The 72,089-nt window shown below is 39.6% G+C and overlaps 1 pseudogene across 1 annotated transcript; it reads right to left on the bottom strand.

Moving 5' to 3' along the window:
- Window positions 1-39,225: 39,225 nt before the first annotated feature.
- Window positions 39,226-47,839, bottom strand: LOC145820632 (U-box domain-containing protein 33-like; annotated as a pseudogene). The gene is made up of 8 exons (XR_014362530.1): window positions 46,841-47,839; window positions 45,307-45,428; window positions 44,885-45,006; window positions 44,203-44,307; window positions 43,359-43,792; window positions 43,044-43,184; window positions 41,690-42,217; window positions 39,226-40,168 (listed from the first exon to the last, which is right to left on the bottom strand). The product of XR_014362530.1 is annotated as a U-box domain-containing protein 33-like (transcript).
- Window positions 47,840-72,089: the final 24,250 nt, after the last annotated feature.

The following is a 72,089-nucleotide window of genomic DNA, read 5'->3' as shown; positions in this document are numbered from 1 at the left end:
ATAAATAAAGCAATAATAAGGAAATAAACAACCAGACAAACAGACAGCATAACAGCGTAAATAAACACACAACACGCAGTTAGGCATCACAACACACAATTGATAAGCTGAATAGACTGTTCTCAAATACTGATCATTGTTCCCCAAATCACTGCCCCCAAAATTGAATCTGAAACCCGCTGATAACTGATTCCCAAAATATTGAACTGGTGCCCGCAGACCTGATACCCAAACTTGTAAACTGATATATGCATTCCTGTTGAGACGCACTCTAAAAGCACATAGCAAACAAGTGAGAGCCAAAACACCCCTATGTTGCGGTAGGGTTTCCCTGTCCTATTTTGTCAGGAGCTAGGGTTTCACTACGCACGCAGCGGTTTCAAACAACCTATTATCGGGTAAGCAACCTGTCCTAGCTTGGAATGGTCACTATGGATTCTGAATATGCACTAGGTCAAATGGTCAAAAAGGGTGCCTCGGTAAAACCGGGTATGTGTTCCCGTCGTGGCAAAGCCCGTAACCGGTCAGCCTTATGGCACGCTTCTCGAAGCGAGCCTCCGACAAACCGTTCAAGAATAGCAGACGGCAAACACTGTGACTTAGGCGCACCAATGCAAATGCAATGCAAAGAAACACATGAGTGTAGTCAAAACAAAATATCATGAGTTCGAGTCAAGTTCTCTAACTCCCCAGCAGAGTCGCCAGAAATTGTAGACGTCCCCGAACATCCCTGGAGGGAATCCCGTTTTGTTCATTGGGGCTTACTACAGTTCGGACTCAATGTCACAGTCCTATATCTAATCTCGCAGAGCAAAACAAGTATAGACTAGATTGCCTAAGTTGGAACAAAGCATCGCATATCCGTTTTGTTTTTGAAAATGGATTGAAGTTTGCTACTCGCAAGTAGGCTAAAACACGGGTTTCGACGAATTATTCCAACTCAAGCAACCCAACCTTCACCCACAGGCATTTAGGCAGTTATATCATGTAAGCAAATAGCCTCATGGCAAGCATGCTATCATGGCAGTCACTCACACGCATGCAAGGATGCTAAAGCATAAAAGCTTACCTAGTACTCCGAGCTAAAACAAGAAACTAGTTAGTAATCATGCATGATCCTAGTTCATGTTAGCAATGGCTAATGCAACGCATGCAAAATGCAACTAAGATAGGCTCGGCAACCCTAAGAATGACATGTGGAACGCGACAACTCGATACACGTATTCAAGTTGGAATTGAAACACAATGCAGTTAGCATGATGCGCCGAGTCCGGTGCATGCAAAACAGATGAATGATGCAAACATGCGAGCATGAGTATGCTAATTGAAACATGTCCAAAACTAACCATCAAAAGCTAGTAAATAAAAGGGAGAAAGACGTGGGGTTGGGAGACATTCACACACGCACGCACACTTATTACAAATTCACCCGCTCGACGGAGGGTCCGAATAAATAATATAGACCAAATAAATAATCAACTACTCTAGCTAATTAACAAAACTCTAACCAATTAAACAAATTAATTAGAAAAGGAGGTGGCCGCAGTCCTGCCTCAAAATGATGGAATGATGCGTGCTCGATCCCTCGTTCGGAAACCAGTTGCTATGATTTTGTTGCCTCTGTTTGCACTGTTCTATATTTCTGAGAATTGTGAGCATCTTAAAGTTGCTTCTGAACCACCCCATGCACACTTTGGGATGCCATCGGCCAAGGGAGAACAACACCGGCCATGGGGATGTGACCATCGGCCAAAAATTGGATCACCGGCTGGGAACTGATGGTCGGTCGGCACTAAAAGTGGTCGGCCAGCCATTTCTTCCTGCAGAACACTGGTTTTGCTGCAACAGAGGACAAACAGTGCATGGCATAGGATTTTCAAGGCAATGTGTGCATAGCCACTCTCCCTATCATGCAATGAACTCAAGGGAGCATGGCTCTCGGTCCTCGGGCCACCAATCACGCATTTCGATGCATGATGGCCAAAGGTGCCAAGTTTGCAAATCAATGTAAAATGAATGCAACGAAAACAAATGGATGCTACACACTCTATCATGTTGGGATCAAGAGTGTCGGCGACCAAGGATTGAGGCGTATTTCGTCCCTTTAAGTACGAACACACCTCATACCTCATGTTTGGTTTGACACCCCAAACCAAACACAATGCAATGGATGTATGCAATATGGCTCAAATATGCAAAATGGTTCGAGTATGCAATATAGGGCTAAGTCAGCAAAGCATGCCAAATGCGATGCAACTTAAACATGCAAATGTAAAATGTGCTAAGCATGCAAGATATAATGCAATGCAACCTAACATGCAAGCTAAGCTAATGTAACAGGAACATGCAAACACGATATAATGCAAGCATGCAAATGATGTAACAAGATGCAACATGCCAAACATGCAACCATGTACAAGGGTGGGCTTAAACCGAAATGGGAGGCCTCAGCTATGCCCCAAAACAGTGGCCAATAATGATGTAACAAGAGCACGAATCACACATGCAAGCATGCATGCACCAAGGTGTATCAGTTAAGGCATAAAAGAGGCAATTCCAAGCATACTTAAAAGAGACAAACATGGGCATTTTACAAACATGCTGAGCTCTGAAATCATGCTAAAAGGAATCCCAAATCCAAACACACAAGTGAAACATAGCATGCAAAGGGGCCCAAGGCTTGAGACCAACCAAAGGGTTCAAACCATAGCCATACCGACCAAGCCTTAAAGAGTCAAAATGACTTAAATCAGTCCCAGAGTAGACCAAAACAAGACTAGAACATGTATGGAATATGGCCAAAACATGCTAAGAAATAAGCACCAAAACAAAGGCATTCAATACTACAAAGAGAGCACTCCATTACAACTATCACAACCAAGCCTGGCATGGACTTTTCAACAAAAAACAGAGTTATAATATACCAAAAGGAGCCCCGAAACCCATTGATATGGCAGTTTGAAGACTTAAACAAAGAGGCACGCACAATGACTCATTTTTAAGGCATAAAAGAACAACTTCTTCAAAGCATTGAGAGGATGGTAAATGCAAGCATGCAAGCACGGAATATGGACTGAAAAAGCATGATAAGTGATTCCAAATCACTGAAATGGTCCAAGTAAAGCATGCCAAAGACTCACGCACCCAAGGCCAACAAGCTAGGTTACATGGTAGCTATGTAAAACAATGCAAGCATGACCACAAGGACCAAAATCAGAGCTTAATCATGTCATAACAAGGCTAAAAGCTTCAAGGAACCAAACCAAAATATGTAAGCATGGTAGTCTAAATGCTAGACACATGTTTAAGGCAAACAAAGGGATTACAAGGCATGTATATGATGCATGCAAGGGACCATTAAACCAACTCAAAACAGAGGTATAAGATGACAAAATAACATCAAATACCCACTGAAATGATGCTAGAAACAACTAAACATGCATGCTCCCCTATTAAGCCAATAGTACAAGCAAATGAGACAAAAGGGGAGAGGGGTGTCCCTTCCCTATACATGACCTCAAAACCACTTCTCCACCACTGAAAATCCTCTGGATTTCAGTGGTGAGAAGGTCGAAATAAAGGGGTCCCAAAGCTCAAAGAGAAAGGCACAAAAAGAGGCCAAACAAGGCCTAAAAGGGGGTGGACAACCCCAAACACAAAAGAGACCTGAATGAAACATCTTAAACATGAAAAATCAAAACTTTTATCAGTTATATACAAAGCTCAAAATAGCATGCAAGATAGGTTAAAAGCTTGTACAAAAATGAGAAATATAAAGCAATAGTGCTCACCCTTGAAACCAGTCCCTCAACACCTCAGTAACCGATGTACGATGTAACACTAGGTGCCTTAGTGCAAAAATAGGAACAGAAACACACTTTTGAACACTAATACACACACAATCTAGAGAGAGGGGGAGATATAGAGAGAGAGTGGCATGCGTGGTATATATCTCTGATATATATCTCTGATTTTTTGCTCAACCCCTCTAAAGGAGAAGGGAGGCCCTCTTTTATAGAACAAAAAGGGCCTAAGCTTCTTAGAGAAGCTAAGACAAAGGGGTCAAGCTTCCTCAAGAAGCTAGAACAAAGGTTCAAGCTTCTTGGGGAAGCTAAGGCAAAGGTCCAAGTTTCTTGGGGAAGCTAAGGCAAAGGGTTCAAGCTTCCTCAAGAAGCTAGAGCAAAAGGGTGCAAAGGGTGCAAATCGTCCATACACATGTATGGAGGACAGGTATGTGTGCTCCAGCCAGCACAGCTGGCATGCGAAATGCCTGAAAAAGGCAAAAAAGAAGTCCCGGCCAGAAAATATGGCCGATTAACCAAACAAACGGCCGGCCGACCAAAAACAATGCCGACCGGCCTCACCAATGGCCGGTAGCAACAAAACAGGGACGGTGGACTCAAGCCAAGGCCGGTGAGATGTGGGGATGACCAACAAGCCATTCTCTGCCCTCAGAAGCAAAAACAAACAAGTTCTTGGTCCATGACCAAGCACAAAACAGGCAAGTTAAGAGATCCTGAGGCAAGGCGCGCGGCCGAGACCTTCGGGAACTTAAAACGAACACGAACATGGATGATCATCGAGTGTTCAAACGATGACGTCCAAGTCTTGAGGACAGTCAAAAATGGGGTGTCTACAGCACCGCTTATCATCTTCAAATAGATAGACAGTCGGAACGTACCATTCAGATTTTGAAAGACATGCTTAAAGCTTGTGTTCTTGATTTTGAGGGACCTTGGGAAAGGCACTTACCCTTGATTGAGTTTACTTACAACAATAGTTACCAAGCTAGTATTGGGATGACACCATTTGAGGCCTTGTATGGCTGACCTTGTAGGTCACCGGTTTGTTGGGCCGAAGTGGGTGATGCACCGTTACTGGGTCCGAAAATTGTTAGAGAGACAACCGAGAAAATTGTTCTCATTCGGAAGAGGCTAGCTACGGCCCAAAGCCGACAAAAGAGTTATGCCGACAAGAGGAGACAACCTTTATCTTTTGAAGTTGGTGACCATGTATTTCTAAAAATCTCACCAAGGCAGGGTTTGATGAGATTTGATAAGAGTGGTAAATTATCTCCAAGGTTCATTGGGCCTTTTGTGATCTTAGAGCGAATTGGGGAAGTGGCGTACCGGTTAGCTTTGCCGCCACAACTTTCGGGAGTTCACAACATATTTCATGTAGCTATGCTTAGGAAGTATGAACCTGACCCTTCTCATGTGCTTGATTAGGTTGACTTGAAAGTAGATGAGGATGCCTCTTATGAAGAACGACCGGTTCAAATATTAGATACCTGGGAGCAAGTGCTACGAGGCAAAACTATACCATTGGTAAAGGTGTTGTGGAGACACCATGGGGTTGAAGAAGTGACGTGGGAACGGGAGGCAGAAGTCCGCTCTAAGTATCTAGATTTGTTTGAAAATGCTTAAGTTGTTTTTCCTTGTAATATTCCCTAATGTTTGAGAGAAATGCATTAAAATTGTTGACCACGTGTTGTTATGTATGTTGTTATGTTAAGCATGAAGTAGTTACGGATTGCCATTTCTTTGCTTCATGTTTAGGTTAATGTGGACGGTTGTTGTTAATGAGATAACCATGGTGGGAAAGAAAAAAAAAATTGGTTGAGAGTTAATATTGTGATTTTAAAATGAAATAGTGTGGTTTTGATCGCTAGGAACCCCCTTTGTTTGGGTAGTTTGATTTGAAATTTCGGGGACGAAATCTTTAAGGGGGGAGGTTGTAACAATCCTGATTTTGACCCGTCTCTTGTGATGTTCCGGGCTCGGGTTGGTATGGTTTTGAACGGTGTTACGTATCTTAGTTTCCCTTGTATTTCCCTTATTTTTGGTTATCGGGTTATAGTGGTGTGTTTGGAACAGGTAATGTCTCCAAACCTTTAGATGCGAATCCAACCAAAATTGTGCCTTGCAAAGTTGTATCGGAAGTTAATTCTTTCATGTTTTGCCACTTTGCTGAGTATGTCGAGGGTCGTGTCACCCTCAGCTCGCCAAAACAAAAATGCAAAATGCATTCGAAGTTGCTTGTCCGCTCGAGCAGCTGTTTATGCGCTCGAGCGGTGTTTATGCGCTCGAGCGGAGAATGTTTGGTTCCAGAAGTTTGACCTGTATGCAAAAGTACTGGGAAAGTGTATTCGACACTCAAGCGGGGCTTTTCACGCTCGAACGGACCATGTTATATCAGTTCGTGAATTTGATATTTCAGATTACTTTTGTATATCTCTCTCTCTCTAAAAACATTTCTTCTCCTTTCTCTCTACATTTCTCTACACAAACTAGATCAAAAACCTTGATTTCTCAAGAACCATTTGAGTTTTGCCATTGGTTCTTCATCAAAATGGGTTATCATCTCGAGGGTTTCGTTGTGTGCGATGAAAATCGAGTTTCGACACCGTTGATTTTGGGGGTTTCATCTCATTTCTTCTTCAAAACTTGAGGTAGGGATTTGCTTAGAGTTATATATATATTTGCAAGATCTATATGATTTTCGAAATCATCTTTCGATAGCTTTGAAAATTGATTGTTGATTGAAGAAGTTGAGCGATTTTGAAAGTGGGTTTGTCTCTTGTTCTTTTAAAATGATCTTATGGATTTTGATCTTTGTTGATTGAAGAAAAGATGATTTTGGAAAGTTTTCTTTCAAAAGATTTGAGTTATATAGTTTTGGTGAGAAAACCTAGAATTTGGAGATTTTTTTAAAAAAGACTGAAAATCCATGAATGACATTGTTATATTTATTTTGTGTATCAAAATAAATGGATGTTTGGAAAATTTCTTATTTATATTTATATAAATGATGAATTTCAGGGAATATGAGAATTGTTGTTTATTTTGGAAATTATTGTTCAAAACGTTGAAATAGTCTTGAAATGACTAATTGTTGAGGATACCTGAGAAGAGAAAATTGTGTTATTCCTTGGATGATGAATTGGAATAAAAGTATTTATATTCATCTTGTGTTATTGGCATAACAATTCATTTGATTACATTAAACTTTGAAAGTTGATTTGAAAACTTGTATTGAGAAAAGAATGTTGAGAAACAAGTTTTTATGAAATGGTTTTGGGGTAAATACGTTGGTAAGTCTTGATAGGTGGTGTAGATGATATTGAATAAGTTAGCCTGAGAGTCTGGAGTGAAAGACCGAAAATCCGCGCAGATAGGTGTCAAGCCTTCTGGTTAATACCGGTAAAAATGACAATTTGGTAGTACTTGTATAGTCTACTTGCAGACACCGACCTAAGGATTACCAGAGTCGTATTTACCGCCCTTGAAATAAATTGTTAAGTTTTGAACAATTGAAATTGCATGACATCATTGAGCATGATGGTTTTCAAAAGATGAAAATGTGATTTATCTTCAAAAAGGGCATAGCATGGCATGTGCATTTCATCTCTTGAAACTTGTATAAAATGTATATACTTTGTTAAGGATTTCCTACCGGCTGGACTCTTATAGTCGGCCAGCACTGAAAGTTGCCGACCGGCCATTTCTTCCTGCAGAACATTGGTTTTGCTGCAGCAGAGGACAGACAGTGCATGGCAAGGTATTTTCAAGGCAATGTGTGCATAGCCACTCTCCCTATCATGCAATGAACTCAAGGGAGCATGGCTCTCGGTCCTCGGGCCACCAATCACGCATTTCGATGCATGATGGCCAAAGGTGCCAAGTTTGCAAATCAATGTAAAATGAATGCAACGAAAACAAATGAATGCTACACACTCTATCATGTTGGAATCAAGAGTGTTGGCGACTGAGGATTGAGGCGTGTTTCATCACTTTAAGTACGAACACACCTCATACTTCATGTTTGGTTTGACACCCCAAACCAAACACAATGCAATGCATGTATGCAATATGGCTCAAATATGCAAAATGGCTTATATATGCAATATGAGGCTAAGTTAGCAAAGCATGCCAAATACAATGCAACCTAAAAATGCAAATGTACAATGTGCAAAGCATGCAAGATGCAATGCAATGCGACCTAACATGCAAGCTAAGCTAATGTAACACAAACACACCAAGTATGCAATAAGGTTATGTGATGCAAGTAGCTGAACGACATGCAATATAATAAACACGCAAACATGGTATAATGCAAGCATGCAACAATCACACAAATGCAACATGTCAAACATGCAACTATATGCAAAGATGGGCTTAAACCGAAATGGTAAAACCTCAGCCAATCCCAAAACAGTGGCCAAAATACCAAAATTAAGGCACCAAAATGCAAGATAAACATGCACACATGTTGGTCCCTCAATTTAGGCCACGATGCACAACCTTCAAGCATGAGCAAAATGTGATAAATATGAGGATATGGCATTGCAAATAAACTCTGAAATCACATGAAGAATGATGCCAAATCGACTACACAACGCAAACATGGCATGTTAATGGAGTTAAAGCTCAAACCTAGCTATACAACGCAATCACGGGACTTAAACCATGACTATGTCAACCAAGCCCCAAATGGTCGAGGCGACCCAAAACAGTCCCAAGGCAGACCAAAATGAAGCTAAAACTCATATGGAACAAAGCCAAAACATGCTATGAAGAAAGGCACAAAACAAAACGCATACAAGGCCTAAAAGGGCAAATGCACTACACCTCTGATAACCAAACATGGCATGACTTAGACTAATGAAGTTAGAGTTAAAACAAGTCAAAATAAGCCCCTAAAACCCACTGATATGGCAGCCCGAAGACTTAAACAAAGAGGCATGCATAATGGCCTAAACATGGAGTATAAGGCAACAACTCTTCAAAGCATTGAAAGGGTGTTAAATGCAAGCATACGAGCATGGAACATGGACTGAAATGGCATGAGAAGTGATTCCAAATCACTGAAATAACCCAAATGAAGCATGCTCAAGACTCACACACCCAAGGCTAACAAGCCAAAACGCAAGGTGGCTATACAAAGCATGGCAAGCATGACCAAAATCAACACCAATCATAGCTTAAACATGGTAAAACATGACTAAAAACTTCACAGAGCTAAGTCCAAACATGCAAGCATGGTGGTCTAAATGCATGATGCATTTCTAGGCAAAATAGAGGAATGCAAGGCAAGTGTATTATGCATGCAATGGACTAACAATCCGACCAAAAATAGAGGTATAATATGATCAAATATCACCAAAAGCCCTCTGAAATAAATCCAAACAAAGCTATGCCAACATGCTACTATGGTGAGCCCTAAATGTAAGCAAATGAGACTCAAAGGGAGAGAAGTGTCCCTCCCCTACACAAGACCTCAAAACTACTTCTCCACCTCTGAAAATCCTCTGGATTTCAGTGGTGAGAAGGTCGAAATAAAGGGGGTCCCAAAGCTCAAAGAGAAAAGCACAAAAAGAAGGCCAAACAAGGCCTAAGAGGGGGTGGACAACCCCAAACACAAAAGAGACCTTAATGAAACATCTTAAACAAGAAAAATCAGAACTTTTATCAGTTATACATAAGGCTCAAAGCAGCATGCAAGATAGGTTAAAAGCTTGTACAAAAAATGAGGAATATAAAGCAATAGTGCTCACCCTTGAAGAACACTTCAAGAACACCAACCCCAGCCCCTTCCTCTGATCAAAACCAACTTAAAAACTCTGAAACCAGTCCCTCAACACCTTAGTAACCGAAGTATAGTGTAACACTAGGTGTTTTAGTGCAAAACTAAGAACAAAAGCACCTTTTGAACACTATTCCACACACAAATGGAGAGAGAGAGAGAGAGGAAGATATAGAGAGGGAGTGATATATATGTGATATATATCTTTGATATATATCTTTGATTTGTTCAACCCCTCTAAAGGAGAAGGGAGACCCTCTTTTATAGAACAAAACAAGGGCCTAAGCTTCTTGGAGAAGCTAAGACAAAGGGGTCAAGCTTCCTCAAGAAGCTAGAACAAAGGTTCAAACTTTTTGGGGAAGCTAAGACAAAGGGGTCAAGCTTCTTGTGGAAGCTAGAGCAAAGGGTTCAAGCTTCTTCAAGAAGCTAGAGCAAAAGGGTGCAAAGGGTGCAAATCCTCCATACACGTGTATGGAGGACAGGTATGCGTGCTCCAGCTGGCATAGCTGGCATGCACAATGCCTAAAAATAGGCAAAAAAGAAGTCCCGGTCAGAAAATATGGCCGATTGACCAAACAAACGGCCGACCGACCAAAAATAATGCCGACCGGCCATCATCATTGACCGGTAGCAACAAAACAGGGCCGGTGGCTTCAAGCCAAGGCCGGTGAGGTGTGGAGATGACCAACAAGCCATTCTCTACCCTCAGAGGCAAAAATGAACAAGTTCTTGGTCCACAACCAAGCACGGAACAGGCAAGTTAAGAGATCCTTAGGCAAGGCGCGCGGCCGAGACCTTCGGGAACTCAAAACGAACATGAACATGGATGATCATCGAGTGTTCAGATGATGACATCCAAGTCTTGAGGACGGTCAAAAATGGGGTGTCTACAGTTGCCCCTTTTTGACAAAACTCGAAAGTCATAACAATGACGGGAGTGAGTGTCAAAGCCCGGAGACGACCCATTTTTGACAAGGCCGAAGACTTTAGACAAAGCATACAAAATACAGATGAAGATATGCGCCCGAAGGCAGGGGCCAAGTACAAGAACAATGCACAAGGCTAAGCATAACTTATGATCATGCAAAGAAGGCTGTAACGAAGCATAACATGCAACAGCTTTAAGCAAGCCGAAAACCAAACTACATTACAATGCAGAAAGGATGTAAGAGAATTATGTAATTCTCGCTACGTTTGACGCGGAGAATACAATACCTGTGCGGTTCGTCTGGTTGTGCCAACTTCAAATGAACCGTACATACAATATCGTGCTTGCAAGAGAAAGAAAACTTACAGGTACAACATTGTTAGAAACATGCATAACAATGCGATTGAAAGGTGAGTGACAACGCAAGCGAAGGGGTGCATGACAATGCGGGCGAGAGGGGTGCATAACAACGCAACCCAAGTGTGTGCATAACAATGCAATTTGAAATAAGCATAACGATGCATGGAGGGCGTGCGTGACAACGCAATGCACTAACAAGTGCGGGTAAGGTGTGCGCAAAATAGCGCGATGCACAAGATAGCACGATAAAATGCATGCAAAATGTAAGTAATGTGCACAAAACAGTGCGATGCACAAAACAGCGCGATTGAATGCACAGGACAGTGCGATGCGCAAGATAGCGTGATTGAAATGCATGCAAAATGCAATGGGATGCACAAAACAATGCGATGAGGTGATAGTGTAGTAGGTACAAAAAGGGTGCATAAACACATGTAAGTAAAGCACACGCAAAAACGTATGCAATGTGTGTAGGAACTTAAACACATATAAGTAAAGCACGACGTGACGACGCATGCAATATGTATAGGAACTTGAACACATATAAGTAAAGCATAACGCGACAACGCATGCAATGTGTATAGGAACTTGAACACATATAAGTAAAGCACGACACGACAACGCATGCAATGTGCATAGGAACTTGAACACATATAAGTAAAGAATAACGCGACAACGCATGCAATGTGTATAGGAACTTGAACACATATAAGTAAAGCACGACGCGACAACGCATGCAATGTGTATAGGAACTTGAACACTTATAAGTAAAGCATAACGCGACAACGCATGCAATGTGTATAGAAACTTGAACACATATAAGTAAAGCATGACACGACAACGCATGCAATGTGTATAGGAACTTGAACACATATAAGTAAAGCATGACGCAATAACGCATGCAATGTGTATAGGAACTTGACGCAACAACGCATGCAATGCGTATAGGAACTTGAACAAATATAAGTAAAGCACGACGCGACAACGCATACAATGTGTATAAAAACTTGAAGACATATAAGTAAAGCATAACGCGACAATGCATGCAATGTGTGTAACAATGCGAGAAGGAGAGAAAGGTGCAATTCAGCTGAAGCATGGTAAAGGCATGTTATTCATGATGTTGAAATGCAACTTCAAAATGAGGCATCATTCAACGCATGACGCGTAACGAGCGTGTTTTGTCGAAGTCAAAACGAAGCAACGTAATAACACATAATTGAAGCGATTTGTGGAGTTCGCAAGATACTAAAAGGATACGAGAAAGGATACTCTCCGCACGCACTGAGCATCGCTCATAGAAGACACGGCTCAAGGTCAACACGAAGGCCTACTAGGGTTCAAAAGTGCACTTTCTTGCACTGTCCTGAGTAATGAAGGTGCCAAACCACATGATTGACCCGAACAAGGGCGTAGGAGGTGTATCGACCACAAGGGGTGGCCACCGGTATTAATCCAGACACTCTGCTGCTCCTGTCCCTTTTCGCTTTACTTTTCTTTTTACTGGTAGTTTAAGCACATTGCACTGCCTCAGGCAGGTTTCACTTTCTCAAAACTATGTACTTTTTGCAAAAGACATAATGGAAATGAAACAACTATTTCGTTCAAAAAGTGCTATATTTTATGCATCGCATCGCATCGCATCACATTACACAACAATGTAAAAGAGATTTGAACCTTTGTTTGAAAATTAAGCACTTGCAACGTAATAATCAGGTAGTGAACCGAGTAAGGACAAAAATAACTCGATAATCAAAACAAAGAGCTCGATAAGCTAACCAACTGTAAATACAACTCGATAAGTAAAGCAAAGACTTAAAGGATATAAAATATAACTCGATAAGCAGATGTACAACAACTCGATAAACAAGACGAAGTAACAGGTATTAGTTCGCAAAAACATCATCAGAAGGCATTGAAAGTGGTGTCAATCACCAGTTTTTCATCGTGCTTAACACTTATTCGGCTTAGAGCACAATTAGAGGCCATCGGCCAAAGGGAGACATCACCGGTAGAAATTAATTGGAATCGGCCAATATTTTAGCCGATCGGCCAAAATAGATGTTCAGTCGGCACTACTTTTGGTCGACCGGCCAAAAATGGTAAGGACCTCCAGAATGTTGACACCTGTCTTCCACTCAACACCTTATCCTCTACAAAAGCCTCAGCCTTGTAGTTTTCCTCATTTCAACACTGGTTTACACCAAATGGAGGAGTTTCTTACCCAAAATCTCACAACTTGGATTGTCAACTTGGATAGCTCGGAAAAGCTGAATTTCCGGGGCTTTGGCGTAAATGCACTATTCACGCTGAGTCGCACTCCACTGCACTTTCCGTTTCTCCATGTCGCGGCAAGGTTTTGGAATCCGGTAACACATGTCTTTAGCTTTGGCGGGCAAGAGAGGTGTCCTACCTTCGAAGATTTCCAAGCTTTGATGGAATCTGAGCGCAACGAAGAAATCTTGCCCCAACTTTGCTTCGGCCACGCCCAAGCCTTAGGGTGAATGTGTGGACTTACTATGCACGACGCTCGATCTTTGATTTGTGACAGAATGCTGGACATTCCAAGTTTAATTTGTCAATTTTCCAATGCCGGTGACCGCGGTGACCATCATTGGCAAGGTTTTCGGCGACACGCCCTTTGTTTGTGCATGCTATCTCATTTCTTGCTTGCCTCAGGCTCCGAAGGATCTAGTGTCCGGTTGATCGAGGTTGTTCAAAGCTTAAAGGAGGGCAAAAGCTGCATTGCCATGTCTTTGGCCGAGACATTGATGGGCTTGGATGCTTTTCATCGCCGAGAGATGACCAGATTTGCGGGGAGTCCACTACTGCTGCAGGTAATGTTTCCCGCCCTATCTCACATATATATTGCTCACATCACTCGGCCCTCAAGCTCGATTTTTCTCACAAAGCCCTTTTCTCACTTTTCTCTCATCGTACATCTCTCTATTCTTTAATCTCTCATTTTTTATCCCTCCCTAGGTGTGGTTGATGGATAAGTTGCAGGTTGTGGACTCTTGCCCAGCATACTCAGCTCGCGGATACTTCTTCCGACGTCGTCTAGTTGACGCCCTAGATGAGGGATGGTGGTTCGACTGGATGTGCAATTTGTCCGCAGTCCGTATTGCTTGGCGGTGTCCCTGGCTCAACCTACTAGCAATGAGCTACAGCATGTCCCGGCAGACCGGGGTTCAGTTGATTGGCTTGACTCACTGTGTATTCTACTTCCCATTCCGGTTCGAGCGCCAGTTTGGCCATGATCAGACTTGCCTGGCAGAGGGGATGGAGTATCCAGCTGCATTCCCGGTCCGAGGTGCACAGCTTGCTCGGCATGCCGCAGCATGGAGGACTAGAGAACTCCTGGCCCCCGCTCCCATTTTCAATTGCACCTTGTCTGATGAGTGCATAGATTGGCTTAATGAAGAGGCATAGATTGGGCCCAGTTTGGCATCAGAAGCTTCGACCAGCTCTAGGGGGGACGCAGGAACACTTGACTATGCCCCTGATTTATTTGCTTTAATCAGAACTTTCAAGTTTTCTTTATGAATGTAACGAAAAGCAACTTCAATTTGTATGCAAGAGCAGGAGAACTCTGTATTGAAATCAATAAAATTGAAGGTTGTGGGTACTGAAAATTTTCTGTTTGGTCCAAAAATGGTCTAAGTTGTAAAAGATTAATTTGAGCAAAATCAACTTTTATTAAAACTTTTCAAAACCATTTTCGATATGGATCAGAACTGGACACGCCTGAGATCTGTCACTGAGATACACAACCCCGGATCCCAGCAACTGGAAAGTTGCCCCTAGTCTGAATAGCACTGCACTGGAGATCACGACCGAGCTTTTGAATGCTGAATAGACAAAGATGACCGAGATGATCAAATGGACAAAGTTGATCGGGGGAAAGGTTATGGTTGCACTTCAGGATGAAGTTGCCTACGTGTCCCAAAAATGGGAATCAAGCCTTACGTAGTTCAAGCTCGGGTTCACTCGAGTATTTTCAATCTCCTTTTGCGCTCTAACGTTTGCCAAGGCTGCCCTTTGCGGGTTTTCAGCCTTACGAGCTCAGTTTTTATAATTTTAAATTTTTCATGCTCTAACTTTTGCCTAGGTCGCCCTTTCGGGTTTTCGGCCTAGCGAGCCTCTCAGGGGTAATATTTCTTCAACTTGTCCATGTTGATCGGTTGGGAGAACTCTAGGCCATCTAGGTCCATCAGAACGACAGCTCCACCTGACCAAATAGACTTAATGATGTAGGGGCCAATCCAATTGGGTCTGAACTTGCCCCTAGGGTCATGGATGGGAGCTCGATTGTCTTTGAGTACCAAATCTCCTTCCTTCAAATTTCGGGACTTAACCTTCTTGTTAAAAGCCCTGGCGATTCTTCGTTGATAACCTTGAATGTGGTACAGTGCTTTCAGTCTTCTTTCATCAAAGAGCATGAGTTCCTCAAATCTGTTCTGCTGCCAATCTGCTTCGGCTATCTGATACTCAGCCAGTACTTGCAATGACGGAACCTCAATTTCGATAGGCAGAACGGCCTCCATCCCATAAACCAACGAATACAGAGTCACTCCAGTAGATGTTCTAATTGAAGTCTGGTAGCCCCATAGAGCAAATGGCAGCTTATCTGGCCAGTCCCTGTAGGTTTCCACCATCTTCTGTAAAATACGCTTGATGTTCTTGTTGGCGGCCTCGACTGCTCCATTAGTTTGCGGCCGATATGTAGATGACTTATGAAAAGCCACGTTGTATTTTTCCAACAAGTCAATCATTTCCTTTTTGAAGCGGGAACCATTATCTGAAATGATCTCGTTCGGGACCCCATAGCGACAGATGATGTTTCTGATGAACTTTGCAACGTGCGACGCTTTCAATATCGCATAAGATTGGGCCTCGACCCACTTTGTGAAATAATCTATCGTGCCCAGAATGAACTCATGCCCATTGGACCCTTTTGGAGTGACAGCCCCGATCACATCGATTCCCCAAACTGAAAATGGCCATGACGAAGTCATATTGTACAGCTTCGACGACGGGATGTTCATGCAGTTTGTATGGATCTGACATTTGTGGCATCGCCGAACAAAGCCGATACAATCCTCCTCGATAGTAGACCAGTAGTAACCCTGTCTGAGGATTTTTTGGGCCAGCATTACCCCGTTCACGTGCGCTCCGCATTCTCCTCCATGGATGGCCTCCATTAGGTGCTTTGACTCATCAGCCTCAACGCACAGCTTATGCATTCCCAGATGACCTCTCTTATACAGTTTTCCTCCGCAGATGATGAATTGGGCAGCCATCCTTCGGATTGCCCTCTTGTCTTTGGCATTTGCCCCTGGCGGATACGCTTCTTTCTCCAAGAAGTTCCAGACATCGTAATACCAGGGGTTCTTGTCTTGAACTTCTTCTATGGCGGCAATTGACTTGTAGGCCGGTGCAAACTTCTAGACGATAATGATCGGACGCATCCGGACTCCAAAAGAGATGTCTATCATGGAAGATAGAGTTGCTAGTGAATCTGTGAACCTGTTGTTTTCTCTTAGTAGATGAGCGAAGTTTAGCTTCTCAAACTGAGGAATCAGCAGGTCCAAGGTCTGGTGGTACATGTAGACACCCCATTTTTGACCGTCCTCAAGACTTCGACGTCACCATTTGAACACCCGGTGATTATCCATGTTTGTGTTCATTTGGAGTTCCCGGAAGCCTCGGCTCGCGTGCCTTGCCTCACGATCTCCGAACTCGACCGTTTAGTGTCTGGTTTTGCACCAAACACTTGTGTTTTGCCTTGGAAGGGCAGGGTAGGGCTTGTGGACCATCCCCACCCACCACCGGCAGTGGCTAGAGGCCACCGGCTGGTGTTTGCTGCCACCGGCAATATAGTTTGCCGGCCGGCACTTTTTGTTGCCGGCTGGCACTTTTTGTTGCCGGTCAGCACTATTTAGTGCCGGCCGGCACTCCTTTTGGCCAAAATGGCATTTTTGGCCGGCCGATTGCTGTTCATCTACTTTTGCAGATATTTTTAGACAGCTGTCTTGCTTTTGCTCCCCTCCATACACGTGTATGGAGGGATCTCCCTCTTATGAAGCTTGTCTTGTAAGCTTTACAAGACAAGAAGCTTCTATATAGAGAGAGGCTCTCTTTTGTTGCAAGAGTTAGAGATTTTAGACATTGGAGGGAGAGAAAAATACAGACCAAGCTCTGGTTTTAGGGTTAGGATTAGATACACATCCTATCTCTCTCTTTTTTTTCCTCTTGTGTGTGTAAAATAGTGTTTAGTTCATACTATTGCACACAAACACCTAGTGTTTCACCTTCCTTTGGCTCTTGAGGTTCTAAGGGACTGGTTTTGAAGTTTTGGCATTGGATTCAAGCTAAAGGAGGCCATTGGAGCACCATTTGTGAAGGGATCATCAAGGGTAAGAAACTTACACCTTTATTCCCCATTTTTGCATTGATTTTTTACCTATCTTAGAGCTGTTTTTGTGCTTATTGTATAACATAAAAAAGTTCTGTTTTTAAGCCCTCTTTATTGTTTATTAAGAGTGTTTTGTTGTTTGAGGGTAGTTGACCACCCTTAGGCCTTGAAAGGTCTCATTTTGAGCCATTTTGTGCTAGCTCCGGGATTTTGGTGTTGGGGTCTCTTCACCACTGAAATCTTGAGGGATTTCAGTGGTGAAGATGATGCCTTGAAGTCCCAAGAAGGAGAGGGCCACCCCCTCTCCTTGTTGTCCTTGAAAAGGGCATATTTTGGTCTCTAAAGAGAGCCTATGCTTGAGTGTGTGTTGAGCATGTTTAGGCTGTTTTTCATGCTTATATATCCATAATATAACATGATTTTAAGTTGGTTTTGGTACTCCATGCATGCTTAGCATAGTTGCCTTGTAATGCCATGTTTATGCCTTAACATGCCTTAGGTTGTTAGCCCTTGTTGGAGTATGTTTTAGGCTTACATTTGTGAAGATTTTGTGCTTATATTGACATGTTTTAGGTCTGTCCATAAGTGTTTGGGTTGATTTTAGCATGCTTAGTATAGCTCCTTTGTATTCGGGCTTGTTGGCCTCAAGTATGTGGATGTGTAGTATGCGTTGCTTGCATCATTTAGGTGGTTTGGAACCACCCTACATGTTATTTCAGTCCCATTTCCATGCTTGTTTGATTGCCTTGCATGTCCCTTTAACGCTTTGGAAGCATGTGTTGCATGCTCCATGTTTTCGGCTATTGTGTATGCCTTTGTATTTGAGCCACTTAGATGCCATCTAAGGAGTCCTTTAGCCTTGTTTTAACATGCTAAAAATCTGTTTTTAGTTGTTTAATGCATGCCATGGTTGTTGTGCTAAGTGTGCTTCAAAGCTTCATGACTTGTCTCAAGTACTTGGACCATTTTGCATGTTAATGTTAGCTTATCTTGTTGCTTGGTTTGGCACCATCCTAACATGACTTTCAATGCTTATGTTGCATGTTTTTAGTCCATGATTGTCCCTTTCAAGTGTGTGCTTGAGGGTTGTCTAATTTGTGCCTAAGTGTAGGCCTTCCAACATATGTATGTGTGCATGTGTTTTAGCATCCATTTTGGGCATTATGGCCACTGTTTTAGGCCTTATTAGAGCTGCCTAATTCATGTATAAGACCACCTTAGCATTAGTTTGCATTGCCATATGTATGCTTGTATGCTTGCATAAGCTTGTTGCCATGCCATGCCATGTTGCATCCTTAGCTTGCATGCTTAGGTTGCATTGCATCTTGCATGCATGCCTTGTTCCTTGACTTGATGATAGGAATTGGGCCTTGTTTGGTTTGATTGGTTTGCATTGCATTTGAAATCAAAGTTGCATACTTGGTTCTTTGGGCCATCATGCATGGAAATGCGTGATTGGTGGTCCGAAAATCGAGGCACATGCCCCTTTGAGTCATTACCATGATAAGGGACATGATTGTTGCATACATGCCTTGAATTGTGCTGTCATGCTTTGCCTTGCCCTCTGTTGCTGTCATTTGCAGATTCTGCAGGAACATTCTGCCGATCGGCAGTGTAAGGTGCCGGCCGGCAATCAATCCTCTGTCGATGGCTTCATTTTGTGCTGATGGCCACATACCACTGCCGGTGGTAATTCCACTCAGCCGGTGGCACTCCCCAGTGTCCAGGGATGCAGTCCTGAGGTTTTGACAGCCTCCAGAGGAGTAAAGGAGGGAAAACAGAGGCAGCTTATGCATGGCGGCGCGTTTCCTGAGACGATTTTCCTGTTTTAATTAATTTATTTAATTTGTTAATTAAATTAATTAATTTGTAATATTAATTAGCTTGCGTAGTTAATTAATTTGTAATATTTATTTGGTCCCTCCGAGCGAGGGCAAATCTGTAATAAGTGTGCGTGGGTGGTGTGTATGTCTTCCAATCCCCACTTCTTTCTTCCCTTTTACTTACCTGCTTTGATGGTTAGTATTAGGGCACGTTTAATTTAGCATACCTTATGCTATGCATACGTGCATCCATACATTTGTATTACATACATTAGGCTCGGTACATCATGTTAACTGCATTTGTACTTCAAATTCTAAACTGAATATGTGATAGTTGTGCATTTCTCACATGTCATGTTTAGGATAGCCGAGCCTATTCTAGCAACACTTTGTATGCGATGCACTAGGCACTTAACATGGACTTGGATCATGCATGTTTGCTAACGAGTTCTTTGTTTTGGCACGGAGTACGATGTAAGTATTTCCGCTTTAGCATATCGCATGAGTGTGAATGTTGCCATGTCAGCATGCTTAACATGTGGCTAGATACTTTTGTGTTATAAACTGCTTGGATGCCTGTGGGTGAAGGTTGGATTGTTTGAGTTGGAAGAACTCATTGAAATCCGTGTTTTAGCCTACTTGCGAGTAGCAAATCCAAAACATTTTCCAAAACAAACGGATATGCAATGCTTATTTCCAAATTAGACAATCTAGTCTATACTTGTTTGCTGCGTGCATAACATAGTAATTCTAGGCTAATAATTGGTTTAAGAACACATAAAGTTTTCAAAAACGGATATCACGGTTAGTAGAGGCCGGTCTTCGGACCGGGCGAAAGGAGGTGCTCATAGCTGACCTTCCCCGATCGTACCCAAGCTCCCGAGCCGAGACAACTCTGGTGATAACGGACATGTGGCCTTCGGCACCGAGTCAGGGTTTCCTAAATTTCCCCATTTTAAAAGTATTTAGGTGGCGACTCTGTATCTGGCAAAGCAGTCCATGTTTGGCACTACTTTTTCAAAAATCTGTTTCTCAAAACGATTTGCCAGATTTGGACTCTTTGGTTCAGATTAAGAACCGTGACAACAAAAATCGCGAGTCCGAGCTGTAGCATGAGGTCCCCCTCCGCGGGCGCGTCTACAGTACATTATCATTTTTTCCTCTTTGACTTTCCAATCCCCCTTAGCTTGGGATACAACAAGGTTCGAGTCCCCAATGACGTCCAACCGTCTTGCCCCTAGTTCCAGGGCTGCTTCTAAACCAGTAATGCATGCTTCGTACTCTGCTTCATTGTTCGAGACTTTGAATCGGAGTTTGAAGGCTAGAGGAATACGGGAATTGTCGGGTGCTATCAGCAACACCCCTATCCCATACCCGTATTGGTTTGACGCTCCGTCAAAGTACATCGTCCAAAACTCATCTTCGATATGCAAAATGGCCTCATCTGGGAATAAGTACTCAACTGCTTCACCTCCTTCAACTGGATGATCGACTAAGAACTCCGCTACCGCTCTTCCCTTGACTGACTTGCGCGTCACATATTTCAGATCGAATTCGGAAAGCAACAGCAATCAACGAGCTAGCCTACCCGTAAGTGCCGGTTTCTCGAAGAGATATTTGATGGGATCTAATCTTGAAACCAACATTACAGAGTTAGCTAACAGGTAGTGCCGCAGCTTCCTGGTAGCCCATACCAAAGCTAAGCAAGCCTTTTCCAACGGTGTGTAGTGGGTTTCATACTCCAACATCTTCTTGCTCAGATAGTAGATAGCTCTCTCCACCTTGTCCTCAGATTCTTGTGCAAGCATGCAGCCCATTATAGTCTCAGTCACTGAAAGATACAAAATTAACAGTTTCCCCGGCTCGGGCGGTGACAACACGGGTGGGTTCTGTAAGTATTCCTTGATCTGTTCAAAAGCAGCTTGGCATCGGCCGTCCCATTGGAACTTCTTTCCTTTCTTTAGGAGCCCAAAAAGTGGTTCACAAGTCAAGGTTAATTTTGAGATAAATCGTCTTATGAATTGCACTTTACCTAGAAAGCCTCGCACCTCCTTTTCAGTCCTTGGTGGTGGCATTTCTAAGATGGCCTTGATTTTGGAAGGGTCGACTTTGATACCTCTCTATGTAATTAGAAACCCCAACATTTTCCCTACTGTGACACCGAACGTACACTTCTGAGGATTCAGCCGCAACCGAAATTCCCTGATCCTTTAGAAGAACTTTTGCAAGGCGGTGTAATGGCCCTCTTTTTCTTTGGACTTGACAATCATGTCGTCCACATACACCTCAACCTTTTTGTGGATCATGTCGTGCAATATTGTGGTCGCAGCCCGTTGATATGTAGCTCCAGCGTTCTTTAACCCAAATGGCATCACCCTGTAATAGTAAGTCCCCCACGGGGTGGTAAAAGCAGTCTTCTCCCGGTCTTCAGGTGCCATCATTATTTGATTATAGCCCGAGAATCCATCCATGAATGAAAGCAAAGCATGCCCCGCTGTGAAGTCCACTAACTCATCAATATGTGGCAAGGGAAAGTCGTCCTTCGAACTGGCTCTATTCAAATCCCTGAAATCCACGCATACCCGGATCTTGCCATCCTTCTTCGGCACCGGAAGAATGTTGGCAAACCAAGTTGGGTATTCGGATACCAGCAGGAACCCTGCGTCAATTTGCTTGGTGACCTCTTCTTTAATCTTGAGAGCCCAATCGGGGCGGATCCTTCTAAGTTTCTGTTTAATGGGTCGGGCCTCTGGGTCAAGAGGGATCCAGTGCTGTACAATCTCAGGATCGATTCCAGGCATGTCTTAGTAGGACCACGCAAAAACATCTTTGAAATCTTTTAATAAAGTGACTAAGCGCTCGCATTCCTCCGAAGACAACGTGGACCCAATCTGGACCAGCCGCGGGTCGTCCTCAGTACCCACATTAACTGTAGTGATTTCATCAACCAAGGGTTTAACAAATCTCTCCTGCTCTTGATCAATTAGACGTTGTAAAACCGGAGGAATTTCTTCCTCGTCGTTTTCATCAAAATTTTGAAAGTCCTGATTAATACAATAAATCAAAGGCACAGAAAAGTACTCAGAAACCAAAGCTATTTCATTCTCATTAAGCACATCCAATTCGTCTGATTCTTCTGTTACAACAGACTCAAAAGAGAAAGAAAAAGACGACCTGGACAGGACTGTGGTATCTGAGTTATCACCCCCAGGATTACCGGACTCAGACTCAGACGAGCTGGAACCTAATTTCGACTCAACAGATTTGGTGGAATCAGATTCCGGCTCACTACCTGACCCGGTGCTGCTTGACAAAAATCCCTCCTCGTACTGCCAGATGAGAGAGGGTGCGGTGGATGCATCCAAAATGTTTGTAGGTGGGCTCGCAGCCATTCCATTTCCGATCATGGACACTGAGAATTTATCCCCCAAGCACTTCTGTTCGATCGAAGGATCTGAAAGTAGACAAGCCAGCGCTACCCCCATTTCAATTTTAGCGCTCTCAGAATCCACATTTTTACACTACTCAACCTCAGCTGATGGGTCTGTCTGCTCCTTGGCAACATCATCCCCGGATAACTGCAGGTCGAAGAAGATCTCAAAACCTGGCACGCGCTTCCTCTCCGCATTCAACCATGGCTCTGGGAAGCCACAGAATGGAAAATCCTCCCCCTCCCGGACGAAGCGTCCGTTTAGGGTACCCTGAATGGGTCGGTGCATTAACTCATATGGCTTCCCTGCCTTCTTCGCTCTGGCTCTTCCAGCCATCTCCTTACCTTTCCTTACCCAATCCTCTTTGGTGGGCAGATAACCCAAGCCAAAGGTATATGGGTTGTGCAGCACTTCGGCCGATACTACACTGCCCTTCCGGCCACTCTTTCCCAATCCCATCCCGGGGATGCGTTGAAGCTTGTTCATGAGGTATATTGATTGTGCACTGACATAAACCCCTTTATCAACAGCCAAGATGTTTTGCACAACTCGAGCCTCAGCCAGAGTAAACCCCGATAAGAACACATCCTCCGTGCCGTGCTCGATTTCCAAGACTGGTGTAAACACCTCCGGAGGCGGATGGATTGATGAATTTCCAAAAACTATAGCTACCCCCTTCCCGTGAGGGTATTTCAATATCTAGTGCAAGGTGGAAGAAATTGCCTTTACCTGGCGCAACCACGGTCGTCCTAAAAGTAGGTTAAAGGTTGCGGGAACGTCCAAGACATGTAAATCGATCTCGTGTTGTCCTGGACCAACCTGGGTTTGAATTTTGACAGTTCCCATCACCTCCCTGCTTGTGTTATCATACGCATGGATCACCTGGGCAGTTGGCACGAAGTTCACAGGCTTTAACCCAATTGCATATGCTGTCCTCGATGGGCACACATTAATGGCGGATCTCGTGTCAACAAGAACCACCGGTACCCACTTGCCTCTACATTCCATAGAGATGTAGAGAGGTTTGTTGTGATTTGCGCCCTCAGGCGGTAGTTCTTTGTCAGAAAGGTCAACATCGAGGAACCTCCTCCCGGAAAAACCAATCCAACTAGCTGCTCTGACGTGGTGTCTATCGAGAGTTTGGCCTTGTCCATGGCTGAAAAGACGGCCTGTCTATGTACTCGAGAAGCCATAAGTAGTCCCTAGATGGAGATGTCTACTTGTATCTTTTTCAATTGTTTCAGTATAGCCTCTTCTTCGAGTTGCTTCTCTTTCTGTTTCTCTGCCTCCTTGTCCTTCCCAGATGCTTCTGGTTGATCTAGATGCGGGGGCTTGAAATACTGCCCGCTCCTGGTCATATGGTCAACTTCACCAATGTACCAGGTATCATCCGGTTGATTGTTTTCCCAGTCCTCATCCGTGTGGGCAAGACATAGATCATCGTCTTCCCACCACATTCCATCGGTAGCCAACAGACACCTGTCCGGCTCCATCACCACTGTCCTTGTACTCACGGTACCTTCTGTCCATGTGTTTGCAGCACCCTCTGTTCTTGTGCACACAGCACTCTCAGTCCCCACAGGGGCCTTGACTTTTCTGGCTCTCTTAGAGTCCTCGATTCCTTCCGGTTCTAACTGCGTCAATGCAGCTTGTTATTCCAAACTTCTTGTATTCAAAATGCCCAAATCCTGAGCGAAATTCTTGGCACCGGTGCTCTCCGGCGATGTATTCTAGTCCCCGGCCTTTTCGGCCACAATTGATGTCCTTGCCCCCGACGGGCCCTTTTCCAGCTGAGTTTCTTCAACAATATCTGGTTGGTCATCAAGCCACCCTGTGACCTCTGCTGACTCCTCAAAATCGAACCAATTGACCGTCATGTCCCCCGAATCTTGTTTGTTGAAAATCTGGAGGTCAGCAATGTCCCCTTCCAAAACTGCTAAGTCCTCTATCCTCTAATCAAGTCCGTCCCCCTGTAGTACACAAATTTCTGCCCCTACTGGCAATTCCACATTTGGCCTAATCTGCCCCGCTGACGTAATGTAGCCACTCGGGTTGTACACCTCCTCAGCAAAGCTCCCCAATTTCTCAGTCCCTGAATCCACTGTACCACTTTCCTCCGAAATCATCCCTATTCTGTCTTCGACAGCCACTACCATTGCTTCGGGTTGGGTTTGGGAGATGTCCAACATGCACAAGCCAGTGCTGTCAGGAAGGAACACCTCCGGCTTGGGTAGGTGAGATGGGGTGATATATATGCTGGGGTCGTATGACATGACCCTGGTCTAGATAAAGTTGATGCATTTGGGAGGTGGAGCTTGGTTGTGTGGTGGGAGAGGGTTGGTTGTGACGTTCGGTTTCTCTGGAGGCACGATCACCCTGTTGTTGATGAGATCCTGAATCTCATGACGTAATCTATAGCATTGGTCGGTGTCATGACCATGCTGTTGGTGAAACGCGCAGTACTTCGCCGGGTTATGGAAGGGGGAAGTTTTTCTGGTAATGGCCGCGGCTCCAGGGGCTTCAAGTGCCCTTTTCTGATTAAAACCCCCAAAGCTTTGAACAGGGGCATATATAGTGGGGTGAAAGCTTTTTGACTCTTGGGTGCGTATCTGGCTGCTTGCGAGCTACTACCAGACGCGCCGGAGAATGGTGCAGCTGCAAGGGTTCTTGGGGGAGTGGTGGTGACCATGCTTACTTTTGAAGCTCTGGCAGTTGTGGTGTTGCTTGTGCCTGTATTGTTGTTGTGGTTGAAGGTTCTTCTGGGTTGTTCTCTGTCTTGGTCAATCAAGCCCTGCTTCAAGGCATTCTCGATCTGTACTCCCATCTCATGCAGATCTGAAAAGGTAGGGAAGGGGAGCACGATCATTTTCTGCATTAATTTGGGTTGGAGGTTGCGCACAACCATCCGTATTTGATCCTTATCCGTCGGCCTTATGGTCATCATTGAGGCCTTGGCCCTCCAACGGGTTACGAATTCAGAGAAACTCTCCTTAGGCTCCTGCCTTGTTGTCTCGAGATCATGGGTTGTAATCTCAATTTGCGTGTTATAGGAGTACTGTGCAATGAAAGCCTCAGCCATCTCATTCCAGTTCCGCTTGACATCATCTTCCAATTTTGCGTACCAGATAGATGCCACACCCGACAGGGTCCGGCCAAACAATGAAAGCTTCTGTAGTCTGGTGAGGCCCATCAGCCTTAATATATCCGAAAACAAACGTAGATGCACCATGGGATCCCCGGACCTGTCAAAGCGGTCGATTTGTGGCATCTTGAACCGATCTGGCAGCGTCACAACCGCGTCGGTATACCCGTCCTCAATATCTGGGATGGACTTTACCCCTTGGGACTTCTTGAACAACTTTTCAAGCTTGCTCAACTTCAACGCTGTAGGGTCCACCTCGAACTCAAAGGGAGAGTCCGGTTGATTGATAGGCGTGGGTGCCTTAGATAGTTGAGGTAGAATCGGGGGCGGAGCCGGCCCCGTTGGGATGTCTGTATCCTCTTGGGCATTCTGGACATTCGTCGTCTCCTCAGGTATTGGGACTCTTGTTGGGGGAGGAGCCTGGTGTGAAGCGGATGCTCCGGTTTGCTGCTGTAGCCGGATAATTAGCTCTGCCTGTTGGGCCATAACAACGGCCTGCTGTTTGGCAAATTCTACTTGACGAACAGCGTCCTCCTGCATGGCTTTCATGCTCTCCAGGAGCTGGCGCACCATATCTTCCATCCCTGACATATTGCCTTGATTTATCTAAACTGCCGGTGTATCTGCCTCTGTAGTAGACTCGGAAATCTCAACCCGACTGTTCAAATACCACTGATCTGGCAATCTCGGTACCGATACACTGCGTTTTCTCGATCTCCGCCTAGCAACCGGGGGTAAAGAGTATAACACTGGTTGTCCGCCTACCAGATCCTCAGATCAATGGAGTCGACGACCTCCAGTCCAGAGTGCTTGGGGAATATCTGCTTGGTCGGAAGCAATTGTGCTAAACTATCTAGCAAAAAGATAAATAAAGCAATAATAAGGAAATAAATAACCAGAAAACGGACAGCATAACGACTTAAATAGACACAACACACAGTTGGGTATAACAACACGCAGTTGATAAGCTGAATACACTATTCTCAAACACTGATCGGTGTTCCCAAATTACTGCCCCCAAATCTGAATCTGATACTCGCAGATAACCGATTCCCAAAATATCGATACTGGTGCCCTCAGGCCAGATACCCAAACTTGTAAAGTGATACGTGCGTTCCTGTAGAGACACACTCTAAAAGCACATAGCAAACAAGTGAGAGCCAAAACACCCCTATGTTGGGATAGGGTTTTCCCTGTCCTATATTGTCAGGAGCTAGGATTTCACTACGCACGCAGCGGTTTCAAACAACCTATAATCGGGTGAGCAACCTGTCCCAGTTTGGGATAGTCACTATGGATTCCAAATATGCACTAGGTCGAATGGTCAAAAAGGGTGCCCCGGTAAAAACTGGGGTTTGTGTTCCCATCGTGGCAGAGCCCGTAACCGGTCAGCCTTATGGCACGCTTCTCAAAGCGAACCTCCGATAAACCGTTCAGGAATAGCAGATGGCAAACACGGTGTCCTAGGCGCACCAATGCACATGCAATGCAAAAAAACACATGAGTGTAGTCAAAACAAGATATCATGAGTTCGAGTCAACTTCTCTAATGTCCCAACAGAGTCCCTAGAAACTGTAGACGTCCCCGAATGTCCCGGGTGGAAATCCCGTTTTGTTCATTGGGGCTCACTACAGTTCGGACTCAAATGTCACGGTTCTTAATCTGATCTTGCAAAGTGCAATGCAAGATTGATAAATCACCAAAGAGTCCAAGTCCGGCAAATCGTTTTGGAAAACAGATTTTTAGAAAAAAGTGCCAAACATGGACTGCTTTGCTAGATACAGAGTCGCCACCTAAATATTTTATTTTGGCAGAATTTAAGAAACCCTGACTCGTGCCTAAGGCCACGTGTCCGTCATCACCAAAGTTGCTTCAGCTCGGGAACTTGGGTACGATTGGGGAAGGTCACTTCGTGAGCACCCCCGCTCGCCCGATCAAAGATCGGCCTCTAATAACCATGATATCGAGTTTTGAAAATATTATGTGCTCTTATTTCGGTTATTAGCCTAGAATTACTATGTGATGCGCACAGCATACAAGTATAGACTAGATCACCTAAGTTGGAACAAAACATCGCATATTCGTTTGTTTTGAAAATGGATTTGAAGTTTGCTACTCGCAAGTACGCTAAAAACACGGGTTTCGACGAATTATGCCAATTCAAGCAACCCAACCTTCACCCACAGGCATTCAGGCAGTTATATCATGTAAGCAGATAGCCTCATGGTAAGCATGTTATCATTGCAACACTCACACACATGCAAGGATGCTAAAGCGTAAATGCTTACCTAGTACTCCCAGCCAAAACAGAAACTAGTTAGTAATCAAATGCATGATCCTAGTTCATGTTAAGATGGCTAATGCAAAATGCAACTAGAAATAGGTTCAGCTATTCTAAGATGTCATGTGAAATGCAACTTGATACATGTATTCAAATTGAAATTGAAATACAATGCAGTTAGCATCATGCGCCGAGCCCAGTGCATGCAATACGAATGAATGTGTGCAAACATGCTATCATAAGTATGCTAATTGAAACGTGCCCTAAAACTAACCATTGTAAGCGGTTAAATAAAAAGGGAGAAAGACATGGGGTTGGAAGACATGCATCACACACACGCACGCTTATTACACAATTTGCTCTCTCGACGGAGGGTCCGAAAGAATAATACAAACCCAATAAATAATTAACTACTCTAGCTAATTAATTATTACAGACCCTTAATTAATTAACAAATTAATTACAAAATAAACTAAGTATGAATTTCAAAAGGTCGCCGCAGCTCCGCCTCTAAATGATTGAATGATGCATGCTCGATTTGCCTTGCTCGGAAACCCGTTGCCATGCCTCTGTTGCCTCTGTTTGCACTGTTCTGCACCTCTGATAATTGTGAAAATTCTTGGGATGCTTCTGAATTACTCCCTGATCATTATGGGATATCACCGGCCAAGATACCGGACCACCGGCTATGGAAATATGGTAACCGACCAAAAGTTGGTCCACCGGCTGGACTCTTATAGTCGGCCGGCACTGAAAGTTGCCGACCGGCCATTTCTTCCTACAGAACATTGGTTTTGCTGCAGCAGAGGACAGACAGTGCATGGCAAGGTATTTTCAAGGCAATGTGTGCATAGCCACTCTCCCTATCATGCAATGAACTCAAGGGAGCATGGCTCTCGGTCCTCGAGCCACCAATCACGCATTTCGATGCATGATGGCCAAAGGTGCCAAGTTTGCAAATCAATGTAAAATGAATGCAACGAAAACAAATGAATGTTACACACTCTATTATGTTGGGATCAAGAGTGTCGGCGACCGAGGATTGAGGCGTGTTTCGTCACTTTAAGTACGAACACACCTCATACCTCATGTTTGGTTTGACACCCCAAACCAAACACAATGCAATGCATGTATGCAATATGGCTCAAATATGCAAAATGGCTCATATATGCAATATGAGGCTAAGTTAGCAAAGCATGCCAAATGCAATGCAACCTAAACATGCAAATGTACAATGTGGTAAGCATGCAAGATGCAATGCAATGCGACATAACATGCAAGCTAAGCTAATATAACACAAACACACCAAGTATGCAACAAGGTTATGTGATGCAAGTAGCTAAATGGCATGCAATAGAATAAACACGCAAACATGGTATAATGCAAGCATGCAACAATCACACAAATGCAACATGTCAAACATGCAACTATATGCAAAGATGGGCTTAAACCGAAATGGGAAGACCTCAGCCAATCCCAAAACAGTGGCCAAAATACCAAAATTAAGAAACCAAAATGCAAGATAAACATGCACACATGTTGGTCCATCAATTTAGGCCACGATGCACAACCTTCAAACATGAGCAAAATGTGATAAATATGAGGATATGGCATTGTAAATAAACTCTGAAATCACATGAAGAATGACGCCAAATCGACTACACAACGCAAACAAAGCATGTTAATGGAGTTAAAGCTCAAACCTAGCTACAGGACTTAAACCATGACTATGTCAACCAAGCCCCAAATGGTCGAGGCGACCCAAAACAGTCCCGAGGCAGACCAAAATGAAGCTAAAACTCATATGGAACAAAGCCAAAACATGCTATGAAGAAAGGCACAAAACAAAACGCATACAAGGCCTAAAAGTGCAAATGCACTACACCTCTTATAACTGAACATGGCATGACTTAGACTAATGAAGTCAGAGTTAAAACAAGTCAAAATAAGCCCCCAAAACCCACTGATATGGCAGCCCGAAGACTTAAACAAAAAGGCATGCATAATGGCCTAAACATGGAGTATAAGACAACAACTCTTCAAAGCATTGAAAGGGTGTTAAATGCAAGCATACAAGCATGGAACATGGACTGAAATGGCATGAGAAGTGATTCCAAATCACTGAAATAACCCAAATGAAGCATGCTCAAGACTCACACACCCAAGGCTAACAAGCCAAAATGCAAGGTGGCTATACAAAGCATGGCAAGCATGACCAAATCGACACCAATCAGAGCTTAAACATGGTAAAACATGACTAAAAACTTCACAAAGCTAAGTCAAAACATGCAAGCATGGTGGTCTAAATGCATGATGCATTTCTAGACAAAATAGAGGAATGCAAGGCAAGTGTATTACGCATGCAATGGTCTAACAATCCGACCAAAAACAGAGGTATAATATGATCAAATATCACCCAAAGCCCTCTGAAATAAAGCCAAACAAAGCTATGCCAACATGCTACTATGGTGAGCCCTAAATGTAAGCAAAGGAGACTCAAAGGGAGAGGGGTGTCCCTCCCCTATACAAGACCTCAAAACCACTTCTCCACCACTGAAAATCCACTGGATTTCAGTGGTGAGAAGGTCGAAATAAAGGGGGTCCCAAAGCTCAAAGAGAAAGGCACAAAAAGAAGGCCAAACAAGGCCTAAGAATGGGTGGACAACCCCAAACACAAAAGATCCCTTAATGAAACATCTTAAACAAGAAAAATCAGAAATTTTATCAGTTATACATAAGGCTCAAAACATCATGCAAGATAGGTTAAAAGCTTGTACAAAAAATGGGGAATATAAAGCAATAGTGCTCACCCTTGAAGAACACTTCAAGAACATCAACCCCAGCCCCTTCCTCTGATCAAAACCAACTTAAAAACTCTGAAACCAGTCCCTCAACATCTTAGTAACCGAAGTATAGTGTAACACTAGGTGTTTTAGTGCAAAACTAAGAACAAAAGCACCTTTTGAACACTATTCCACACACAAATGGAGAGAGAGAGAGAGGAAGATATAGAGAGGGAGTGATATATATGTGATATATATCTCTGATATATATCTTTGATTTGTTCAACCCCTCTAAAGGAGAAGGGATGCCCTCTTTTATAGAACAAAACAAGGGCCTAAGCTTCTTGGAGAAGCTAAGACAAAGGGGTCAAGCTTCCTCAAGAAGCTAGAACAAAGGTTCAAGCTTCTTGGGGAAGCTAAGACAAAGGGGTCAAGCTTCTTGAGGAAGCTAGAGCAAAGGGTTCAAGCTTCCTCAAGAAGTTGGAGCAAAAGGGTGCAAATCCTCCATACACGTATATGGAGGACAGGTATGCGTGCTCCAGCTGGCATAGCTGGCATGCACAATGCCTAAAAAAAGGCAAAAAAGTAGTCTCAGCCAGAAAATATGGCCGATTGACCAAACAAACGGCCGACCGACCAAAAACAATGCTGACCGGCCATCATCAATGGCCGGTAGCAACAAAACAGGGCCGGTGGCCTCAAGCCAAGACCGATGAGGTGTGGAAGTGACCAACGAGCCATTCTCTGCCCTCAGAAGCAAAAATAAACAAGTTCTTGGTCCACAACCAAGCACGGAACAGGCAAGTTAAGAGATCCTTAGGCAAGGCGCGCAGCCGAGACCTTCGGGAACTCAAAACGAACACGAACATGGATCATCATCGAGTGTTCAGATGATGACGTCCAAGTCTTGAGGACGGTAAAAAATGGGGTGTCTACAGTTCCTGATTTGGGAGTTAAAGCCGGATTTCACTCTAGGCAAACTAGTTCCATAAGAAACTTGAATTCGAGGAGTTGACGCCCCAAAATCACCAAATGGCGTCGGATTAACACGAAACTTGGCACACACGACCGCCTAATCACGAGAGACTTGTGGGAGAAGACGGGACTCGAATCGGGATCCCGGTTTGGAAGTTAGAGCCGGATTTCAGTCAAGGCAAACTAGTTCTTTAAGAAACTTAGAATTCGATATGTTGACGCCCAAAAATCACCAAATGGTGTTGAATTAGCACGAAACTTGGCACACACGACCGCCTAGGCACGAGATACTTGTGGGAGACGATGGAACTTGAATCGGGTTCCCAGTTTGGGAGTTAGAGCAGGATTTCACTCTAGGCAAACTAGTTCCTTAAGAAACTTGAATTCGAGGTGTTGATGCCCCAAAATCACCAAACGACGTCGAATTAACACGAAACTTGGCACACACGACCGCCTAGTCACGAGAGACTTGTGGGAGAAGACGAGACTCGAATCGGGTTCCCGGTTTGGGAGTTAGAGCCGGATTTCAATCAAGGCAAACTAGTTCTTTAAGAAACTTAGAATTCGAGGTGTTGACGCCCAAAAATCACCAAAGGGTGTCAGATTAGCACGAAACTTGGCACACACGACCGCCTAGGCACGAGAGACTTATGGGAGAAGACGTGACTCGAATCGGGTTCCCGGTTTGGAAGTTAGAGCTGGATTTCACTCTAGGCAAACTAGTTCCTTAAGAAACTTGAATTCGAGGTGTTGACGCCCCAAAATCACAAACGGCGTCGGATTAGCACATAATTTGGCACACACGATCGCCTAGGCACGAGAGACTTGTGGGAGAAGACGGGACTCGAATCCGGTTCCCCGTTTTTGGGGTGCTCGCTGATCGGTTTTGTGCGGTTTGCGATTCGGTTTTGACCCGCCTGCATCTATGCAGTTTGGAAAAAAGTCAACCCGCAACCGCCCGCAGTGCGGTTTGCGGTTTGTGAGGATAGGGTTTGCAGATGTGCGGGCGGTTGCGGGCGGTTTGCGATTTACACTTTTTTCTTTAAAAATTAATTTTTGAGTTTTTTTTTCCCTATCGAATTTAGGCATCAGATTCATTTTATATATTTGTGATCATTTGACAACAATTTCTGATGAGTTTACAAATAAAAATTGAATATCAATGCATTAAATGAAAGTACCCAAAACAAAGAGACCCTACACTAGCATTTTTGCCATGAAAAAAAAGTATATCAATGCATTAAAAAATGTATATCAATGCATTAGAGGTTGTACTCAATTAGAATTGTCAGTTTAGTAATCAATAATCAAACTAGAAGTTCTATCGACCACCAGAAGGAAAATTTTATTAGGAAAAAGTGGATCAGTCACCAATGAAAATCATATAAGAAACCAAGTTTAGGACTTGATAATTCTACGACAATAAGAAAATTGAAAAATACTTAAAAATAAGGATCTTAGTGTCATAGAGAACATAATGGTGCTCCAGTTAGAGTTACAAAGTTGGTATATAAAAAATAATAATAATTAAAGTACGGGCGGTTTTTGCAGGTTGCAGGTTTAACCCGCGACCCGCCCGCAACCCGCAAATTTGTCATATTTCAAACCACATCCGCCTGCATTATGTTTGTGAAACCGCCCATTTATATGCGGGTTGGGTGGATTGGGCAGTTTGAGCGGTTCGGATAAACCGTTGCCCACCTCTACCCGGTTTTGGAGTTAGAGCCGGATTTCACTCTAGGCAAACTAGTTTCTTAAGAAACTTGAATTCGAGGTGTTGATGCCCCAAAATCACAAAATGGCATCGGATTAGGGCAAAACTTGGCACACACGACCGCCTAGGCACAAGAGACTTGTGGGAGAAGACAAGACTCGAATTGGGTTCCTGGTTTGGGAGTTAGAGCCGGATTTCACTTTAGGCAAATTAGCTCTTTAAGAAACTTGAATTCGAGGTGTTGACACCCCAAAATCACCAAACGGCGTCGGATTAGCACAAAACTTGGCACACATGGCCGCCTAGGCATGAGAGACTTGTGAGAGAAAACGGGACTCGAATTGGGTTCCCAATTTGAGAGTTAGAGCCGGATTTCAGTCTAGCCAAAATTATTTACTTAATTATCTTTGTTATTATACAGTAGTTAAATTTTTATGCTTTTTTGTAATTAACATATTAACACATAATTTTATTTTCATTAATTATTTTTATCTTTTGTTTTCAGATATTTCCCGATGAGGAGTTTGCTTCTTGTGGAATGCATACCTGTGAAGAATTTGGCTAGCTTTTGTTTTTGTTACTCACGAAGAATGATGAGGAAAACTTTTGTTTTTGATTTATTTTATTTTTGAATTGTGAACAACATTATGTATTTAAATATTATATATGTATTATGAAACATTATGTAGTGGGGTAATTTTGCTGATGTGTAGTTATGAATGCGAGAATATTTTTATTATAGAGAAATTGTTATTTTTATACATGAATTTTTATATTATTATGCAATTATTGGTTTGTTTTTCAATTGTTTTTCATTTAATACAAGTAATTTTAATATATTTAATATTTTTTATTTTTTTTTTTGCGACGGCACCACACTGTCTCAAAAAACATTAGAACCAAAAATGTATTTTTTTTTGCGACGTAGGCATTGTCGTCGCAAAAGAAATTGGCAACAGCACATATTTTGTCGCAATAAAAAAAACTTTTTGCGACGGTATTTTTTGCCGTCTCAAATAATGCTTTTAGTGACAGCATGTATACCGTCACAATAACAAACTTTCGCGACAGCATTTTTTGCTATCTCAAATAACACTTTTAGCAACGGTAAAGCAATGCCGTCACAAAAGGCCTCAATTTTTTACATATTATAGGTGATGGTAAAATGCCGTCACAAAGGGCAACATTTGCCGTCGCAAAAAAAATGTCGTCGCAAAAACCTTTTATCAACGTCCTCTATTGTGACTCCCCGTTTGCCATCACCGAAAGTCATTTACCGTCGCTAAAACTTTTTTGAGACGACATTATAAGTATTTGCGACGGCAAAATGCCGTCACAAAAAACTGGAATTTTTGTAATAAATGTAGCTTTTACAGGAGAATAGGCATACACCCCTAGCTCAGGGGTTATGCCTCACACTGATGAGACTCCGGAGGAATTTCATACCCCACATGTTGCCGAATATCATGATGATGCTGATTTGGAGGTGGTTCATCCTTCTGATTTAAACAAAAAACGTCCATCAAACACTGATGGTTCATCAAACAAGGGCAAGGCAAAGAAGAAAGTTTCTACTGCAGTTCTACTTAACAAGACACTTGATCGTATAGGCAATGTGGTTGAGTCATCTTCAGCAACTTCAACACAAACCTCATCAAGATATCTATCAATTGCAGAATGTTTGGCGAAGTTGGAAAGCATCCTTGCTGTGTCCCCGAATGATGAGCTGTATGTATGGACTGCCAGATTGTTCTTAAGAGACAAGCGTCATGCGTGCTTTATGACACTTCCTACGGATGAAGTTCGGCTGAGGTTTCTGAAGTTGGAGATTGAGATGGAGAAAACTAGCACAGATTATCGCGGCTAATTATTTCTGGATGTATGGCAGTCTTATTATTCATACTGCATTTTATTATTATTTCATGTTTAAGATTTTTATTAGGACTTTTATTATTAATGGTGGACTGTTATGTTGGACCCATTATTTGGACACTTATTAATATTATGTATGAGTATGTTGGACTTTTATTATGTTAGACTAATTATTTGGACTTTTATTAATATTATGTATGAGTATGTTGGACTTTTATTATGTTAGACTTTGTTAGTTGAATGGTTGAGTAGTAGGTGGCATTTATTTGAATGGTTGTGCTGGATGTTGCAATTTTTATTAGGTGGGTGTCATTGTTAGTTGAATGGTAAGTGAATGGTTGAGTAGTTAGTAGGTGGCATTCATTTTTATTAGTAAGATTTCATTGTTACTATTCTCATATGCAATTGTTATTAGGTGGCTCTCATTTGAATGGTAGGTGGCATTTATTTGAATCTTGAAAATGAATGGTAGGTGGCTTTAAGTATATATATATATATATATATATATATGTAGATGTGTTGGCCTCAAGTATCCTTCAATTTCGCTGTTTTATCTCTCTTCAAGCAGGTCTTTTGTTGAGACAATAGTTGTGTTTCAATAGTTTTGGCCCCCAGGTATTTTGGTAAACAAATTTTATTGTGTTTTCAATAATTAGTTGTGTTTTTAATAAATATTATTGTGTGTTCATTTCATTATTATACTAGTAAATAAGAACCCTTTAAATGAGTAGGTATTTTGAAGATAAATAACAGTGATAACGATGGATGGAATGATGATCATGATGATGAAGATGTTGAAGATGAAGGCAGCACATCACAAACCCAACAAAATAATAATATGCTTTTAACTACGGCGACAATAGTTGCAGTGACATATGCGACAAATTATTTGATAAAAGAACCATGTAGGACATCTTCTCTAATAGGGTGGAAGTGGATGGTAGAATTACAAGAAGAGAATCAGACAAGAATATTTGAAAATTTTCGAACGAAAAGAGAGGTATTTTATCAATTATGTGATTTGTTACAGAAAAACTATGGCCTTGAAACTAGATGAAAAGTTTCGGTTCAGAAGCAGGTTGCAATATTTTTGTATATTGTTGGCGGTGACATTTGAAACAAAAATGTCCAAAAAAGATTTCAACATTTCGAAGAGACAACTTCAAAACACTTCAAGAAGGTGTTAAAAGCTGTTACAATGATGTCTATTGATTGGGTAAGGCTTCAACCGAGAAATGATGTGCATCCATATATTAGAAACAACCACAGATACTATCCTCATTTCAAGTTAAATAATTAATTACAAGTGGAACTTGGGTGTTACATATAATTAATGTTGATAGGATATTTCAAATAATGAATAAATATATTTTTATTCTAAATTTTGTAATAGGATTGTATAGGAGCAATTGACGGAACACACATCAAAGCATATATATCTCCAGATAAGCAACCTCGTTTAATAGGTAGAAAGCGATATGCGACTCAAAACATATGGACCGCATGTGACTTTGATATATGTTTCACATTTTGCTTGCTAGGATGGAAAGGAAGTGCACACGATAGTCGGATCTTCTTAGATACAATTAGGAATCCTAGTTATAATTTTTTAAAATCACAAGGAGGTAACTGTTTTATATTTGATTGCTACAGTAGATGCACTGCACTCATATCTTCATATTTATTTTTACATTTATAATTGCTTACTTTAATTTCATTTTGGAATTTTGTAATAGATGAGTTTTACTTGGTGGATGCTAGGTATCCAAACATGAAAGGATATCTTGCACCTTACAAAGGAGAGAGATATACCTAGCTGAATTTGAACATGGTCAACCCCCCCAAAATGCATAAGAAAAATTCAACCAAGCACATTCATCACGTAGAAGTGTAATAGAAAGAACGTTTGGGGTTTGGAAAGCGAGATGGCTAATGATAAAGGATATCCCACCAAACTATAATTAGCCGACCCAAGTCAAACTTGTTTGTGCAACAATGGTAATTCATAATTTCATTCGACGAAGTTAGTTATGTGATATTGCATTTGACTCATATGATAAATTCACGGATTATGTGCCTAATGAAGATGAAGGATCAAGGTCTCAACAAGCACGCCATGACAATCAAGTTGAAGGTGATGACAACGAAATAGAAGTGAGGAGACATAATATTTTAATGTCAATTTGCAGACGAAATTAGAAGTTATCTAATATATAGGAAGTTTTATTTTTAGAAAAAATTTCTCATAAATCCCATTTAGAGAAAAGTTATTCCATTTAGTCTTTAGAAGTTTTCTTTCAAACCAATTAGTCCTTTTTATTTTGGGTATGTTATTTCCTTGATTTGAGTGTGATTTTGTTTAGATTTTTTCCGAATGTTGGGTGTGCGTGGGTAAAGGTAGGTTTTTACGTTTCTTTTTTTTTTTTTTTTTTTTGGAGGATTTAGTGGAGTGATTTGTAGGTGGATGATGTTACTCCATTTGTGGTGTTATTGGTGTGGTGTTTTATCCTTTTTGTGGTGTTCATCCCTATTATAACATTGATATTAATTAACATTCAAACGTAACACTAATGTAACACCAAAAAAAAAAATTCCTTACTGTACTTTTTCCAAACGTAACATTCTAATATAACACTTTAAAAAAACTCCTTAGTGTAACACTCTAATGTAACACACACAAAAAATTCTTATTGTAACACTCAACGTAATATACAAAAAAATTCCTTAATGTAACACTCTAATTTAACACACACAAAAGCTCATTAGTGTAACACTTTAATGTAACATACAAATGTAAGACTTTAACATTTTAATGTGACACACAAAAGCTCCTTAGTATAATATTCTAATGTAACACACAAAAAAACTCCTAAGTGTACTTTTTCTAAACGTAACACTTCAATATAACATTCCAAAAAAATTCCTTAGTATAACACTTTAATGTAACACACACAAAAAACTCTTTGGTTTACTTTTCCCAAACGGAACGCTCCAAAGTAACACAAAAAAAAAAAAAAAAAAAAAAAAAAGACAAAAAACTTCGTTATGTACTTTTCCTAAACATAACACTCCAATGTAATAATAAAAAAATAAAAATAAAAAGAAATAAAAAAAGAATGTGAGATTCTTCAAACCATTCCAAAAGGAGTACAAATATTCCTTAGTAAGTTTTGAATAAATGTATAATTTCAAATTGTGAGTGTTATGTTTGAAAAAAGTACATTAAGGAGTTTTTTTAGTATTTTTGTGCGTTACATTGGAATATGTTACGTTAGAGTGTTACGTTTGAGATTTCATTAATTGAAGTGTTACGTTTGGAGAAAGTACACTAAGGAATTTTTTTTTTTTTTTATTTTACATTGGAGCGATACGTTTGGGAAAAGTACATCAAAGAATTTTTTTTTAGTGTTGCATTGTTACGTTTGAAAAAAAGTACACCAATGAGTTTTTTAGTGTGCTACATTGAAGTGTTACGTTATTGGAATGTTACATTAGAATGTTAAGTTTTTGTTCGTAATGTAGGATTTGTTCTAGAATGAGTGTTACATTGGAGTGCTGCATTTTGAGAAAATCACTTTCATTCCTAAAAATTAAACCCAAGCATGTAAGTAACGACCCTTTTATGTAAAATTCCACTTTAATGAGACCTTTGGATTTATAAGAAAAAAAGATGGGACTAAACCGTTTACAATATCACATTTTGAGATTTATCAGTGCTTCACCCTTATTTTTATTACCTTAATAGTAATTTATTGTATTTTTATTACAATGACATTTTCTTGTTCCCTTGTGAAGTCAATATAAAAATAAAAATAAGAAAAATAAAAAAATTAAGGTAATGTACCGATATAGGTATTAATTATATTAACTTTCATTAATGATGTAACTTTTTCAAAATTTAAAGTGAAGAAAATGACAAAATTACAATTTTTATGTTCATAAAGGCAAAAATGACAGTTACACAGTAAAAAATTATTTTACAGCTTATTTACAAAACACTACTCTGTTGCTTAAATAAATAATCTCATGACTGCACCAAACAGGTTACCAGCTTATGCTCACAGCTATAAATTAAAATTTGTTAAGTTATAATCTATAATTACTTTTCCACAACCCTACCAAACGGGGTCGATGCCCCAAAAAGCTCATCCGGAACGATGAGGGGACCCGCATGAAGCTTTCATTGGTTCAAGCACCCTCCACACCTCTGAGGCAAGGTCTGGCCGGTTCCTACGGTCTATCTCACAGCATCTCATTGCCAAGTGAGCCAACTGTATGGCTTGCACAAAAGGCCAGTCCCCAGCTGTCGAATCTAGCAAGTTTTTCAAATTTCCATTATGTAATGCACATCGCACTTCCCTAGCTATCCACACGGCAGATTTTCCAGTCAATAACTGCAATAATATAATTCCAAACGAGTACACATCAGACTTTGGGGTAAGCTCTCCACTTGAGAGAATTTCGGGATCCATGTATCCTAAAGTGCCCTTTGGGTTGGTTCTGTGACACAGTGTCGTGTTGCTGCTTGAGGATTCATCTCGAGTAAGAACACGACATATTCCGAAATCACCGAGTTTGCTGACATGGTTGGCATCTATGAGAATATTAGCAGGTTTTAGATCGCCATGCACTATGCTGTGGTGTTTGCAAGAATGAAGGAAGACGAGAACAGAACAAAGCTCCGCTGCAATACGAATTCGAGTTTGCCAGGTTAGGGGAGGGGTGTTGTTTTTGCAGAGAAGTCGATCTTCAAGGCTTCCATTAGGATAGTACTCGTAGACAAGAATACAAGATTCTGGGCAGGCTCCAATGAGAGAGACGAGGTTTGGATGCCTCAACTTGCTCAAAATATTGACCTAAATAAAACCAGCAGATGCCAAAAACTCAGATGGTTTTCTCTTTATCCAAAACCATATACAAGAATTGATACAACTACAATGTGCAAACAAGAAATAGAATTTATTGAGTAAAACGTTAGTGTGGAAGATGGGGAAATCTGTTTTCAAATTTGTGTATCCAAAACAATTTACTAGAATCCCAATATATGCTAGAGCTTTAGTATACACAACAAAATCCATCAGAATAAACATAAACAACGTAATTCAATTTTGCACAAAATAAAATCCATCACAACATCATTAACAACATAATTTAGCTTTTTCTTCTGAAAAGTGCAATTGCCAGGGAATTTACAGAAATGCAAGCTGAAACTAGTAACTTTCCATAACAAGAAATGCCCTTCTGTATGTTTTTCGGAAGCACCATGTCAAATGGTGAAACAGTGAATGAGCAAAGGCACAATCACCCATTTGAAGAGAGAAAGTAAAACCATAATTATAGGCAACAAATCTAAAATTTGGATCCAATGGCTCATGCCAATTGAAAGCGAGAAAACATGGGGTGACAGACACCCCCAAAACTAAAGTTCCTGTTAAGTTTTTATATTTGGCAATCTCGTTTGACAAAATTTCTTTCAATTGTAATTTTATTCGATCTTTTATTTCAATGATGTTATGAGTATTTAGATGTGAATTCAACCCGAATTGTGCTTTGCAGAGGAGTTTGTGATCTTAATCCTTTAATGTTTACTCGAGTGAAGAAACAGATCATCCTGTTGGATATCACCCCATGTGAGGGGTGATTCTCTTCTCCATGTGCTGCAGTATGTGCCAACCGACAAGCCGTAATGGACGGCCACCGAAAAGAGAAGAAGAGGGCTGGCAGCCAGCTCACATGGAAGACTCTCTCTCCTACCATTATGCGTATAAATGGAGAGGGTGAAAGAGGGAGAGCGAGTGAGCAACCAAGGCAAAATAGAGAGATGTGAGGCAGAGAGATCGTCTCTCTCGGTGTGAGAGAGGGAGACGGGTGAGTGAGTGAGTGAGTGAGTGAGGTTGGTGTAAGCTTCTCCTCTATTATAATCTCTTTGTAATATCTCCATTGTTATAGTGATAATCGGTTACTCTCCCATGAACGTAGGCATTAAGGCCGAATCACGTTAAATATGGTGTCTCTTTGAGTGTGGGTGTGTTTTTGTTGCTTGATATAATTTCTGGAAGGTCTTGGGCGGAATTCCCGACCCCCAACACATCCAATAAGGGCCATTTACTAATTAAAGTCCCCTTCACTCAATTAAGATGTTGATCCAACTCATATGAAATAGAGCCATTTACTAATTAAACAAAACCAGAAATCATAACGATCCAATTCTGGTAGAGCAGAACCAAATGGTATAATATTCTGTGGGCAACAAATATTGACGACTCCGTACAATATCAAGCCCTCCTTACACAATAACTATAACCCTCCGGCTCTGTAAATGAATGGTTAAAGAAATGATATAACTAATATAAAGTTGACAATAAAAACCATCTTACCTCTTGTTGAAATTCCGAGGGGCCTTGCAAGCTATTAGATTTCAGCATCTTTATAGCAACTTGAGTGTGACGAAGGAGACCTTTATAAATACTTCCATAACCCCCTTCTCCAATCTTCAATGACAGATCAAAATTACAAGTTGCTTCTTCAATTTCAGAGAAGGAGAACGCAGAGAAAAACTGAGGCGTAAGTGCGTTTGAGGCCTCCTCTGCTTGTTTTTTCCTCAGCTCAGATACTTCAAGCGCTTCGTCACGCTCTACCTGCAAGTCATCTCGTTCCTTCTTATACTTTTGCAACAGTTCTACTGCAGAGAACATCTTCTGTTCTAGTTCTAGTATCATCTGGTTAGAGCTTGCAATTTGGTTCTCCAGAGATGATTTATGTTCCTGGGCAATACGGAGTTCTTCCATGACTTCATCCACATGCCACTTCATATTTTCAAGCTCTTTCCTTCCCCTTGCTAGTGCTTCTTCATATTCTTTCCTTTTTCTCATTTCCTCCGCATGTAAGCTTTCTGATGCTTTAGCCTGCAAATTGGCAATTTGTACAAGATCATTTGAGGTTTTCTCAATTTTCAGTCTTGAAGTTACACTTGTAAAACACTTCTTTTGATCGAGGATGATGCCTACCCTCTCATCTGGTTCAACCTATGTTACATGGACTCTTTAAATACCCATGGCAGACACTTGACACTTGGACAAGGGTGTAGTATATGTTTACAATACTTTTCATTGGACACTTCTTATTATATATTTGTATTTAACACTATCATTATATGTATCTATAGTTGTATAATTGCTATAAAGTAAATAAAATGCATTTTTGACACTGTAGGCTACATATATCACCATTTAAAAATAGATTAAAAACATAAAAAAATATAATCCTTTTTTGCAGAGTTCTTGTACTCTAAAATTTGAGGTTGATTGGGTCTGACCTCTAGATACGCACCCGCGTTTGACACCCGTACTCGAGTCTGTATAACATAGGATTCAACAAATCATCAATCCAAACTGTCAAATAAATACCCCATCTTTTGGATGGAAGACCACAAAAAGAATAGTTTCCCCTTCTATCACAAAAGAGCTCCATACATCATGGACTTGGATCTTTTTTCTCCCCATTCCAAAAGATGGTCAACCCATATGAGAGTTGCGCGTAAAAATTGAGTAATATGTTGACCATTCTAATATGAAAGAGGTATATTTCTTCCACGTAATTTCTCCTACCCAGTAGATCCATGATAAGTAAGAAAACAACAAATCTTCATTGTATATTATTCTACATCTGATACCAAATCATCACCGGGAAAATAAAAATAAATAAACAAGTGGATAGTGACAAAAAGTTTACTCTGCGGATAGCATCAATGGCATCTTTTTCAGCTTTCCTACGCCTCTTTGACTCTTCAAAGGCCTCCTGCCTGGAAGTAGCTGCCTCTACCATAGCTTGTTCAAGCTGATCATAAAGTTCACAATCCATAACTCCCTCCTGCTAAAATCGTGAACCATGCAGGAACTCATAAAAATTTCAAAGCCTTTGTGTCACTAAATCAACTCATATTACTAATACTCGAGATACAAGTTAAATGATGCTTATAATACGTAGTGTAGTGTACAAAGAAGGCAGACATATATGCATGCTTCAACATAATAGTTTAATTCATACCAGTACACTGGGAGGGGATGAATGCCGATGATGATCCTCCTTGGGAAGCATTGCATGTGACTCTGATCCAGGGTCAGCTCTCGCAGGTGAGGTCAAATCTGAATCATTAGCCATAACAACAGGAGAGGAACAAGATGACGTGAGTGAATTCAGAGGAGGACAACTCCTTGAAATTTCCTCCCAATCGTTGAAACTCCCTAATGTATTTGAACTTCTGTGAGGAGTTAACCCTTCAGAGCTATCTGAGGAAAAAAGTTGAAATTCTCATCCCATGAATGTCAGACCTTGCTCTGCGATAATCTGGACCTGAACTGGTGAGCCCTTCTGTAACAGATCGTGATCTCAAGGAACTTGGTTGCCCAGTTTCATTGTTTGGATTTGCTTGCAGTGTCGGAGATGCAACCTCCGTCCTAATTCTTTCTAATCTACCCTCCCTATATAGATATGGCACATGCATTAGCAATCTCAATTGTTAGAACCAAAAGATGGTTCAAGAATTATGAAAATAGTGAAAAGGGAAGAATAGTAACAGTCAGAACTCTAAAAGTGTTCTCTGCTATAATTGATTGAGCATGTCGTGACCGTAAGTAGGTGATTGGTAAAATGTTAAGCAGGCTTAAAAGCTTCCCCGTTAATGACATAGATATTTTTACATATCAAATATTTTCCAATAAAATAGATCCTCGTTAAAACAACAATAGTTAATAACAAGAAGTTGTAATAAATAAATAAAAGTGTGGCCTACAAGGGCCTGAATAGAAGAAACATCATGCAGGATGCAGCCAACCTCAAGTAGTTGGGACTGTGATTTGTTCAGTAGTAAGAACAAAATTGTCAAGCATACCTTGTGTGAACAAGGTGTCCTTTACAAACAAACAAAATGCGGCAAAACAGAGGTGCTTGTAGGTGCACATAGGTAGCTTTCTTAGACTTTGTCTGCATCATCTTCCTGCAATGTTAAGGCATTAGGGTAAGCAATCTTAGCATACAAGTGCCATGCAAGTTTCCATCTAGCAAGATATGAAAGAAGTGTTATTAAAAATTTCTTCTCAAGTTTCCACAGCGCATAAAAAGGCACAAGATACTTGATGGTTGATCTCTAGCTGAACGAGTTTGTGATTCATTTTGATCACAGGCAAAGAAGCAGGTGTCCGAGTCTGTTGTTACGAGAAGAGAGTGAAAAAGGAATAATAAGAACTACGTATTTGAACACAAATGAAATAAATTTACTCAATCTGGACCAATAAATTTGGAAGAGATCATTTCTCTTCCACTTAATTGTTTTCTTTGCACTGTGAGGACTTCTAAAAGGATAGCTTGTCAGGCAAGGAGTGAGGACAATTTATCTACGTCACAAGAACAAAAGATTGAAATTTGGGAAGAATTATCCAGAGCCAGTCTTCAGGGCATCGTATAAATGCTTTGTTGCCAATTACAACACAAAGCAGGAGAGATGTACACAAAATTGTTCGTTAAGAAGACGATGATGAACAAGTCAATGTAAGAGGTTTTTATGAGGTCGTTACCTTGAATAATGTTTATCTGCAGCTGCTCCCATAACAAGCATCTTGATACTATGTTGAGATATCAGTTCCACTATCCCCTTATCGATCGAGTCCTTTGTAGTGTGTACTACATCTGTAGAAACCTATATAAGAAGAATGCCAAATAGATAAGAAAGTTAATCGTGTGCACTGATTCATTGATACAAAGGAAGTCCTAACTTTTAGTATCAAACTAGTAGCATGGAGCTATTTGCAAACATAAACCTAAACCATTGTAATGGGCTCTCATGCTATATACTGCAAAAACATTTTATAGAATTTTCTCATATGGTTTTTGGTAAAACTAACATCAACTCATTCTGCTGCTTCATGAGATCAATATAATCATAAATACTAACAATAAAATTTACATGCAGTGAAAGAACTAGAAGCAGAGATAATACCCCTGCTCGCTCACAAATCATGCTGTATTCACGTAGAAGCTTGTTCATATCTTGCTTCTCAGTTTCTCGGTATGCCTTGACTTGATGTTCCTCCAGTTGGCTTACTGGAAATTTTGAACCCACTAAAACCGAAAGAAATCGAAAATAGAATACATAAACATGCATGTTTAAGTAACCAATAAAAACCATGTTTATACTTCATCCAATAAAACCCATGTCAAGAATCACTGGGAACTGCACATCAGAAGCAATATAAATGAAGTGCTGGAAGGGGGACAGAGCAAATGGGGAGGGGGGAGAGGGGGCAAAGGAAATTTATACTAGAAGAAAACAAGAAACAACTAAAATGAATACAACTCTCCCCGCTTGTTTATGAAACGGGTATAATAAAAATGTATTAAGATTAAGGGGACAAAAACCACATAAAAGCGACTCCAACTAATTGTACTCATTTTAATTAGTGAAAACAAACCAACTTGCATCAGCCAATCACAGAAGTTTAGACAACCCAGTAACTAACATAGGCCAAGAAAAAAGAAAGGGCAAATTACATATACACCCCTCGAGGTTTGGCTAAATTACAGATGCCCCCTGAGGTTTGAGAAATTACGAATTCCCCCCTGAATGCTATATTTGCATAAGAAATTAGGGGGTAATTTGTTATAAAATATAAACCTCAGGGGGCAAATTGTTATGAAAATACAAACCTCAGGTGGCGGGATGTAATTTCTGAAACCTCAGGGGGTATCTGTAATTTAGCCAAACCTCGAGGGGTGTATATGTAATTTGCCCAAAAAGGAAAATGCTTTCAAAGATAAATATTCACTTTCATTAATCAAAGAACAAAAATAAATTCCACTGTCAACCAATCCAACCCTCACAGCACTGTGGAAAATAGGATTGGAGCTGAGTAGTGGCTTTAAACGATTATATTATTCTCAAAAAAACTAAAGGATCCTGAGTTATGCGTCACCAATAAAGATATTTTTTCTTTTTTTCTCATCAAATAGAAAAACTAATATATTTATATATGAATATAGAAGCTTCCACGGTGTACAAGCATTGCTAAATTTTCAAACTAACAAACTCTACTAGAATAAGGTTTTGAGAACAGATATGATTTCTCATATGACGTTGGATTGAAAGCAAGCGAAGAAATGCATATTTATTCTTGTTAAGGCATTTTCATGTGTATGTAAAGTCGGAAAAGAATGATCTCGCATAAAATATGCTTTACATAATAGTTTGCGTTAATATTTGATAAACTTACAAACAATTTTAATGCATACGCATGTCAATGTAGGAACAAGATCAAAACATAAGCATGACTTTAGATTGTACTATATGTTAATTTGATTTTTATACACAAAGTAACCAAGAGGCAAAATTATATCAAGTTGGGATAATAGATTCGATTCAACAAAACCGGGTCAACCAATATAATCTTTGCACAATATCAGTATAACACAAAATAGCAATTCTATAGAAATTCAACAAGCAACATATAAATGGAGAGTGTGCAGCAAGAAATTACTTAAGGGTATCCACTGCCCCGGTTCATGAACATGAAGGAGGCATATCTTCCTTCCTCCTGAGTTATGCAATGCCCATAACACAGTTGATTTGTTCTCTTTCAATTCCTTTCCCACCGCTACGTACATCTTATCTTGTACGGCAACTTCCTCAACGATTTCATGCCTAGTTGCCATCATTCTAGGGATTTCAATTTGAGGGTTTCTTGTTGGATTGGTCTGTTGTGGCATCACATCAAGCATAGGACTCACCACAGCCATGGAAAATCATTGAAACCCTCCCTATATCAATCCAATTCTCTCTGTAAAACCTCTTTTTCTGTATTTTTCACTCAAACATCAAAACCCCGAACTTCTCTGAAAATTTCAATATATAAAACTTCAAATTCACAGCTGAGATAAACTCTACCCCACCATCTAAACAAGATTATAATCTTAACAACAAATATCCCCAAAAATTCTCTGAAAATTTCAACAAGGTAAACTTTAGATTCACAGCTGAGATAACCCTCTCTCTCTCTCTCTCTCTCTCTCTCACACACACACACACGCGCGCACACGCACACACACAGAAATCACTCTAAAGCATCAACACAAATGAATCAAACCAACTCCTACCCTCTTTCTCTCTCTAAAAATGAAAATTTCACGAGAAAACACTTGCCCATATAGAAGACACTCTCAATGAAAACAACCAAAGCTGAGAGAAGTCTCTATAGCAATGATTATCCTCAAAAGGGTTTGCTTTTCTCGATGATATATATGGATATACCACCTCAAACTAATCAAACCACCTCGTCTTCTCCCTCTCTCTCTCTCTCTCTCTCTAAAAATCACAAAAAAAATTTGTGAAGATTCAAAGAGAAATTCGATGATTCAAAATTCTGGGGATCGAATAGAATCGTCAATGGGTATTGAAATCGAAGGGAACAAACGAATAACCAACCAAAGCAATGACAAGTCCCTATGTAGCAAATGATTATACGTAAAAGGAGTTGCTCGTCTTGATAAGACACATAAGACTATTATATACTACACGAGAAGATTGCTATATATTATTATTATACGTGTAGATTAATGTGAAGTTGCATAAACAATTCCAAATCCATGGATGGCTTTGGCCCACCTCTCTCTCGCTCTCTCTCCCCTCTTTCTCTCTCTGGGATTGATTGCTCAACTTCCTTGAAGACGAAGCTTCTCAGCAGCAAAGATTCCACTGAACTTCTAGACAGAAATATTAAAAAGAAAATTTTAAAAAAAAATTAATTGGATAAAAAATAAATATATCATGAAATTTACTTAAAATATAAATTATTTTTAAAATTTTTAATTTTATAATAAATGATAATTTTTATTAATAAATTATTAAATTAATTAATAATTTTTAATAATATCATAAATTTATTTCAATTAATAATTTAAATAATTGAAAAGTTATAAATTTTATTTTTTAATTAATTTTATTAAATAAGAAAATTTAAATAATAAAATATTTATAATTTTTCAAATTATAAGAGACAATTAGTATTTTAAGTAAAATCTTAAGAAATGCATTGGTAAATTATTCAAGTTGATTATTTTTCAGTTTCAGTAATTTCAATTTTATTTTTTTACTTTTGATGGATCAAAGTGAGATTTTAAAAAGTATAATGACAAATTGGTGTTTTGAGAAGTTGGATCAAAGTGAGATTTTTGTGGCCTTTTTGTGTAAAAAAAAAAATCAAAAAATCAAAAAAATTAACTTTTTACTGTATTCCCAAATTGTCCAAAAGTGATTTTTTAATAAAAATATAAAAATTCTACTGAGACAAGAAAAAATTACGTATTAATTGTTTGGGGTGTCTTAAATAAGTACACTTTTTTTTTGAACTAAAAAGATGAGGAAACAAATATGAATATTTAGATTAACTTTTTGATATTTTACGAAAAAAAATGTGTATTAAAAAAATGTATAAGTGAAGTTATTGATAGCCCGTACAGCCGTCTGGCAGAGCAGTGAAGTTATTGATAGCCCGTACAGCAGTGTGGTAGAGCGGTGGCAGATTAGGAGATAGGAAATTATTTCCTACTTCTCGGGCTTAAATTGGCGGGGTGTTGTCCGGCCCTTAGGGGCCCACCATGGTTACGTTTTGTTAATCGGAACCGTGAATTTATAGAAATCGTCGAGTACTATATGTTTATAAAAAATCATGGCGATCGGATATCGATAGTTATCTGATCGTGTTAATTTTTTGTCAACTGTTAACTATATTACCATCTATTTTTTATACAAAACTAATTTGATCATATAGTTAGCGATATCCGATTAACATGATTTTTTATAAACATATAGTACTCGACAAGTTCTACACATTGAATGGTTCAGATTATCAAAAAGAGATCTGTGATGGCACCCACTGGCTCAATATTATCCTCTAATTTAATGAATAGATATACCTAATTTTTTTTTACCCCATTGATAGCCCAAAAAAGTGCCTGCCACCACGGGTTCCACAAGTCACGTCTTTGTACGGTAATATTGTGTAAATTAGTATTTTTATATTTTTAATTGGTGAATAATGATAATTTTTTAATTTTTTTGGTAATTTTTTGATTTTTTAGATTTTTCATGGTTCCAAACTTGGCCTTAGCTCATATAAAAAAGTTGTGTTCATATCCGTTTGGCTAGTGGCTATTTTAAGGTCTCGTTTGGCAACAGGCCGATTTAGTCAAAAAGTTACTAAAAAAGTCAAAAAGCCAACAACTCATACCAAAAGTCAAAGATTCTCTTTTCTCTTTACTTTTTTCACATCTTTTTGTAAAAAGTCAAAAAGTCATCCCAAACATACTACTTTTTTTTAGCTCATATTTTAGCCAAATAGCTAAAAAGTTACTAAATTAGTCTGTTCCCAAACGAGGCCTAACTAAATATTATTATCTTAAGGTCTCGTTTGGGAATAGATTATTTTTATAATTTTTTAATTTTTTGCGAAAAATATACAGAAAAGTAAAAAGAGTGATGTGACAACTTATAATGACTTTTTGATTAAAATATGTAATCCCCAAACGATTAGTTAAACTTTTTAACTTTTTATGAAATATGTATAAAAGAATAAATAGAAGAATTGACTTTTATAGTATTTTATTTTTTATTTTTTATATTTTTGACTATTTTACTCTATTGTTAACTATCTTAAAAAAATAAAAAAATCATTAAAAAAACAACAATGATTCATCCCACTAAAAATATCACCACTAATAGCACTAATGCATTAAAAAAGTAAAAAAAAAAAATACAACTCCAAGACCAAAACATCACATCATTAATGACGGGACCCACTGCCACCTAATTAGTGGGAGCACTAATTAGTGCTCCCAAGCATTTTTCTTAAAAAAAATCAAGGTTGCGTTTGGTTGTGTTTTGTAAATGTGATTTGAGAGTATGAATTGTATTTTGAATTTGTGTGTTGTAAAATTATGATTTGAGTGTAGAAAATTTGTTTGGTAAAGAGTTTTGAAAATAGTTTTGGAAAAGATGTTTGATTTGAGTGGGGAATTGTTGATGTGATATTTGATATGTGATACAAAAATTTACAACTCATAACTAAATATACAACTCAAAATTACATTTTGAATTCACAACCAAACAGAGCCCAAAATTTTCATCTCACTCACTCTGCAAAGCTAAAGATGCATCACCACACACGCTACTTATTGTACATTTTTTAAAATTAAAAAGTTATTATCAAATATGTTTAGGGGCGTTTTGGTAACATAATAAAAAGTTAATTTTTTGATTTTTTTAAGTTATATTATCTCTTTACTTTTTTTATGCAAAAACTTCAAAAGTTTATTTTTTACCAACTTTCTAAAACACTACTTAATTTTTTTAGCTCATATTTTAATTAAAAAGTCACTTCTCAAATAAATCAAAATGATAATATTACAACTAAACTTAAAATATAAAAATTTAATTGTCACAATTAAAAATAAAATGATCAAAGTGATATTACAGTTAAAATACAAATGCGCTAAGTAAAATTAACCTTAAATTAAAGAGTAAATTATGAAAATAATCTCTATAATTTAAACGATGTATCAATTTGGTCCTTATTATTTTAATTTGATCGATTTTGTTCCTTAATTTAATGAATTGTGTCATATTGGTCCAATAAATAACGGTTGTTAGGTTTGGTAGGCGGAAAGTCGTCACGTGTTCGACTGATGTGTCAATTTGGTCCTTATAATTTACACGACGTGACTGATGTGTCAATTTAGTTTTTATAATTTACACGATGTGTTAATTTGGTCTCTGTTTTAATTTGCTCAATTTTGACAGGAACTAAATTGACACATCGTGTAAACTATAATGACCAAATTAACACATCGTTTAATTTTTCGTCTACTAAACCTAACGACCGTTATTTATTGAATTAATATAACATAATCTATTAAATAAAGTGACAAAATTAAATAAATTAAAACAATAAAGATCAAATTGACATATTTATACAATTTACCCTAAATTAAAACTTACCAATCCTGTAGCCAAAAAAAAATACTATTTAACAATTTTTCTCAAAATTTATGTGATCCAAATTTATCTGTTAAACATGACATGTGATGAGAATTCCTATCTTTTAGAAATTGACTAGTAAACGCCCACGTGTACTCTAAACAAATTTTCTCATGAATGTTACTGTTAGCGATTGAATAGCAAGTGCCTAGACCAGCCCTGCAAGAATAATAGTCTCTAGATAAACCTGCAAATCAGACAATTTCCAATGAGCTACTTATAATTTTTTCAATTTTATTTTGGAAGTATGCGCATCATATATAGTTTCGAAAGTTTTTTTTTTGGTGGGTTAGGGATTAAAATAGTTATAAAAAATAAAATAGATTATTTTAATCACAAAAAATAAAACATCAAATTTAACACATAATCATTACACTCATCTCTCATAAAAAAAGTCAAAAAAGTCAAAAAGTCAAAAAATCTTCCGAAACTAGGCTTTTTAGCCCCCAGGCTTTTTAACCTCAGGCTAAAATAGCTAAAAAGCCAACCCATTTCTCAAACGAAGTCTAGTATAAGGAAAATGTTTGAGACTTTTTTTGGGGAGATTTTCATCACTTTCATAGTGATGTGAACTAATAATATGTTTATATTATTTTATTTTATTTTCTCCTTCTTACTTGGACCAATCACAAGTGAATGGGGTTGTGAGAGTGATGTTTTGGCGGGCCTGAATCATTACTGTATTGTATAATTTGTATTTGTAATTTATTAAGAAAAGTATTTTAAATAAATTTAAAAATAATTATTATTTAAAAATTAAAGAATATGTGTTTTTAATTTCTGTTTTTTCGTTATCAATTTATGTCTTGCTAATGAGAGCCCAACCCTAAAATCTGTCAATAACAATCATAAATGTCAAAAAATTTATAATTTGAATATATTTTTCCCACATTTCAAAATGCTTCTACGTATTTTTATATTTTTTTTTACACGTTCCAACACTAACAACACCATTAAGGGCTATTTTTAACATTATTTTGTTTATTTAAAACTAACACCAAATAGATACATAACCCGTGGGAATGCATGAAAACAACATTCTCCTGTGCAACCGGATAAGGGCATATTGTAAGATTTATCAAGTAAGTAATTCTCATAAAAAAATTAAATTAATTAGATATTTATAACTACATAATAAAATTATATTTATTTATTTTTTAAATAAACAAATAATATAATTTTAATATTTTTTAAAAAATAATTAAGACTTGATCATAAAACCACGGATATCTAATTAATTTAATTTTTTTTATGAATTTAATGCTCAACAAACTATATAATATGAACAATTTAAATTATCAAAATAATTTTTAAAAAAAACTAGAGATGTCACGGCACAACAGCAATCCCAATCCTATGGAGCCAACTTCAAGTAAAATATTAGTAAAAAAATCGTTCATCAACACAATCAAATTAATATCTCTAATTATATAATAAGATTACATTTATTTTTAAAAAAATTAAATAGTTAAAATAATTTTGATAATTTTTTTAAATAATTAAAATCTAATTATAAAATTATAAATATTCAATTATTTTAATTTTTTTATGAATAATATGTTTTTATTGTATAAAAATCTTTGATCAAACGTTGTCCACAATGATGAATAGGAATGACAACAGGCCGGGCCGAGGGCCGGGGATTACGCTCCCTATCCCCGATCCCCGAAGGTACAAAATTCTCCGTTCCCCCCCCCCCGATCCCTAGTAGGGAACCCATCACTGCCCCGTCCCCTCCCCCTCCCCCCTTAATGGGGATCGGGTTTTTCCGACCCCGAAAAATCCCTAACCCCTTTTTTTTTTTTTTTTAGATTTTGCATATCCCATTTTATTTCTTTTTTTTTTTGAGGTAAATAAAAATAATATATATAAAAGCATAATGTGTCTAAACATAATATTAGCTAAGTTAACTTTTAAAATCAGTGGGCATCTCTCAAAGATATTTCATGAGTCCATACCCTCAAAATAATCCATGCAACATAATATCTCAAATCTCTAACCCCAAAAATAAAAAATAAAAAATTAGTACCATTAGTCTATTACTACCACATTCACTCAATACAACAATTTTTTTTTTTTTTAATTTTAGTAAATTTATTATCTTCTCAAAACCCAAAACAACCAAAATACATAAATCAGTACATTTTTTTGCATAGGCATCAATACGTAGATCATGGACTGCTCAAATGTACATAGATCAATACATAAATCATGGAGAGCTTAAAATAAATAGATCAATACATAGATCATGGACTACTCAAACAACCAGTACAATTTTTTAAAAATTTTAGTAAATTTATTATCTTCTTGCAAAATACATAGATCTGAGAGAAAAAGAGAGAGAAGCACATACCACTGAGAGAGCTAGTAAGAGAGAAGGGAGACATCGGTGAGATAGAGGCAAGTCGTCGTAACCGTAAGAGAGAGGGAGAGCCGGTGCGGGAAAAGGAAGATGCCGGTGAGGGAGGAACGAGCGACGGCGGCGACCAAACACAGAGGAGAGAAGAGAGAGAATGCGATGTGAACCCGTGAACCTAAATCTCTCAAATGAGTCAATAAGCCCGAGAGAGAGAGAGAGAGAGACACACACACACACATATATATAGGAGTATAGTAGTAATTTTAGTTTGGGACAAAACGGAGACGGGGCGGAGGCACCTATCGCCATCCCCGACTTGAAAATTGTCGGAGATTCATTTTCTAATACCATTCTTGGCTCATCAGAGATATTTTTCGGAGAAAATCCATTCTAATCGGGATTAGGAGGTGGAATCCCATCGGATATTTTTCGGAGAAAATCCATTCTAATCAGGATTAGAAGGTAAAATCCCATCGGATTAGGTTTAAATTGCCATCTCTTATGATGAAGAAAAACAAACCAAGACTTTAGTTAAGTGGTCCCAACTTACCAAGGAATATTCTCTAGACCACATTTGATTCCCCATATCTCTTTATATATATATAAAACTTGTTGCTTAAGCGTTACTTGGATATATATAATTAACAAAAATGTTAATCACTCTGACTAATAACAAATAATTGAACTAAAGAAGTGAATGGACTTGTTCAAAGTATATAAATCACTTGTTATTAATAAAATAAAAAAGGACAGAATTCTCATAATTTGAGTTTTACGTTGTATTTTAAGTTTTGAGTTTTTTAAATGAGTTTTGAAAAAAAAAAAATTTGTTTAGTTATGAGTTTTGAAAAGAGTTTTGAGTTTTGAAATCTATTTTGAAATTGTTTTGGATTTATTTTTTAAAATATTTAAAAAATTTCTTATTTTTATTTTTTTAGGATTAATATTTTTTATTATAAATATTTACATATATATGTACGCTGTATTTAGTGGGCTATTTTCTTTTAAATATTTTTTAAAATGTTTTAAAAAATTAAAAAAAATATTTTTATTTTAAATATATAATAATTTTTTATTTAAAATATTTTTATTTTATTTTTATTTTTAATTTTTTTAAAATGTTATTTAAATTAAAAAAATTAGATCGCACATATATATTTATATCGTAATGAATTATTTGGCCTATACTTAAAATAATAATAATTTTTTTTTACAAAAATTAAAAAATTAAAAAATATTTTTTCTTCAAAAATAAAATTAAAAATAATAATTTTGAAGAACAAAATAAAAAAATAAAAAATTTTGAAAAAATTAAAAAAAAAAATAGAGTTTAGTTATAAGTATTGAAAAGAATTATAGAATTGTGTTTTAAAAATTTTATTTCATGATAAATTTTAAGAAAAATGCATGAGATCCCATTTGGGGGTGCTGGAAGTCTCTTGTGATTGGTTCAAAAAATTATTTTTTTTTATTTTTTTATTTTTTTTGCTTTCAGCCAATGGTCTACCTCATGTGGCACTGGGGATCACTGGTGATCTCTCCACTGGGGTCCCAGCAAAGTCCAAATTTTAAAAAGGGTTTTGAATTTTTTTTATCCACGCGATGATTCTAATTTTTAACTAAACAGTACCATAGCAATTTTAATATGAGACTTTATAGTTAAGTAGGCCCAACTTGCCAAGGAATATTCGGTTGCCCACATTTGATTCCCTATCTCTCTTTATAAGAAAATATTATAGGGCCTAAATTTTTTTAAATTATGTTAGGGATTGTAAATATTTTACCAAATTTTTCACATTTGTAAATTTGTGAGTCCCACCATATGTGAGAGGTTTGGTAAAATATTTAGTAGAATATTTGAGATATATAACATTTTTCAAATTTTTCACCAAATAAATGAGCCCATGTTTCACATGGGTGGGGTTCAAACTTTTGAGACTCCACAGCCGTAAAACATTTAGTTATTTATTTGGTAAAAAATTTGATATCTCAAATTTGATATATATAATTAATAAAAATGTTAATCACTCTAACTGATAACAAAATTGAACTAATAAGTGAACAGACTTTTTCAAAGAATTTAAATTACTTGTTATTATCAATAAAATAAAAAAGGACAGAATTCTCACCAATTCATTAATGTGGTTTTGGACGGATTAGTCCGGTTAGTGTGTTAAGAAAGTTGGTTAAGTCTGGATTGGCAAATTTCACAAACGGTCCAGTCCGGGGTTGGGGTCGAATACTTGGGGTGCTCATTTTGGGAATTTCATGACTCTCAAATGATTTTGATCAACCATGTATATATTTTTTTTCTTGTTTTTTTTGGGGGAGGGGGGGTTTCTATCCCTCTGATACGTGTGCGTGGAATTGAAGGGGTGAGATTTTTTTTTGTAACAATGTTAAGTGGTTCGAAAATTTATGATTCGAATGACTTGAAACACCTAAAACGACGTCGTTTTAACACATTTGAACTATTCGAGTTACACAAACATAAACCACAAAACAATTTTCTTTTTTATGGGGGTGAGTTTTGGGGGTGCCGACAGACACGCCGGCCATTTTGGTGCTAACTGCTAAGTGCACTTGGCTGTTAAAAACAAAAATGGCTGTTAAAAACAAAAGAATACAAAACAAGTAATACATTGTGAATCCTTTTTAGGATTTAAATAATACCTTTGGATAAATTAATAAATCCATTTATTGAGATTTTGTTTAAAATATAAATTATTTTTTAGGCAATTTTTAAGTATACAAATGCATATCATATGTACTCGCGTAAATTTTCACAAATATACGTAAATTAACTCATAAAAATTAGAGGAATCACTATTTACATATATTTGCAAGAATTACGCGATTTTATAAGATAACTTATATATATTTGTGAAAATTTATGCAGAGGCATTTAATATGCACCTTGCACACCCAAACATTTCCTTTTATTTCTTATAGTTCTATAAATTATAAATATCCCATTTTGACAAAAAAATATATTTAACAAAATTAACAGAAAAAAGTAAATCTCTAAATTAAATTTTTATAAAACAATAAAATTTTTAATTGAAATATATTTTTGAAATAATTAAAATTATTAATTGATTTAATAATTTATTAATAAAAAATGTCATTTGTTATGCGATTAAAAAATTAAAAAGGCAAGATATATAATTTTCACAACCATAAGCAACAATTTGTATTTTAAGTAAATCTCAAATAATGTATTTATAATTTACTCCAATATTTTGTCTGCAAAAACAAACAAAAATTTTAAAAAGTAAATTTTTACAAAATTTGAGTTCAACAATATTTTTATTTGTATTAAAATCACTTCTCTGTAAAAATAAATTTTAAAAGCACACCAATGTTAAAACAAAAACACAGAAACAAATGACGCTTCAATTATGCAATCACGCCCGTTGGTGTTTATGTCACATAATTTTATTTCTTAAAATATCATAGAACATAATAATTGATAAATTATACCTCTTGTGGTAGTGAAAATTATATATCTTACCCCTTTAATTTTTTAATTGCATAAACAAATGACATTTTTTTATTAATAAATTATTAAATCAATAAACAATTTTAATGATTTTATAAATATATTTAAATTAATAATTTTCATAATTTTATTGTTATATAAGAAACTAATCAAGAATTTCACCTTTTCTTTTTATTAATTTTGTTAAATTTATTTTTTTTGTAAATGAGCTATTTATAATTTATAGAACCATAAGAAATAATTCATATTCTAAACAAATCTATTATTTCAAATCCTGAAAAAAGACTCACAATGGATTTATTTGTTTTGTATTTTTTTTTTTGACAACCAAGTGAACTTAACTAGTACTCACGTGGCAATCGTTGTCGTCGCTGATGGCGGCCTTGACCGTTGATCTTTGGGGTACAATGCTTTGAGTTTCTTCCAAACAAAAAATAAATAAATAATACATTAAAATTAAATAATATAGAAGTTTCCCTCTCTCTCTCTCTATATATATATATATATACATTCTAATATTTTGTTAGTAATTAAAATTGTATTTTGATCATAGATTTAGAAAGAGAAAAAAAATTATATTTGATTCATATTTGTTATATATTTTTCCCGTCTCTTTTTAAGTCCTTACTTAAAATTCATATCCAAATACAGTGTAAATAATTTTTTTTTTGAAAAATATTACTATATACACTCCAATTATAATAAAATTATAAATTTTGTGATGTGATATGTCATTTTGTGATAAAAATTACCAAATAGCGTGTACTCTACAGTAAATATTATAAATTATTGTAATTTTGTTATGAACGTTCTGATTATGTTATTAATGTTGTTGTATAGAAAAATGATTTATAAATAAAAAATTTATACAAATTGTGAGTTGCTTTAATGGGACTTTTGTTTGAAATGTATGAAAATACATATGTTACCTAATTCAGTATCAATTTTCTATTTGTATATTATCACTCTGTTATATAAATATTACAAACTCTTTGCGGTGATAAATATTACAAATTATTTTGGTGAACAAAGATTAAAACATGTGATATTTATTATAGAAAATCATAATTATGTTGATAGGATGCATGCAAATTACAATATATTATAGTTGCTCTGAAGAAAAAAAAAATTCAAAATTTGTTGTAAACTTCTAGGAAAATTACAAATTTTTTTTCTTGAGCGTCAAGAATTAGCCGATTGAAACATGATTGGTTGGAAAATTAATTAATTATAATTTAATATTAGTTTCAACCATTATCTTTTGCCAATGCTTCTTACTAAATTGGACCAATTCAAAGATTCTTATGTATGTTAGTAAATCTGAATTAACAATTGCTCAATTGAAATGATCCAATTCAATACCGCGTTTGGATGCATGAATTTCCAGGGTTAATTACACCCAGACCCCTTAATTCTTAATGAATATGACTATATTCTCCTTACCTATGAACTTGTATATTTTGATAATTTTAACTATAAAATATATTACTCTCATCACTTTTTACACTTCTCTGAAAGGATTAAATTATGAATAAAAAAAATAAAAAGGTTAATTTTATAAAATAATAAAAAAAAGTGTTTATTTATGAAAAAAATAGCTAAAATAAAAATACTAAAAAACATAATTTCAAAATCAAACCAAACAAAGTGTTTATTTATGTTTGGTTTGGTTTTTATAATTAATTTTCTTGAAAAAAAACTATAAACTAATTTAGTGAAAAAATAAGAAATGAAAGGCATTTATCATTTTCATAATATTTTACATTTTTTAGAGTGAAAAATAATTTTTTACTGTTTATTTTTGTCAAAAAATATTTTATTATTTCAAAAGAAATTTAAAAATTGATTATGGAATTGAAACCAAACAATTTTTTTTCTCTGTGTCTTGACTTCTTTTTCTTAAAGCATTTTTCTAAATGGGAATGGCATCGCTTCATATCCCTTCATATTCTATTTTATGGCCCCATGTCGAGTCTATGAGATGATTTGAATCATTCTTTTGGTAGGTCTAAGAGAAAAGATAAATTATGCAAAACAATAGTTTTATCAGACATCACTAAATACATAAATAAATTATATTTTGTTTCTTTAAAAATTATAACAACTACAAGTTTAAACTTAAATCATTAATTTTATAAAATAAAATGTAATTTATTCATCAATTCATTGATATTGAATGAAGCTAATCTATTGCATAGATAGTTTTCACTACAAGATTTACAAGATAAATGGTTATGATAATCATTGTGACCTAAAATAGAGCTCTCAAAATGAAATATAACAACATGAGGGCAAAATCTCATATAAATTGACCTCAATAAATTGTTTACGCAAAGAAGATTTCAAATCTGAGAACTTGGAACGAATACAATCTAGACCCTAAGTCTTAACCACTAGGTTAACTCTTTGGTGTCAGGAGATGTAATTTTGAGAATTACATGAAACAATTAATATTTTAAGAAAATCTTATAAAGTGTTTTTATGACTTATTTTTTAATTTTTTATATAATTTTTTAAACATTTTAATTAAAATATCATCTTTCTAAACAAGGCGGGAGAGGAGCTTTTTTCCTACCAAATAAGTTACTCCCTCCGTTTCAAAATATTAGCCCCTTATTTCATTTTTTATTGTCCTAAAATATTAGTCCCTCTTCAAAAATCAAGTATAAAAATAATATAAATTTCTTATTTTGCCATTCTTTTAAATAAACAATATAAAAAGTACAATTATGACATTGATATTTTCAAAAAATATACTATCAAAAGGGTAATTTTGAAAAATTAATTTTTTTAAAATACAATAATTATACTATTAAAAAAAAGTTAAATCCTCTAAAAAAACCCATTATTTTAGGGGATTATGGGTCACTGCTGTGGTAAATACACAGCAGTGACTGTTGTGGTTCATTTTGTGATGCATTATGAGCTTATTTTTATGATCTGAACCGTTCATTTTGTAGGATTTGTTAAGTACTTCAAGCCTACCAAAAATCATATTAATCGGATATCAACAACTATATGATCGAATTGCATATTTTTATACTATTTTTTAAAAGAAAAACTTCTTGTTTATTTTTTTGGTTATCAATCATATAGTTATTGGTATCCGATTAATATGATTTTTGGTAGGCTTAAAGTACTCAACAAACCTTACAAAATGAACCACAACAGTCACTGCTGTGTATTTACCACAGCAGTGACCCCAAATCCTATTTTAGGACTGAGAAGGAATAAATGAGACTGATCTCACCTAATTAATTGCCAATCCTTGCTGGTACCAAAATCGTATCACCGAGATTAGATTAGTTGACATTTCCGAAACATCCCAAACAAAACAAAAACAGAAAAAAGATTAGATGACCCTTTTTAGTCAATTAAAAATCATTAAATTCCAAAACAAACACATCAATCATTTGTCGAAGGTTATGTCAGCCACGAGACATGTTTATAGTAATGTCTAGTCTTAGAAATGAATATTTTATGAAAAATGCTTCCTACCCCACTGGGGGTCGACCCCAGTGAAGTGTCGCTCCGAGATTGTTTAAAAAAAAAAACTGTTTTTTTTTTTTTTTTTTTAGTTTTCAGCCAGTGGGAACGTGTCACGTCACTAGGGGCGCGACCCCCACTGGGTATATGCGCTGTTGATATTTTATATAGTTGTTTTCATTTGATCATCATAAATAAATAAATCACAATCAAATGATATAAACAAAATGGTTAATAACAAAGTAAAAGACAATTTTACAAGAATTGTTTTGATGTTAGGACTGTAAATTAGGAGAATCAAACAAAGTAATTGGTTAAAAATTTAAAGTGTTTATTAAAGATTTAATTTTTTAAAAATTTTATTGTCCATTTAAAGTTAAATTTAATTGTGTAAAACTTGAGTAGTTGGTTTTTATATGGTTATAAATGCTTTATTTGCAACAGTTAAAAACATTAATTTTTTCATTTTATTTTTCTATACATATTTTTTATAAAATAACAAAAAGTCAATTAAAATAGTTACTTTCCAAAATAATCCTTAGTCTTTAGTCCATTTTTTCAAAATTTGTGCCATTTTTTTTTGTTTGATTTCTAGTGAATTTTTTTTCCCATGCTTTAGTAAATTTTTTTTTTTTTTTTTGTACTTTCTAAATGCATCCAGTGTAGATGTTCCTGAAAGTTCAAAAAAATTGAATAAATATGAAAAAAAAAATAATTTCTAATCTATAGTGATGATGCAGTTATGATATAACGGGTTTCAGATGAAATGGGTCAGACTGGTCCACGCTTCTCCAACCGGTATCTGGATGGTCAAGCCCACCAATGAACCTGCACACGAGTTCAACGAGGAACGAGGAGTCCCCCAGTGAACCCTCCGACGAGTAAGTTAAAAGAAGAGGAAGTGGGATGTAGGGATATGAATTAGAGATAGAAAAGCTTAACCTTCTTCTTGTCTTCAGCGTCTGCTTATATCCTTTGGTAATCATTTCGTTGTCCCTTCCGACCTGTCACCTTGGCCAAAAGTCTATACTGTAGCTCACCTTGTTCAGGGAGAGGGCGTGCTGTCCTGACAGAAAGGTGTTGTCATAATAAATGCTGTGAGGGGCTGCATTAATGGCGATGTGCAGTGGCAATAACTTTGCAGATCTTTGTCTGCTGATGTGGCTTGCCCTTTGCCTGCCACGTGGCTGAATATCATTGGTCCTTCATGTCATGTTGACTTCCAGCTGTGCTGGGCCTTATCAGTTGAGTTATGTACTGGGCCCTAAGTGGTAGGCTTGGGTTGTTCATAGTGGGTTATGGCCTTTATGGGCCTACCCACGTCTGTAGTCCCTCATTTCCAAGTGCAGCTTTAGCCTAATGAAGGGAATAATGAGGAAGATAGGGTTGAAGGTAACCAAGTGGAGCGACCGACCATGAGAAGGGCCGACCGCGAAGGGTAACCGAGTGGAGGGACCGACCATGAGGAGGGCCGACTGCGAATAAGGGAATTGCAAACGCCAAGGTTGATCCATTGGGGGACAACGACGCGGTGGATTTGGCAGAGCAATATAGGACGGAGAGGCGAGTGGGGAGTGGGGGAGAGTTTTCGGGGCGACCTCGTTCGTTCACAATGATGGTGGCACTGACGCCAATCAGTCAGGCGGCGCCAGATCACTGGCATACAAAGGCCGATAAGTCGATTATTACCGCGAATGAGCTGAAGGGTATGCGGGAGAAGTACCAGATTCCCGCCAAGATAGAGTTGAAACTACCGGAGTCGAAGGAGAGGGCATCCGATGTTCGACCGGGGGAATTCACCCTATACGAGGAGGCGCTAAAAGGGGGTTTGAGGATGCCCCTACCCGGATAGTGGTGGATGTGTTGAACCGGTTGGAGGTAGCTCCAGGCCAACTAATGCCGAATGCGTGGAAAATCATGCTGGCTTGTGCAAGTGCGTGGCCGAAGGCGAACGGGGGTGCTAAGATGACGGTAGACGATTTTTTTGCGTGCTACAAGGCGTCGGGGCAGCAAGAGACTTGGGTCACTTTGCAAGCGGCGGCAGGGAAGGGTTTGGTGGCGGGGTTGCCGTCATCGATAAAGGGGTGAAGGCCGCGATGGTTCTATGTGTTTGCCAATGGAGGTGTTGGGGTACGCACAATGTGGAAAGTGCCCACTAAGTCTGTGGAGCCCAAACTGGGAGCAGCGGCAGAGGCGAGAGTGAAGAGGGTGAAAGAATGGAGGGAGAAGGAGGGCGCCCGATGGGACAAGCTTGTTCAGCCGTCAGCCTTGTTTGCGGCACGGTTAGGTCCTCAGCCGATCGGTGGAGACCTGGGACCGGCGGAGTTATAAGCGAGAAGAAAAGCGCAAGAGGCTGAGAATATGGCCATCCTCGCCAAAGCCAGTAAGTTCAAAGAGTCCCAGGTAAACCGACCGCCGAAGCCAATCGCGAGGGAGAGGATCCGACCACTCCCCAAACCCCTGGGGAAAAAAGACGTAGATGGATTTGAGCCACGACCGCCCCTAGTTGATCCTTTGAAGAAGAGAGCACACGAGGAGATGTGGGTGTGGTAAAAAAGAAGAAGAGATTGAGGAGGAGTGAGGGGGAGCCTGCCTTGAAGATGAGGAATAAGGCGGCGACGGAGCAGACTCCCCTGGCGGGGGAGGCAGAGGGGATCCCTGAAATGGGGTTGGAAGGGACGGCCAAAGAGGGAGAGAGTGGGGCGACTGGCCTTGTGGAGCAAATACAAAGTGGCGGGGTCGGCGCTGAGCCAAGGGTAGAGCCTAGGGGCATAATCACAGGAGGGTCTGGCGCCCCAAGGGGAGGGAGCGAGGCCAGGGTTGAAGACCGCCTTCTACCACGTCCCTGCGGTGTCCGGGCGAGTAGAAGGAGAATGGAGAGAGGTCAGGATGGCTGCAGACCGCCTCTTGAGGGTGGTGGAAGACGCAACCGTTCGCTCGGTGGCTTGTTATACTGAGGCTGAGCTGATGAAGGGGTTGTGCTCAGCCCAGATGAAGGCGGCTGCCTTAGCAGGAGCCCTGTTGAATAAGGCGGCGGTGGCGAAGGGCGAATGGAGGAGGGAGAGGGGGAAGTGGATGCCCAACTTGAAAATTTCAAGAGGGAGAGCGTGGATTGGAGGAGGGCTGCGCGGAGTGCGTGTGCTAGGGGGTTGGAGGAGGTGCAAAAAGCGAAGAAGATGGAAGTAATGGCGATCGTGCAGCGCAATGTTGCCGCTCGAGCCCATGCTGAGTTGCTCGCGGTCAAGTTGGAGCTAGAGGACGATCGCCGCAAGGTGGTGTCGCTCGAGTTCCAGCTGGCTGGAGAGCAGAAGACGTTGGGGGATGCTCAAAATGTCTGCACGGTCGCCACCGAGCGGTTTGAAGAGGCTATGACCAGCAATGAAGAACTGCGTGCCCAGCAAATCAAAGAAAAGGATGAGGCAGACCTGAAGATCGCTAGGCTGCAGAAGGAGCTGGAAGATGAGCGTGCGAAGGCAATGAAAGAGAATGAGAGATTGGAAAAAGAGTTGGAGGAAGAAAAAACCAAGGCAGCCTCTAAAAGGGCAGCATACCCCGACCTGTATGTCGCAGCAGTGGAGCAATTCAAGGGGTCTGTTGACTTCCAAATGGCAGTCGATGCCGCGATCGCCAGTAACTTGGCAAGGGAGGTGTCTGGGGGGGCGGGCCCGTCGGGAACGACCGCTGGGGACAGGACTGAAGCAGAAGTTATTAAGAGCTTCCAGCAGTCGAACTTCTACAGACACGAAATGGCTGAGTTCTGGGACAGTGACTAGAAGATGTTCAAGCGGAAGGCAGAAGAACTGTTCCCAGACTTGGACCTTAGCGGTGTAAGGATTGATGAAGACGACGTGGCCCAGACCCCCCTAGATGAGGGCGTTGAAGAAAAAGACCTTGTTTCAAATGAGGAAGAGTGACTGGTGTGAACAAAACCTGTACTTAGGGTTTTGGGTATTTATTGTGCTTTGGGTTGTACAAATTTTTTTTTTTTAATTTTTTTTTTTGAATTGTTGTAATGAACTTATGCACAAGTTTGTGAATAAATAAAATTTTAGTTGTGTTTTCATTCCATTGTTTTTGCTTGTGCATTTAGAATGAATGAGAATGGTGACTTGTGTATGAAGCTTGTGTAAGGGAAACTCAACGCAAAGCCAAGGTTGAAATGTAAGAAAAACTGAATGCAGAGTAAAGTTAAGAAAAACTCAATGCAAGGTGAAGTTAAACTTGTAATAAAAACTCCATGCAGAGTGAAGTTGAAAATGTAATAAAATTATAAGTTTGCGTTTGCCACACTGCTGTCTTTATTTTGGTAGTCTGAAGTGAATGAGGGTGGTTTATTCAAGTTAGGCTTGATTTGTAAGGAAAGAGGCTGACTTGCAAAAGTTGATAAGTTAAGAAAATAATCTGACTTGTGAATGAAACATGTAAGAATGTCAAAGATGTGAAGTTTCAAATTATGCCCAAAAATGGAGTTGTAAATCGTGTTGCAAGAGTGTTGGTAAATAAAAGATAAGTTTGGAATTTGACTAAGTAAAGAATGTTGTAAAAACATAGACTTGGAATTTTGACTAAGTGTGGCCAGTATGCCATAACCGTGAAGTTTGCATGACTGGCCTTGATCGAGCTCCTCATTTGTGCTCGCATTGGGTTGAGCTATGATTAACTGACTCTTCAAATAATTCAGTAGCATCAAGTAACTCAGTCTGGCTGAGCTTTTCATGCTCAGTCTAGCTGAGGCGTGTCATGCTCAGTCTGGCTTTGTATGCTCGGTCTGGCCAAGGCTTTGCATGCTCGGTCTGGCCAAGGCTTGTCATGCTCGGTCTGGCTGAGGCTTTGCATGCTCGGTCTGGCCGAGGCTTTTACGCTCAGTATGGATGAGGCTTTGTCATGCTTAGTCTGGTTGAGGCTTTGTATGCTCGGTCTGACCGAGGCTTTTACGCTCAGTCTGGCTGAGGCTTTGTCATGCTCAGTCTGGCTGAGGCTTTGTATGCTCGGTCTGGCCGAGGCTTTTACGCTCAGTCTGGCTGAGGCTTTGTCATGCTCAGTCTGGCTGAGGCTTTGTATGCTCGGTCTGGCTGAGGCTGCAATCAAAGTGTTATTTGAAAGATCACACATATATTTGGGATATAAGCTTGTTGTCGTTAAAGTGTAGCCCATTTGATCAGAGATTTACATCACATGAGGGGAGAATGAGAATAATGAAGTGTGCAAGTTGTCAAAAAAGGAAATACAGCAAAAGATTGATACAAGAATTGAACTTTTATTGAAAATAGCGCTTCAAGTGCTCGGCGTTCCATGGGTGGGGGAGATCGCGGCCTTCCATGTCCTGAAGTCGGTAAGTACCTGGACGAGGTCTGGCTTTAACGACGTAAGGTCCTTCCCATTTGGCTGCCAGCTTGCCCTCAGCTGGATTCTTGGTGGCGAGGGTTACTTCGCGCAAAACAAGGTCCCCTACGGCGAACTCCCTTGGTCGAACTCTACGGTTGTAGTGTGTTCTCATTTTCTGTTGGTATGAGGCCCGTTTGACTGCAGTGGTCTCTCGAAGTTCTTCAATTAGGTCTAAGTCTGCCCGGCGCAGCTCATCAATGAGTTCTAGGTTCGGATGTAAAACCCTTAGTGTAGGAAGACCGACTTCTACTGGGATGACCGCCTTAGCGCCGTATGTTAAGCAGAAGGGGGTCTCCTCGGTGGGAGTTCGAGCGGTAGTGCGATAGGCCCAGAGTACATTCGGTAGTTCCTCAGCCCAGAGTCCCCTAGTAGCTTCCAACTTGGTTTTAATGATCTTCAGAAGAGAACGGTTGGTGACCTCAACTTGACCGTTGGCTTGGAGATGACCTGGGGAAAAAAAACATGGCTGGATTTGAAGCTCTGCACAGAATTTCCTGAACCTGGCATTGTCGAATTGTTTGCCGTTGTCGGAGACGATGGCTTGAGGGATGCCAAACCTGCATACGATTGACTTCCAGATGAATCGGGTTGTGTTCCGCTAAATAATGGTAGCAAGGGGTTCTGCTTCTACCAATTTAGTGAAGTAGTCGATGGCGAAAATTGCAAATTTGGTTTGGCCTCGGTCAGTGGGCAATGGGCCAACCAGGTCGATTCCCATTTGGCGAATGGGTAAGGGCTGCAAAGCGTGATCAATTCTGTAGGAGAAGAATGGGGGACGTTGGCAAAATGTTGGCACTTGTTACATTTGAGCACAAATTCTGTCGCATCTTGATTGAGAGTAGGCCAGAAATAACCAGTGCGAAGTATTTTGTAGGCTAGGGATCTGCCACCCGAATGATTGCCACATATACCCTCATAGACTTCTCTCATTACATAGGTCGCCTGAGCAGGATTGAGGCATCTCAGGTATGGGCGTGAGAAGCCCTTTTTGTACAAGAGTCCGTTGACAATAGTGTAATTAGCCAACTGGGCCCTGACTTTGGCGGCCTGCTGTTTGTCGTCTGGAAGTCCCCCTATTGTTAGATACAGGAAGATGTCTGCCGCCCAAGGGATGAGTTCATTTTGGAGGAACTGGACTTGTTGCTAGTTGGGGGAAATGGCAGGGTGGGCTAGGTAGTCGAGGCGGACACCATGGCTGAGGTCGGACTGGTCTGCAGAAACCAACTGAGGCATCTCATCCGCCTTAGAGTTTTCCGCCCGAGGGATGTGCTTGATGTGGAAGGTATTGAAGAGGCGAACAAGGGGGAGTGCTATATCCCTGTAAGCCCGCATTGTGTCCTCCTTGGCATCGAATTCCCCCGTAATTTGTCCAACAATGAGCTGTGAGTCGCTGAACACCCGAATGTGGCTGACACCAATATCCCTGGCTAGGCGTAGACCTGCTATCAATGCCTTATACTCGGCCTCATTGTTACTGGCCTCAAACAAGAAACGGAGAGCACATTTGAAATAACCACCCTCAGAGGCACTGAGGATGAGACCAGCCTCACTGCCTTCCCTACAAGATGATCCGTCGACGTTGAGAGTCCAAGAGTGAGGATCTTCTGGGTCGGTAGGGGTAGGTGGGGGTGGAGGGGCCGTGGTTGGGGTAGGATTAGTGAATTCCATGATGAAATCGACGACAGCCTGCCCCTTAATCGCTGTTCGAGGCCGGTAGGAGATGTCAAACTGGCTGAGTTCCACTAACCACTGCATGAGTCTGCCAGAGAGTTCTGGTTGCTGCATTACCTTCTTCAAGGGTTGGTCGGTGAGGACCATTATGGAATGGGCTTGGAAGTAAGGATGGAGTCGTTTGGAGGCGGTGACCAAGGCCAAGGACAATTTTTCTAACAGTGGGTAATTCTGCTCCGCTCCCCTAAGAGCCCGACTGACATAGTAGACCGGCCGTTGGACAGGGCCGTCTTCCCTAATAAGAGCTGCATTGACTGTGGTGCTTGACACGGCTAAATAGAGGAAGAGGGGTTCGCCCGTGATTGCTTGTGAAAGGAGGGAGGGTTGGCCATGCACTGTTTCAACTGCTGAAAAGCCTCTTCGAATTCGGTCGTCCATTCAAAAGTTTGCCGAATAACTTTGAAGAAGAGGAGGCACTTATCCGTTGGGCGGAAGATGAAGCGGTTGAGGGCGGCAACTCGGCCAATGAGTCTTTGAACCTCCTTAACTGTTCTGGGCGACTACATTTCAATCAAGGCCTTGATCTTTTCAGGGTTGGCTTCAATGCCCCGCTGACTGACCATGAAACCCAAAAACTTTCCAGATCTTACGCCGAAGGCGCACTTCTCCGGGTTGAGCTTCATTTGGTACTTTCGTAAGGTGACGAAGGTCTCTCGCAGGTCGGTCAGATGATCAGCGGAGAGTTTACTCTTGACTAGCATGTCGTCGACATATACTTCTATATTCTGACCTATCTGATGATGGAAGACAGCATTGACCAACCGTTGGTAAGTAGCCCCAGCATTTTTCAGTCCAAATGACATCACACGGTAATGGTAGGTACCTCGGTCGGTAATGAAGGAGGTGTGCTCCTGGTCAGATGGGTGCATCAAGATTTGGTTGTACCTAGAGAAGGCATCCATGAAACTGAGCATTTGATGACTGGCTGTGGCATCGACCAACAGATTTATGCGAGGCAGAGGGTAGCTGTCCTTGGGGCAAGCTCGGTTGAGATCGGAGTAGTCAACACAGAGTCGCCATTTACCATTGTTTTTGCGAACTAGAACCACATTCGACAGCCATCTGGGGTAGTCCACATTAGTGATAAACTGTGCCTTAAGGAGTTTGTTTACTTCAAAAGCAATAAGGTTATTGCGTTTCGGGTGAAAAATGCGCTGCTTCTGGCGGACAGGTCAGAAATGGGGCTCAACACTGAGACGGTGGCTGATGAAGGAGGGATTCATACCCGACATATCAGAGTGAGTCCAGGCAAACACGTCGTTGTGCTCAACCAGGAGGGCGGTGAGGTCGGCCTTGGCTTAGGGGGATAGTAGGCTGCAGATCTTAGCGGTTTTGGCCAGGTTGGCTGGGTTGACGAGGACTTCGACGAGTTCCTCCACTGGTTCCCCTCTGACCAGCTTGTCTTCATCTCTGACATCGAGTCCTTCAATGATCATAGCCTCTTTCAGCTTGACTTCTTTGAGTGAGGCGACATAACATTCTCTGGCCACGGTCTGCTCTCCTCTCACTGTGCCGACCCTAAGGTCGGTGGGGAACTTGACTGCAAGGTGGAAGGTGGAGGTGATGGCTTGGAAGACGTTTAGGGCGGTACGGCCAAGGATGATGTTATAAACAGAGGGGCAGTCGACAACGAGGAAGGTGAGCAGCTTTGTGGTTTGCCTGGGGTATTCTCCGATTGTGAGGGGAAGATCGATGGAGCCGATAGAGGTCACCCGATCACCAGTAAAACCGACCAATAGAGTTTGGAGGGGGGACAGGCTTTCTTCTCCGATCTTAAGCTGGCGGAAGCAATTTAAGAAAATGATGTCGGAGGAACTGCCATTGTCGACGAGAACCCGTCTGACCTTGTAGTTGGAGAGGAGGGTAGAGATGACGAGAGGGTCGTCATGAGGATAACAGATGCCGGTGCAGTCGACGTCCGTAAAAGTGATAGGCTCCGTCCACTGTTTGGGTTGTTTAGAGGGTCGATCCAATGTGGCAACTTCTTTGTCTGAGCCTTGCCTTATTTTCCTGAGTTCTGCCCATTGAGCCGAGCGGGATGGTCCTCCACAGGCAAGCCCGCCAGAAATAACTCTGATTTCTCCAACAGGTGGGACGGGATTACCTTGTGCCTGAGGTTGCTGTGGAGGGCGATCGTGGCCTTGGTTAGGTTGGGCTGGCTGCCGGGGAGGAGTGCGCCGACGGTTGTTTCTGATGAGCTCAGTCCTTTGCCTCTGCGGAGGACGAGTATCCGTGAATCGGCTGAGGCGTCCTTGGCGAATCAGACCCTCGACCTGATCTTTGAGGTTAACACACTCCTCGGTATTATGGTCGTGATTCTGGTGAAAGCAGCAATATTTGGACTGGTTTTTCCGATTAGAAGGAGTCCGTGATGGTTGGGGCCATTTGAGGGGGTAGTCCCGCTGGATCTGATTGAGGACTTGTTCCATGGGGGAATTGAGGGGTGTGTACCGTTTAAACCGACCGGGCGGTGGGGCTGGTGCCGTCCGGTCAACTCTGAGGGGTCGGTCGGTATAGTGGGGTGTTTGGTTATTGTACTGGGTGTTTCTAGTTTCTGAGTCTTTTCGCTTTTCTCGGGAGGTCGGGTTTTTTGCTGTAGGGTCTTGGCGAGCGGCTAGGGAATCTTCTGTGTTCATGTATTTTTGGGCTTTGGAGAGTAGGGTTGCCATGGAGGTAAGGGGGTTTTTAGAGAGGGAGAAGAGGAAATCAGATGACTGTAGTCCGGCCATGAAAGCCGTAAGGATGACCTTATCATCGTTTTCCGCCACCTGCAAGGCTTCGGTGTTGAAGCGGGTAACGAAACTGTGTAGGGACTCCCCCTCGGTCTGGCGGATGTTGAGGAGTTGGGTTGTCGGACGGCATTGGCTCTGGGCTCCAATAAAATGGCTGAGGAAGGAGTCACTGAGATGCTGGAAAGTGGAGACAGAGTCTGCTGATAACTGGCTAAACCACAGCCGAGCTGACCTCTTCAGTGTCACGGGGAAAGCTAGACACAGGATCTCGTCAGGGAATGCATGGAGGATCGTGAGGGTTCTGTAGGTCTCCAGATGGTCGACTGGGTCCGTCGTACCGTCAAAAGAGTCGATGGTGGGCATTTTGAACTTGGGGGGTAGAGGTTTGTCTCGAATGGAGGCAACAAATGGTGAGTTTGCTGTGGTAGAAGGTTTATATTGGATGTTCTGCATGACCCCTTGGAGTTGGAGCTTCATGGCTTGGAGTTCTGCATCCCAGAGAGGGATGTTATCATCACCGGAAAGCAGAGGGGGTTGGACGCTACTAGCTTCCCCTTCAGGGGCTAGTGCCAGGACCGATGGATGCGGGGGTTGGGGTGGTGGATTTATATTAAGAGGAGGAGGTTGCAAACTTTCCAAGTTTGGTGGATAGGGCTGCGGGATAGTATGACTCGGGGCTCGTTCTTGGTTGGGCAGAATATCTGGAGGTGGTGGAGGAGGCATAGGAAGGTTTCTTTGGAGTAGGGCATTTATGATGCAGTGCTAATCGAAATAGTAGTAACAATCTTAAGATCCGTTGATTCACACGAGAATACCGGAAATAAGACTCCTCTTTAGACCCGTTGATTCCCCAAGAATACCGAGTTTAAAGGCTCAACCAAAGTTGATTCACACAGAATTAACCAAAGTTGGAACAAAGAGTAATAAAACTCAAAATATATTAATCAAAAAAACTCTCCCCTTGCCCTAAGGCTTACATCTTTATTTATAATGAACCTAATTCTTGTAGAACAAGAAACAAATAAAATAGGAAATAAAATCAAAACTAAGAAAATAGGAAAACTACATCATATTAAATTAGGAAACTAAATAACTAAATAATTCCATAATATTCTATACCAATTTAGAATATTCATGGTCAAATATTAATTTTAAAATAATAAAATAAAAATACTTATTTTCTAAAATTCAGTCTGCATCATTCTTCCCCGCTTGAGAAAACTCGTCCTCGAGTTTCCATTACTTGAAATAACTTGGTACGTCTGCACTGATCCGCATCAACCTTGTATTTGAGGTTAATTTTCTCAAATCTAAACTTCAAAGAAGAGTCTTCGAAGATTAAAGGAACAAATTTCTTTAACAAATTTAACACATCTTCATCAAAACCCAAATTTGAACGGTTCAAACTCAAAGTTGTCAACTTTTCATGAAATTTCTCTTCAAACGGATCATAGAAAATATTCCTCATATTGGAAATCAATTTTGAATGCTCATAGAACTC

Source organism: Camellia sinensis, chromosome 2, assembly GCF_055761805.1.
Source record: "Camellia sinensis isolate YWXY chromosome 2, ASM5576180v1, whole genome shotgun sequence".
Classification (NCBI taxonomy): domain Eukaryota; kingdom Viridiplantae; phylum Streptophyta; class Magnoliopsida; order Ericales; family Theaceae; genus Camellia; species Camellia sinensis.
Note: the sequence above shows the minus strand (reverse complement) of the source record. Positions and strands in the feature narration are given on the sequence as shown.